The sequence below is a fragment of the Coffea eugenioides genome, chromosome 2 (genome assembly GCF_003713205.1).
Source record: "Coffea eugenioides isolate CCC68of chromosome 2, Ceug_1.0, whole genome shotgun sequence".
In the NCBI taxonomy this organism is placed as follows: domain Eukaryota; kingdom Viridiplantae; phylum Streptophyta; class Magnoliopsida; order Gentianales; family Rubiaceae; genus Coffea; species Coffea eugenioides.
In genome coordinates, this window is record NC_040036.1 from 13,775,730 (window position 1) to 13,831,975 (window position 56,246).

At 36.5% G+C, this 56,246-nt stretch overlaps 4 protein-coding genes across 4 annotated transcripts; 3 read left to right on the forward strand and 1 right to left on the reverse strand.

The window, feature by feature from the left end:
• Positions 1 to 1,462: 1,462 nt before the first annotated feature.
• On the reverse strand, positions 1,463 to 1,999 carry LOC113756965 (homeobox-leucine zipper protein ATHB-52-like). The gene has a single exon (XM_027300400.1). It carries the CDS (start codon positions 1,997 to 1,999, stop codon positions 1,463 to 1,465), a length of 537 nt encoding a protein of 178 aa, XP_027156201.1.
• An 11,448-nt stretch (positions 2,000 to 13,447) lies between these two features.
• LOC113756977 (NAC domain-containing protein 1-like) lies at positions 13,448 to 18,882 on the forward strand. Its single transcript, XM_027300410.1, has 4 exons — positions 13,448 to 13,610; positions 13,740 to 14,023; positions 14,831 to 14,872; positions 18,799 to 18,882. Exons 1-4 carry the CDS (start codon positions 13,448 to 13,450, stop codon positions 18,880 to 18,882), a joined length of 573 nt encoding a protein of 190 aa, XP_027156211.1.
• Positions 18,883 to 18,928: 46 nt separating this feature from the next.
• On the forward strand, positions 18,929 to 28,792 carry LOC113761366 (guanylate-binding protein 3). Its single transcript, XM_027304324.1, has 14 exons — positions 18,929 to 19,314; positions 20,904 to 21,065; positions 21,203 to 21,268; positions 21,477 to 21,620; positions 21,769 to 21,882; positions 22,182 to 22,283; positions 22,385 to 22,570; positions 24,524 to 24,613; positions 24,679 to 24,813; positions 26,074 to 26,196; positions 26,373 to 26,458; positions 26,536 to 27,148; positions 27,267 to 27,344; positions 27,435 to 28,792. Exons 1-14 carry the CDS (start codon positions 19,036 to 19,038, stop codon positions 28,476 to 28,478), a joined length of 3,222 nt encoding a protein of 1,073 aa, XP_027160125.1. The 5' UTR covers positions 18,929 to 19,035; the 3' UTR covers positions 28,479 to 28,792.
• Positions 28,793 to 39,522: 10,730 nt separating this feature from the next.
• Positions 39,523 to 40,013, forward strand: LOC113763973 (calcium-binding protein PBP1-like). The gene has a single exon (XM_027307979.1). The coding sequence runs from the start codon at positions 39,561 to 39,563 to the stop codon at positions 39,903 to 39,905; it is 345 nt and encodes a 114-aa protein (XP_027163780.1). The 5' UTR covers positions 39,523 to 39,560; the 3' UTR covers positions 39,906 to 40,013.
• The last annotated feature ends 16,233 nt before the right edge of the window (positions 40,014 to 56,246 follow it).

A 56,246-nucleotide genomic window follows, 5' to 3' on the forward strand; every position in this document is an offset into this window, starting at 1 on the left:
GATTAGGTAGAGACTTTTCAGGCCCATTTACAAGTTAGAACAACAAGCCACGTAAAACAACGCTTTAAAAGCCAGACGGGCTTTGACCATCCACCTTTGTATTTTTTTCGGTGGGGTATTGGAAGTATAGACAAACCACAAACTTTGTCAACTCTTTTGCATTATAGCAATGCGATTTCTGAATGGGGTTTTGCAAAAGTTACGCTCTATTGTCCTCATTAGGCTTGAGCATGGCTGAAGAAAATACTCCGAACGAGTTTTAATTAGCTTATTGTGAAAAGGGTGAAGCAGATTTTTTTTTTTTTTCATTTTAGTTGCTGCTCACATCTGAAGATACCGAGCCATTAACACTAACTCTAAAATGCTAATCTTGTAGGCCATTTTCCTTTTAAGTTTATGTTCTCGATATTTAGGCTAAGACATTGCTAACCCCTTGAATCCTGGACAAATTTTGTTGCTTGTCCAACCCTCTTGATCTTTGTCCCAAAACGTTCTTACATCAGGTTTAACAATTAACAATTCAATCATTAATCTTATTAGCAAGACTGTGTTAAAAAGATTGGTTGGAGTTAATCAACTCAATATGGAATGGAAGTAGTATTTTGGGCTGTACGGAATGGTCGGAAGCTGAATTTGGTGTCCGAGTACTTAGTCTAACATCCGATCTCTCCTCAACCAGGCCCAGGGTGGTCATTGGCTCTTTGTCGGGAAAACTATCAGCAGATTCCTTAGCGTCCAGTACCGGAATCTAAGGCTAATTGGGCTTCAGCAACCTCTTCTCTTTTTTCTTTTTTTTTTTTGTTTTAAATACAAATTTGAAGACAACGAATAAGATTTGTTGTAAAAGAAAAGAAAAGAAAATAGAAGGACAGTAAGATTGCAGCAAAGTTAATTCAGCTCAAAAACTCATCTTTCCTTCGTAGGTGTCTCAATTCTGATTTAGAAATTACTTTTGATCTCACCAAGTCTCATATTGTTTGATTGAACTTTAGTAGGTAACAACTAGATTTAGCAAAAGAAGAACGAGTTTATGGGTCCAAAATCTCAAAGCGCAGGTTGTGATTCATATGAATAAAGACCTGACATCTCAACACTGCGTTGCAAAATGCCATTGTTCATGCGACTAATATCTAGCTTTCCACCAAAATCTCTTTTTAAAGTGAATGCAAGGTGCAATTTTGTGCGAAGAGAGACCGGGAACCAACTTTCACAAGCATATATATATTCACACGATTTTCCAAACAAATTGAAGGCAACCCCAACTAAAGAAATATTAACAGAGAGAGTTGAGTTGAGTGGAGTGGTAAGATAGGAGAGACTGTCAACAGGTGGTCTTGAACCCCAAGATCTCCCACTTATCTCAAAAAAAAAAAAAAATCCAACTAAAGAAATTGATTATCTAAAGCCTCTCAAATTTTGAGAGACTCAAAGCTAAACCTACTAGGTAGTTCACAATCAAGGTTCAAGAAATAGATGAACGGAAAAATTCTTGATCATTTGTGTTCCCAAACTGACCTTCACCGCCAATTAAACAAGCAAAGAAGTCCTTGTCCAAGTGATTCCTGGAACCATGAACCAAACTCGAGCTTCCAACTTCATCACAACTGCTAGAGATCTGGGAGGAAAGAGAAGAATAAGGTGTATTGTTCACCGATAACAGCATTTCTTGAGCCTTATGCAACTCCTGCTTAAGCCTCCCAACTTCACTTTGAAGCCTCTCATTATCTGCTAACAGATTTTCCAATCTTAGCTGCAAAGCCTTGTGATCAACCTCAAGGTTTTCATTCTTCCACCGGGCACGCTTGTTTTGGTACCAAATTGCAACCTTGCGAGGTGGTAGACCCAGCTGGTGGGCTAGTTGGGACCTGCGATCTGGATCCAGTTTGTTATTGAAATTAAAGCTTTTTTCTAGGAGACTAACCTGATCTTGAGTCAGCCTTTTCTTCTGAAATTTGAGTTCGTTTTTTCGAACGCTTGACTGAATGTGGTGGTAATCCATTGCAGTTCTTGCCAAGAGAAACGTTCAAAAATGGCAAATAACTCTGACCATTGTATGTGAAAGGCCAATAAATTGGAGATCAAGATGTTAAGTTGGGCAGCACATCGTAATCATGCATGCATTTGGCTGGTCATCACGTGGGCTGTGTCCTACTACTAATTGAAAGTCTAGTCCTACTATTTAGGATTAGACTTCAGTAATTGGTGAACTTGTTTTTCCAAACCAAGAAAAGGGAAAAAAAAGAAGAAGATAAATGCATGTTCAAGAAAGCTATATTGGAGAAATAAAACAACACGTAAAAGCACCATGATTTGGTGTTGCGTGTGGTAATATTTCAAAGGCCAACGTAAGAATTGAAAGCGTATTGATCTGTTGATCTCCGTACTAGAAAAAAAAAATCAAAATATCAGTTATAAAAAAAAATCAACACATCAGTTGCAAAATTGTCGATGCATGTCTTGTCTGTATCTGTAATTTGTCAATGGATATGGTGGGGGAAACGCCAAGTCAATGCTTAACAAAGCATACAGCTCATGATTTGAACAATTCTATTTTGGTTCGCTTTCCAACATTTGTGACCACTCTCTCTCTCTCTCTCTAAGTTATAGAGTCTTCTCCTTCTTTTTTTTAAGATAAATTGACTTCGAGTGAAACTGGCTATAGCTGGATGCACTTCGACTGAGGAGAGCCGCCTCAATTGTGAAACATAATAGTTCAAAGTTGATTTTTTGAGGGGTTTCAGAATTGCATATCGGTTTCATGATGAACTTGAATAAGCTTTTAATAATAGTTAAGCTAAATTAGTTCAAATTCAAGGTTGACAAGTTTAAGAATACACTGAAACTTGACTTTAGATTTTTTTTTTTTTTTTTTGACTTAGATTATTAACAAACAAAATTTGAACAACCTTTTAGTTGATAAGCTCGAGTCAAATGTTGAGCAACACGATTCATATTTAAACCCTCTTCAATTCATCAGTTTTCATCTGTGAATTCATTATTCATGTACGTAGAGGATAAATAGAACTCAAGGGTTGAGCTCATGACGTTTTTAACCGGGATATATGACCCTTTTTATTAATCTAAACTCGTCATCTTTCTTTTATTTTTGGTAGATACCATCCAGCAAAACTTTGATTATACTGCCCTGCCCTTGAAAACTGACATTTCTTGTGATCAAACGCAAAATAAAACGCACAAATTACTGTCAAATAGAAGAGAGATCTCCAGAAAGATATTTTGTTGTTGTATATATAGGAACACAAACTACCACGGATACACTCTATAAACAATACAACTTGCAGAGACTTATTAATCCATCAGGCATGAACCAATTAAGTTACACTACTACATTTCTTTTCCTTTTCTTTTGGGTTACGCCAGAGGGTGCCTTATTTGATAAGATCAAGCTCTATCTGGTAAAGAATCAATGCAAGAAAAGCAAGACAATAGAATAAAATTAATGTCTATTTTCATCAATTATTTTGATTTTCTGTCCACCAGAAATGATCTCTATCTGCTGGCTCAATTATTTGCAAGATCATGCTATATTACATATTCCCCTTAAATTCGATCGCCATCTTTAATTTTCGTAACCTATTCCAACAATAATGACATCGTAACAACTGAAAACGTATTATATCAAATATTTCATCGAACAATTCGGTTAAATAATTCACAAATGATCGCTTAGTAACATTTAGGCACACTGAACCTGTATCAAAATCTCCGCCGCCCAAGTGTGTACTACTTGACTGAAATCACTCTATTCTCATCATTCACCGCTAAAAGAGAAACTTGTTGTTAGGACAGGATACATTTTCCCCACCTGCCATGTCTTTATTGCACATATAGGATGTAGCTTTCAGGCATCAGTACTTGTGGGGTTCAAATTGGCGGTTCATGAAACGCGACGTTAGGGCACGGTTCTAAGATTGTAATGCTTTGAATGTTGGAATAAGTAGTAATACTTCCTTGTTAGCTTTTTGTGGAAAGTGCATGAACTTCAAAATGTGGACATATTCATTTTCTTGACCTAACATCTTCGTCATGGACGTTACAAGGATCCCAAAGCTAGTAGATTAGATTCCAATAGTCCAGTTAATTATGTATCTACAGGACATAGCTGGAACTAAAAAGTATTGTTTTCCTTTTTTTTTTTTTGGTATTACATCGTTTAGAATAATTTATTTTTCCCATTACAGTTATGGAGTTTAAAATTCAAGAGTATAAGATGATTTACTTGAGATCTTGCAACAACTCTGGTAAAATTTTTATCCCGTGTGTGAATCAGTAGAATCTTTGAAATCACGGTAGAATTCTGATTCGGCTTCCTCGAAATTAAAGGGGATAGAGTTAAGTTGATTTCTAGCTTCTAGACGAGCGAACGATACTCTATATTTCTTAGTGGAATTTTGATCAAATTGAGGAGACACTTTTACTAAAGATCTGGTGCAGTTGAAAACTAGGGTCGAACAAAATCTACAAACTATATATTTATGAAGACTCATGTTCAACTTATTTGGGGTTTAGCATGCTGCAGTTAGCTGTTTTCCCATGCTTCTCCGTGCAAAGGGTTTCTAAGTTTTCTGATCGACTTATGTACTACAACTATAAGTGTCAAATAAATCCATTTAATTAAATTTACCCATACTCGTTCATGAATAGTTGGGTATGGATATTTTAAATTTTTACATATAGGTATAAATGAGTTATCCAATAATATCCATTTAATAAATGGGTGTAATTGGATAACCCACCAAACTCAATTAACCCAATTATTCTCTTTATAAAAAGGACTATAGTCATTTTGTCATGATGTCCTACTTAATTTTTTTTCTAAGATTCTTCATTTTGTCATGATATTAACTACTTTTATTATTATTATTATTATTATTATTATTATTTGTTAGTTTTATCTTATCATTTTATTTTCTCGTAGTTTGTTAACTTGTTCATTTTTCAGTATTACCAATTTATGACAAGCTTTATCCTCTTTTCCTACCTTTCTAATATGAAATTTTAAATTTATGCAAAAAAAAAATGCTAAGGGTTAAAAGTTTTTGGATTAAATTTTTATGTTAACTTTCATATTATTTAGTCCAAATTTTTATATTCTTATTGTTCAATTATTAAATTGTATGCAATTTTGTGACATAGCATACAAATGGGAAAAGATGGTAGTTAGACTTATTGGGCATTATAAGTAAATATTTAAAATTAATGATGAGTGCAAATTGCAAAGGGTGGCATAAATTGATAATTTAGTTTACAAAATGAATTTAGATGAGTTTGTAAAAAGTTAGAATAAATGGGTTGTAAATGGGTAATTGGGTTACCCAACTCATTTTTTGACTTACTCATTTATACCCATCTTTTTAAATGAATATAAATGGGTTGACTCATTTATTCCCATTACCCATTTTAATCCGTCCAAACCTGTCCAAGTCACCTATTTTGACACATCTAAGTATCTAACTACAGTTTAATCTGAAGTTAATTTATAAATACATAATATGACAATTGTTTACGATAAATAGACAGACACACACAAGTGGGTTTATTTAAGCACTATTCTCGACAATAGCATGGTATGGTTGTCTTGATGATTATCATTATCATTTTGTCGAATACATGTAAAAGCTCCATAGGAGAGTATTGAAAGGGCAATTTTAATGACAATAGTATCATGCAGTGGTGAAGTCAGGACCCATTACAGAGAGTACAATGAGAAAATGCTTTTTTTTTTCTTTTTTTTTTTTCTGACGGAGTGGGTGTCCGGGTCAAGTCCTTAAAGGCGGCCCGACTAATCCCACTTCGGCCCGGCCCAGCGCCCCAACCAGACCTAGCACGTTAGATGCACGGAGAATCTGATGTTGCTGCGGAACCCCGGGACACGAGGACCCGAGGAAGAGGCGCCAACCACCAGCCCATTCACGTGGGGGCGAGAAAATGCTTTTTAGTAAAGTAAAAATTTATTGTGAATATGAGTTATAGTATATATTGCCTTAGGCTTTAATTATTGTGATGACCACATTGTTTAAGTTAAAAAAGGTCGAATCTTTTTTTATTCTTTAAGGAGTGACATAGATGTTTGATAAAAAAAAAATAGATCCAATGTTTTTGCAAAAAATTATTTGTTATAAACTTCGGTTTTTAGGAAGAAGACAATTCTATGTAATTTAACAAGGAAATGCAGACAAAGAATGAACTTTTAAAATATTAAAGGAATGCAATGTAGTAAGGGAAAGAAATTCGACTGTTGTGGTGGTGCCTCAGTACAACTTATATATAATCAGCAGCACCTTCAGTTTGATGTAAGGAAAACTTTTTGCGACAAGTGAATAAATGCTTTATGTAAGTGATTACTAAGATGCTTTACCGAGCAAAATATTAATGAAGAATAAGTTTAATTTAAAAATAAAAAATTTGCCTTTAGTTTTTGAATTTTGTTCCAACAATGTTTCTCATCTTTAAAAATGAAAAAAGTTGCCTTTAATTAGGAATAAAAGTTTTTTTTAGAGCAATTTTTACAAGAGCTATTAATCGAACTGGGCAGCTCTCCAGTCAAGTCTTAAGGGCTCGACTAGGCTCGTTTTTCTTAATAAATAAGTCGAGTTTGAGTGCTATATGTACTCATTTTTGAATCGAACGACTCACCAACTACTCGACAGGTTCAAAATATAAGGGTCATTTCATTGCATGTCTAATAATTATACCCTAAGTTTCAATTTTCAAACGAGGATTCCTGTTGTTGCTGCTCTAATTTTTCTCTCCTCTTCCCTTTTCCACAACCCGCAGCCGCACTTTCCTACACACCAAATCACCAATCCATCCACCACCTCACCACCATTACTCGAGCTCGTTAAGCTCGGCTCGATTTTCAAACTCGAGTTCAAACTTGAATTCAAGTTTCACTAGTCGATCTCGAATGACTTTTGAAACTCGAACTACTAATCGAGCGAGTTCGAACTAGCTTGATAAATGTTTGAGTCGAGTTCAATTATCAAGTGCTTGAACTTGATTCGACTCGATTAATAACACTAGTTTTTACCATGAGTTTATACTTTCTCTTAGTGAAAGGGAAACAGATTTTGTTGCACATGACAGGTGTCGAGCATGTGCAATAATAATAATAAAAACCTAAATACCATTAAAAGCAGTCAATAATTAATCCTAGGTACTGGAGCAGGGACTCTAGGTGTGCAATGGGTTACTTGATTCACCCTGTTTTCGAAGAGTTTGCTTAATCCGATATACCAGAATTAATTAGTTGACAAAATTTACTAAATAGTAGACAGTGGCAAGTAGGGTCGTCTCCTCAGGGACTGGGGATATTTGTCTCTTTGAGATTCCAATTGGTAAAGGGGGATTTTATCGGACTAAAACTAAAAATAATTAAGCAATTCACTAAAAATAAATAATTAACTAGCACGAATATAAACAGTAATTAAATCAAGAATAGATAAATTCTAACCAAGGATACAACTACTCAGACACAGTCCACTTACCCGATCATTGATGCAAGGGAAGTTTACTTAATTTATTAATAGGCTAGTTATAGTCGCCGACGAACTCTAACAACCAATGTTTCCTTAATTTATTGATAACCAAGGTACGACCATTGATTATCCCTAATCAGAAAATACTCCTAGGTACGACCGTAGGAATTAATTTCCCAATTGCATTAAGATCTAGAAAAACCTAGCCCCAATCAATAACACGCTACGAGGGTTATTTAAATTAGATTGCACATTCTCCTAGTGTGTAAACACGCCAGTTGCCACTAATATTAATCAATCAAACAATTACGGATTTAATTGACTAATTTGGCAGGAGATTAATAAGTCACATTGAACATCGGGCCCTTAACATCCAATTAACAAAATAATCCCATGGAAATTCAAATAGGCAACGTGCAAATATTAACAAATTAAGAAACGCGTGAAAACTAATTAGATCTCACAGATATTTAGGACTGCGCCGTCGAGTTGATCCTTGACTAGATGAAGGGCTTAGCCACGTCACATAATTAAATCTCCACGCAAATTAATTGATTGCAAAGGCATCAAGTTTTTCACTAAGAAACGAGAAATAAAAGATGTTTTTCCCGTTGGAAAATATTATCGAACAGTAGGCGTGCGCCTAACAAGAAAAGAAAGAAAACTAAAACTATCCTAAAAACTATCCTCTGTGCGATTGTCACTTAAAAGCCAAAAATGACTAATGCCCTTTAGTGGCCCCCCGCAATTAAGAAAGGAGTGTACATAAAGTGAAGTTCTCTTCGGTCCTTTCTTTAGTTTCCTCTTGATAGGCAAAGACGTCAATACTCCTAATCCGCAAAAAGGAAGTGCAATCCAGTTCCAGTACCACGTGGGCCAGGTTCGTGGATTATTTGAAGTCTCTCGCGCTTGGAGTCTTTTCCTCAAGATGGTTTCCTTTTTTTAGCACTTTTCAGGTCTACTTTCTGTAAATGGGTCCAAATACCAAATATAAGTATATGTTAACAATTAAACAATATTTGGCAAAAATAATGAGAGAAATTAACAATAAAATTACTAACAATTAATACCCTATTAGTACAGCAAATCGCTTTTTTCGGTTCTCTCTCCACTTTTCTACCCTGAAGAACAAAGGAGTTGATTCAGAGTATCTTTTCCCAGATCAAATGCTGGAATTTCATTAGCCTGCCTTCGTAGCCACCAAAGCTAAGGAAATTAACTCTGGCAATAAGCTATCTGAAATTTAACCAATCAGTTTATGGATCAATGTTTGTTTCGACAGTTACAAAAGCATTCAAGGTTTCTTTTTCTGTTTAGATAGTACTTTAAGAACATGCTGAAATGGATATTGCTATATCAATTTTGTTTCAATTTGTCCGAACAGACTCAAAAAGTTCCGTAACCATTGGTTAATTATCCCATTAAACCCTTAATCTTTTCAAAGGGGTATAAGATTAACTTTAAGCCTATTGATTGAATCCTCTATAATTTAGTGTTGAGTCAATTAAATCCTTTCAATGGTCTTAAAATTTGAACAATAATTAGAAAATCGACCCACAATAAATAACGAATGGATTTACCTCATAAACTTTTTAATTAAGGTACAACAACAGTATATGGATTAAAAAAGCTTCCTTTATCACTAAAGTAAGTAAATAACAATTTTAAATTGTAATCAGAGAAAGACAAGTTGAATCAAATATTTGCAAAGACAGGTTTTGCTACCCCAAATCAATCACCAACAGGCTAATAAATTTACAATAAAAAAAACTTAGAAAGTGCCGTCTTGATTATTTAAAGAGGATTTAAATGTGGTATGATATCTATCTTCTATGATCTTTTAGCTCAGATGAAAAAGTTAAAAATACTTATATGGCTGTTAATAAATTTATAGAGCATAATGGGTTCCAAAACTAAGAATTGGCTAGACCTCACTGATTTGTCCTCACAAAGTTTGACAATTACATTGCACATGTTGATAATTTGAGAGCTTTCATAGCAATTTACCAAAATCCTTATACATGTAATTTAACAGGTCAAAACAGACTTAATGTCATTATCTTGCAGATCTGCCTGGAAATTTACTCAGGGCAGATAACATATGATAATATATAAATATATATATATATATATACATATATGTCTGTCATTGTACGGGTACTCTCTCTCTCTCTCAAAACTTCTCTGTATTGTTCCAATTTTATCGGATGTCCCAGAAGGAACATGTCTTCCTCCAAAACATGATTATAATAATAATATGACACTTAGATTATTAATGGGTTGCAATGTAGGGTTAGAATTACTCATGCATGTTTTTGTCAAGCCCTATTATTCACCCCACTCAAGGGAAATTTTTTCTTTAAAAAAAATTAAAGTTCTGTTTCGAATCGAGATATTCACCAGCTGTCTCTCGTTTCCATTCTTGGAAACAACTAAGAAGTTTCTTTCTCTGTTGCCTGAATGGTGGAATTTATGTAGTGTTTGTTCAAGTCGCCCTGTTGAAGCCGCAAGCAAAATATTTTGGAAGCAAGAGTAACGTTAACAATATGAAGCCATAGAGATTAAATTTGTACTTGAACTCTGGAGAAAATTTGTCAAGAGATTCGAGACATAGGTATTTTACTCGGAAATTTACATAGTTAGTTGGGTAGCCACGAATGGAAAAACTGGTACTATAGATTCTATGTATAGACGTTAAATTGATTCATTCTAGAATGGTATACTGATTTAGTCTATGTTTACGGTAATTGAAATTAATCATATCATTTTCGTTTCCAAATTTTACGTTTTCTGGCCATTTTCTTCAACTATAACTTTGTGCCCTTTTTGGTTAATACTTTATTATACTTGGCGGTCCAAATAGTGTTACTGTTGTTTGATTATTTCCCATTGAAAAACTCAAAATTTTAATTCACCGGAAAGATTTTGATAAAGAAGGCAACAACTAAAATTAACAATATCAAGGTAATTTTGATCTAGTGGTTAAAGTTAAAATCTTAGAATTTAGAGTTTTTGGGTTTTAATTTCTCTTTCATTCCCGCTTCTCAAGTTCCATCACTCCCACGCTAAAAAAATATTTTAAAAGTATATATTAAACAAAGAAAATTAGCATTGGTTTCTTAACAAATCTTTAGTCAACTAGAAGAATTCCTGATGAGATATGGATCAGATTAAATATAGACTTTTGTCCTTTTTCCCTTTATTAATCTGTTGACCTCAAAGGTGACAAGAGGACCCTAAAGAACTCCATTTTCTTCTCCAAGACCATCTTCTTTCTCTGGTAATACAAATTTTTATGGACAAATACACGTCTCCCTAACACATGGGTAGAACCATTAGCTTAGGTAAGCAACATGATTAAGTTCCTAATTGCTGATCAAGGACAGTTGATTGTATAAATGGATGGTGGAGACATGAACTTTTTTTCAATCATATTTGAAACGAGTTTCAAAGATGAAAGCGTATGGTAGATAAATCTACCATTCGAAAAAGTTATCATCCAATATGGCTAAATCCTGATTAAATATTGTTATGGATTTATTATTATTATTATCATCATCATCATCATCATCCAATAGGATCACGGTTCATTTTCTGTGCGTGTTATTTTTCTTTTCTTCTTTTTGGTAGAGTTACACGTACTTTTTTGCATCTTTCCCACACCATTTTCACATATGTCTAGTGTATTTTGTGCTTCATTGGAATTTTTTTTATTTTTTAAAAAAGGGTCAAGGTTGAGAGATCAAAGCTGCCTAGTGTCACCTCAGCTAACTAAAAAGCATTGGACCAGAAGATGGGCATTTATTGAGAACACAAGAAATTGCTAAACTACATAGGCTAAGTGGTCATAGTACCTATCATGTATTGGAATGGCAAGTTTTCTTACTAAGTTTCACGAGCAAAAATGTAGGTGCCCAGCTTTGCAGGTGTGACTAAAGAAATGGAATGACGTGCGTGTGTTTGTGTTCATGAGAGAGAGACAGAGACTCAGAAAATCAGTTCGTGTTCTTTTCTATTTTGCTACCATCCTAGTTTTCCCCATACGTATATGAATTATTGTAGCATGCAGGCGGACGATGAGTTAACAAGACAAATACATACATTTGCATCAGTCAGACAACACAAACACAAAACTCCTCGACTTATCAAAATTGGATCCAGCCTACACCAGTTACAATTTCTATAGCAATTTTTTTTTATTCTTCTATTTTTTTTTTAGTTTTTCTTAAATAGTTGAAGGAAATTAATTATAGGTTTCAAGAATGGGCCCTTTTTAAGGTCATTTGTTTTCATGCTTTTCTCTCCTTGTTGTCTAATATGTTTTTGTCCTCTCCTTCCCCCCACAAAAAAAAAAAATCTGATTCTTTACCATATTAGCACCCAAAAAGCATTCCATATAAGAAGCTAGCTATGGCCTCTGCCCTCCTACCTTTTTTTTTAATTCCCTTGCAAAACATGTTTAGAATTTCTACGGCCACATCCTTGCTTCAATAAGAGTGAAGAAGTCTGCCAAGTTTACCAACTTTTATCAAAAGTGCAAGGTCATAAGGAGTTTTGACAGTAAAACAATGGAGGAAGACTTCAGAAGTCATCGAAGAAATTTCGAACCAAAATCATTATGCGCATATGATAATCTGCTGACACCGATTGGCACGAGGAATTATTCGGCAGATTTCTTGAATATAATTGCTCAAAAATCAAAATCAAATCTTTTTAGATAACGCAACTGGGAATCTAGCTATTGTCTTTTTCTTGCATACGATTGTAAAGGAAACTTTGATGCAGCTAGATTATGCATCTGAATATTCCCGTCTCAAATAATAAATGGCAATCTTATCCTGTTAAATACATTACTATGGTACTAGACATGAGATGATTAAATGTTTTATTTATGGATTGCTGTGTCCTAGAAAAAACAAATGTCCCTGGATAGAAATTGACCTAATGAAATTGTAATGCAACCATGCACTATATGTCATGGTCAACGTCATCAACTCTGATCATTAGTCAATTGTTTCTAGCTAGAAGTTATTACTCTTTTTTTTTTTTGTACCGAGAACAATCTAATTTCATCGAGTTTGTTTGAGATTATACGCATGCATTTATTCTCGTTTATTTGTTGCATGAGTTAATTATGCTCAAGCTGAGTTTCAAATGAACCACTAGTTATGGGATTAGTAGTCAGGGAGTTGAACTCCTGCCTGATAGATTTTGATAGATCAGGATTTAAATCCTGACCAGCAAGTTTAGGGTAGGAAGGAAACAGAGGAGTAGGAGGAGGTAAAAAAATTTGAGTTTCAAACGGTCAATATTGAGATATATATTTTGTTCACCTTGAATCTTAGCACCTAAGGAGTATTAAGGACTACAAGAGCTCTAAAAGGTCGAGAAAACATGATGTCTTAAGTGAAATCCTAATCACATGCGTGTGCTAATGAAACTGAATTCTTTAGGATGAAACGCAATGGATCAAGAGCTTAAACCGGAATAGCAATATCTTAACAGTCAATCAGTTGCCCTAAAAAAAGTTGATAAATCAAAAGAAAAGAGGGTTTTTACATTTTGCCCGAATTGATTCTCAGCATTTTTATGTTTCTCCACCCTTTTTTTGGCTTTAACAGTGGAGAATGTTCTATGTTAAACGAAAGCAACTTGATGTCAAAAGGCTAAGAAACTTCCTACGTAACTAATTGCCTGTTTTGGGGTGAACTTCCAATTTGATGAAAGCAACAGGTATACCAAGCAAGAAAGCGTGCTTAATCTGTCAAGAGCGAATACAGCCAACAATTAAATGACGACCATTACAACAGGATAATTGGTGATCTCGCCAGGATACGATTTTACGATTTCACACTATAGATTTCACCCTCTCTATATATATATATTCTCTTCCATCCTATGTGGAATGAGGTTCATCGCACTATCTTCCTGATCAATCTCATATATCAATGGAAGGCATCAACGTTCTCCCGCCAGGTTTCAGATTTCACCCCACTGATGAGGAGCTCATCAATTATTACCTCAAGATCAAAGTCTCTTCTGCCACAAATCCCTTAGTTTCCATCATAGCTGAAATTGATCTTTACAAGTTCAATCCTTGGGACCTTCCCGGTACTTCCTGAATCCTAACCTTCCATTTCTTTGTATTCCTAAATTCATATCTGCTTAAGAGTTGGTAAAAGATCATTATCATGTCATGCATGGCTTATTGATACCATACACTATTTCTTTGAAACGCAGACAAAGCCTTGTTTGGTGAAAGTGAATGGTTTTTCTTCAGCCCCCGAGATAGGAAATACCCCAACGGGGCTCGTCCGAATCGAACAGCTGCATCCGGCTACTGGAAAGCCACAGGAACTGATAAACCTATCCTTTCTTATGCGTCACAGTGCATTGGGGTGAAGAAAGCTCTGGTATTCTACAAAGGTCGTGCTCCAAATGGCACGAAGACTAACTGGATGATGCATGAATATAGGCTTCTCAATGATAGCCATCATTCTTTAGTGCAGAAAGGATCAATGAGAGTAAGTTCATTGGATTACTACTCCTATCTCCTCGTGGATTTTCTGAGAAATAAAAAACGAATACAAATCGTGATTTGTAGAAGTTTGAACTGGAAAATGAAAAAAGCACCGTAAGGTATTAGACATTTGTGAAATGGAGTCAAGTAATCATCCCGTGGAAAGAAAACAACTCGGACAAGTTCAGCATTCTTCTACACATAATTAGATCATTTGGTTGATTAATCATTCAAAGGTTTGAAAGTGAATATGGACCTGACAGACAGCTGTTTCAAAACACTGACTCTTTGTCTAGTTTGGTTAACTCTTTAGGAATGCACGAAGTAATGATAATTATTAGATTCACCAAAATCCAAAGCAATGTCTTTCCTCGCGTTTCTCTCCTCAACTTCTGCCTACTAGTATTAGAGCACCTGCGTCACATGTGGGAGGTATTGTGGTTTGTGATGCATAATCAAACAACATTTTTATTTAGATCGATTAGAAAATGTTTTAACTATTTTAATTACTTTATGTTCTATAATCTAGCCTCAAAACCTAAAACAAAATTAAACTATTTAGAATATTTTACTTCTCCTTTAATAATGAATATATACTTGGATAGTAATATACTAGTATAGATTAAGTCCAGTAAAGTCAAGAAGGAGAATGGAACGCCTGATTCCCACCGATAGGTGGAAAAAGTCTGATGATTGGCATCATGGTAACAAAAGATTTGGTCTGATAATTTTTGTCAGGTGATTTACCTGCAAGAGTTATCAGTTTTTGAGATTCATGTTTGACGTTCATATTACCTTTTGATTGATGCAGCTGGATGACTGGGTAGTATGCCGTGTTCGGCAGAAGAGCAATAATAGCATTGAGCCAAGGGAAGGAAACGCCAAAAGCAGGTCCAAGCGGACATTCCCTTGTGGCTTCGACGCCTATGGAGAAGGAGAAATCGCTCAGAATATCAGCTATTTTGGAAATAACCATTGGCATCCACAACAAAACTCTGATAGACTAATTCCATATGGGCATCTTGATATTCAAGGAGGAACTTCATCGGATCAATCGAGCTCCCAAGAAAATTTCGAACCATCCCAAGTTAATATTAACATGAACCATTCAATGAAAGATGCATTAGAAAGCATCAAAAGAGTGCTCTCTCTCGGGAATTTAGATGAACAGGGATCAAAACTGCCAAATAAGCGATTACGTTCTTCTTTAACTCCATCATCAACTTATTTGGAAAACTCAGGCATATTTGTGATTCCTAATAATCCATAGCCCAGATTTCGCTGCCAAATCCTATGTCATTTTCGGAGATCCAGATTTGTTAATGTACATTTCATTCTTGAATAGTGCTACAAATCCGCAAAAGGGTTGTTTTCAACATCCATGAGCGCATGGCTGGATCCTGCTTTCCACCATAGCCCATCTAGTACTTTTTGGGCAGGTGACAGGTGGATATATATATATATATATATATATGTCATCATTGATTTTCTTTTTTTTTTTTTACTTTTTTCTTTATATTGAAAAAACGAATCTCTTGTTGTCCCGAGCAATGGCTGGGTCGATCAAGAGTGGTATGCACATACATGTATATGCATGTCTTGTATATAAATGGTATATGATGATATATGTATTTCTTCATAAACAGAATTTCAGAAATCCAAAAATCAATATTATGATTAATCAATGATTATCCATCTTGTCTGCTCTGATGAAGAGGTCATGTTTTACTTGTTCTGGGTTGAGAACATGTCAAATGTAGATCTGAAAATTTGCTTGGCAGATATATTAATTACTATTAAGATGAGCAAGTTATATACGTGTTAACAAAAGCAAATCAGATGATGCCTAATATTTGTCTTCTTCAAAATATGACATGAATTATGGGATCACAATTATCAATTATTGTGAAAGTTAGCTTAAATTAATCGGTCTTTCAGTGTATGAGACATCAAAATATTTAGTTCTTGAATCCAAATTAAAGCAACAGCTCGTCCAAAACTGTTTAACATGACCTATTTGTTCTATTCTTTGGTTCCAGGAAATTATCAAAGTTTGCAGCCGAGCTGTTCCTTCTGTTGATGACACTTTGCAGACGCTGTCACATGTTAAGTGTATGATTTATGCTATATTTGGAAACTTTGATTCTTGTTTGTCACTTTATTGATAACTTCTCCTAAACAATGTGAATCCCATTTAAAATTTTCGAGTTTCAACTTCCTTTTCGACAGTACTTCTCCCCAATTGGATGAAAAACTTGACGCTTTTGGTTACAGGTAGTCTCAAGAATCACTAGCGAAATATAGCCGCCTTCCCACAATGCAGGCAATTTTGTTATCAACTGCTGCTTGGAACTTATATCCTTGCGTGAAACCATAAAGATTATGTAACTTGCTCCTGCAGTGAATTTATACCGCCCTGGCAAGGTAAAAACAAAAGCTACTGCTGTTACTACCATAATCATTTCACTTTCCCCGCGAAAATAAAAGAGATATACATATGGTTTTGTATTGAAACAAGTCAAGAACTCTGAAGAAGTTTACAAACCAAGCATCCTGCACTATTTCACTTGAATTTCTTTTGGATTTTAGACAGACTAGCCCAAGAGAAAACAGGGAAACGGAAAAAAGAAATGACAGATACTTTCATTTATTTTTTTTCCTTATAAAGTCAAAGAGAGGATGGTGATCACAGATAGATCAATATAAAAAGGTGATTGTTTCTTTCTTTAATTTATTTTATTTTGGTGAAAAGAAGGGCTTGACGCCATCACATACTAATTGAACAATGATGGGAGGCACCTATCTAATCTGTAATCAAAACAGATCAAACTAGACCAAGTGTATATCTCTAAGTAACTTAATTACATAAAACTTGAAACAAATTCAACCCTTGCTCTCTAATTAATTGTTTAGCAGTGGCGTTTCAGAAAATGGATCAAGATATCTTGCGCAAAATGCCTGAACGAGACACCTAACTAGACAACAAGTTTTTGGTCTACTTTTAATTTTGGGCCGGGATCACTTGTACCAACAATTTCAAAATAGATATATATGTATTGCGTGTACTACTATACCTTCACATTCTAGGCCCAAAACTAGTACTACCGGCTTTGTTTGGATCTCCTGTTTTTGGAGTGTTTTTCAAAAATTAGTTTTTCAAATACAATAAAAGTTACAACGAAGTACTCTAAAAGATAATCTAAAAATTAGTTTAAATTTTTTTAAAATTTTACCAAATATCTCATAATAAAGTGCCAATAAAAAATATTTCAAAATATACTCTAAAAACTCTGCTACAGCAAAGTTTTTCAAAAACACCCCCAAAAACAGCTAATCCAAACGGAGTTAGCTCCGAATGAGTCGGCTTCTCTAGCCTCTAGTGTATAGTGAGTAAATGGATGCGTTTGGATTAGTTGTTTTTTGAATGTTTTTGAAATATTTTATTATGATAATATAGGTGAAAAATTTTTACTATACATGCTTTTAATTGTAGTGTTTTTGAAAATATATTTTCGAATATTTTTAATGAAATATTTTTAAATTTTTATAAAATCTTACAACCACCCACCACTATCCTACCCCTCCTCTGGTCAGGGGTCACAATCAGAAAATGGTCACCACCCGCGACCAGAGAAGGGAAGGGAAATTGCGACCACAGAGGGGGAGGGAGGCAGCGGGAGAGACGTGGGGAGAAAGGAGGAGGGGAGAGGAGGAAGAAAAAGAGAAGAAAAGGGAGAGGTAGAGAGAGGAGGAGAAAGAAGAAGGGGGAGGAGAAAGGGGGAAGGGCGGGGGAGTGGTGGTGGTGTATTTTTTTTTTTGTATATTTGGAATTGATTATGAAATATTGTATGGAGAAAGAGGGAAGGGGCGGGAGGAGGGGTGATGGTGGTGTTTTGGAGTTGTTTTTGTTTGTATATTACTGTATTATTACACATGAAAAACTTGTTTTTCAAAAATTAAGGAATTCAAACGGATCATATCTGTGGCTTTTTTCGAGAAAGGTTTTGAAATATGTTATGGACACATCTTTTAATCATCTTTTTGTCATATCTAGTACATCATTGTATATATATATATATGTCCTCAAAAATTATAGTCCAAATATATAAAAGTTGAGAATTACAACTCAACAATGCTACAAATAAACTTGTAAATAGTGAGAGAACAAATTTATATATAATAAAACTTGAATACAAAACTTCTAAATCTTGATACTCCAGCCCTAACAAATAAATTAATGTCTCGTCACTGTAGGAAGTGACAATCTTGCAAATTTAACTTGCTTCACACAATTTTGAATTCATTTTCAATTGTCTAGCATAAAAACCTCAGGGATAAGTGCAAATTTTGGTTGATCCCAATTGATAATTTCCATAGTAGAAAGAAAAGGATGAGAAATTTGAAGTAAAAATCACAACTGAATTCAAGAAAATTAGAATCATTAGCCTTTGATATTCGTTTGGTTAGTAGATTATTAGCAAAAAATTATTAATAAGTATCATCAATATAATAGTGTCTAAATCATCTTTTTATCTTTCGGATATCACATAAAAAAGATAAAAAGTTACAATATTTTTTTCAAAAAATTATTTCGTTTAATCTAGTGTACAAATACACTCTTTCACCATGACTTCCAGGTCTGGCAGTCTCTGGCTTCCAATTTTCATGCGGCCAAAAATGTCTTCAAGTTGCTTCCTATCTAAGCTAGTCACAGGCTCATACTTTGACGGCTCATACTTTGACATTGATACCGTGCCTATGTAATATAACATGCTTTAATTCCCAAAAAGCCCTTTCAACGACCCCAATCGAAATCATTTCCACCTGTACGAAATGGTAACTTCATATCAAACATCTTTATGAGCCTTCTGTGAGACCCCAAATCTTCCCAGTCATCATAAGCTTCCGTCCATTTTCCCTCCGCTCTTTTAAAACTCTCTGCCTTTCCATAAGCATCTCCTTCCTCAAACTTTACTCTCTCTCTCTACAAAAAAGTTCCCAAAAGGGTGAACGCAAATGAGGAAATTTTTCAGTCGGGGTTCGAGCGGCGATTCGCCGCAGCAGCAAGCGTCTCCGTCTCCGTCTCCGGAGCCGTCTCCTTCTTTTCGCTTACCCGTGACTTCCAATATGACAGTAGGACCTGCTAGGCCGATCCGCTTCATATACTATGACGAAAAAGGCAAGTTCCAAATGGATCCAGAGGCTGTCGCCGTGCTTCAGCTCGTCAAAGAGCCCGTCGGCGTTGTCTCCGTCTGTGGTCGTGCCCGTCAAGGCAAGAGTTTCATACTAAATCAGGTAAATTTTGAATTTCCAGCATAGGGTTTTGTGACTTACTTGAATTTCTTCGTTAATGGTAAACCTAGGTTTAGATTTGACTGTTTTTTCCAGTAATTGGGTAATGGACTTGCGAATTAATTGCGGTTAATTTGTTGTTAGTTGTACGGAACGTTGATATTGGGCACAATGTAAGGGAATGGTAGACCGTTCAAGGTTTAAAGACGAAAGAGACTAATTAACTCTGCTCAAACAATCTCAGTGGGTACAGATATAAGTGACAACGGTCGCTTAAATAGTTTTAAACGCTTTTATTTTATTGAATTTGGTGTAATTCAGTTAGGTATCTGGGATGACTGAACGTTACTGCATTTCACTTCAGATGGTACTGTGGAAAAGAAAGTTGGCAACTTGGTGTTTTATCTTCTTCTGCCTATCTGTTAATTCCAAGACACAGTTGTCCTCATTGGCTTGTGCTATTATATTATTTGTTGTTGAGCTAAAAATATAGGCTTAGGATTACACAAGACACGGTTTTAATGATTCAGCCTGAAAGTGAGGTATGTGAAACACTAATTTGTCAATTACTGGATTTGATTTCTTTGGTGGTTGGCAAAAGGAATACATTATTTGCTTTGCCTCTTTTAAAAGGATAAGTAATTTTGAATTACATTTTATGTAACGGGTGGATATGGAATTATGGGAGGTTTTGGGCCATAGGTACAGCAATTGACTCAAACACCGAGATGGTGAAAGTGGCCTGCTGATGGTTGTCTTTTTTGGGAGAAGACGGTGAAGATCTCATACCAATGAGGAACCTTTTTTAAGTAAAGGAATCACACTTTGTTGGCACCAGTATATCCTTTGACCTAAGTCAAAACTATAAAGAGTCCAGGGTACCAGAAAATAGGTAAAATAGAGATGAGTGGACGCTCTTCAATTTAGTGTTGGTTTTTGGTTAAAAGACGAAGTCCCAGTTGCTGCTTTATTTGGCAATAAGTTGGTTTGATTTTTGCCAGACAAGTAAACCTTTAGATGGTGGCTTCATATCTCTGAGTTTCCTTTCCCACTCAAATTAGTTGTACCCCAGAAAGTTTATAGTCTACTGTTAGGACAAAACCATGTTTCTTGTAGATGGTCTCTGCGTTGGTACTTGGTATTAGAAAAGACATCATATGTGATATCATTTTACCAAGTCCTTTACTACTTTTTGAGCAAGAAGTGGTTTTCATATTCTGATTCGTCACATAGATTGGAAATATTTCTGGTGAAATTGGGTCTCATCTCCATTCTTCACTCTATGTCAAATTTTATATAATTTTCTCGAAAAAGTGAAACTGTTCTTGATAGTGTTCAACAGACTGAAAAGTGCTCTATACTGGTGCTTCAAATTATTTATATCCAAGATTTCTAGGAAAGCCTTTTACTGGTGCTGCTATAGCGTCCTAGTTCATTCTAAATGATTCGATAAGAGTAACACTTCATCTATCTGTTTGAGTTTTTTGGCTGTCTGATGTAACGTTATCGATAATCTATATTTTGTTTTGTCTGCCACATAATTGCCTACTTTTTTATTTTCTGAGAAGCTGTTTGGTGTTAATGTGCTATAGCTTCTTGGGAGGAGTAGTGGGTTTCAAGTTGCAGCAACTCATCGGCCATGTACCAAAGGCATTTGGCTGTGGAGCGCACCTTTGAAGAGAACTGCTCTTGATGGAACAGAGTACAATCTTTTACTCTTGGACACTGAAGGAATTGATGCCTATGATCAAACTGTTAGTTCTGTTCTATTATGTCATACCCCTTCTAAATGTTATGCAATTCAGCCAGTATTTTTACATTATCTGTTTCAAATTCAGGATTAAACTATTTTAAACTTGACCTTTTTTTTCTCTCTTTCCATCATTGTCAGGGAACATATAGTACACAAATATTCTCCTTGGCTGTCCTCCTATCAAGCTTGTTCATATACAACCAGGTTTCTGGAATTATTTTCCCTGGAACTGTCGATTCTTTGAGATGCGTAGTTGTTTATCTAGTTTAAGTAGTTTGTTTTGATATTTTAGGTAGTATGTTTGCAATTTTCTTGTGTTATATATATATATATAAATATAAAAATATATATATGCTAAAGGTTTTCTAGCTCAAAAGTTTTCCTGTTTTGGAATATCACTGTGTTGGTTCAGATGGGTGGCATTGATGAAGCTGCACTAGATCGCCTCTCTCTTGTTACTGAAATGACTAAGCATATTCGTGTCAGAGCCAGTGGAACAGGGAGTACAGCTTCCGAGCTTGGGCAGTTTTCTCCAATTTTTATGTGGCTTCTCAGGGTAATTTAGAATTGAGATTCCATGTTATTATTTGATGAATAGGCTTTATAGTGCACGATTAATTTTCTCTCGTGAGTCTTGTTACCAGTAGCTTGCCTATTGGGGCCTAGGCATACAAGGATGTGCTTATTTCAGTTTATTACTGCAGGATTTTTATTTGGACTTGGTGGAGGATAATAGGAAAATAACACCTCGTGACTACTTAGAGCTTGCTCTCAGACCAGTCCAAGGCGGCGCTAGAGATATAACTGCCAAAAATGAGGTTGTACATCTGCTTCAACATTCTTATAATACACAGCATCGTACCCACAGATGTCCATTTTGCTTCAGTAGTTGTAACTGGTTTCTTGGGCTGAATTTTGTCACAGCCTGAGCTTGAGTATTAGGATTATATGTTAAATATTGTGGATTCTTATTACAATGCTATTACCATCATCAAGTACTTTTATGCAGACTGCCACTCATTGTATGAATCTTAGTTCTTTTATGGTAGTTCTACTATTTTAACATTTGCCAATTTTATCTAGTTAATTCTGCTGATGAGTTAGACTATATTTCCAGATTCGCGAGTCCATTCGAGCTCTTTTTCCAGACAGAGAATGCTTTACTCTTGTTAGGCCTTTGAGCAACGAAAATGATCTCCAACGACTAGACCAAATTGCTGTCAGTATCACTCTGTTTTGTGAATACTATAGGACTATCATTAGGATATGTAAATGCTACAAATGTGCAAACGATTTAGTATTTCCTCTTTGATTTTGCAGCTGGACAAATTACGACCAGAATTTAGAACTGGTCTTGATGCTTTGACTAGATTTGTGTTTGAGAGGACAAGGCCTAAGCAAGTAGGAGCGACGGTAATGACAGGGCCCATTCTTGCTCGCATCACTCAGTCCTTCCTAGATGCTCTTAATAAAGGAGCAGTGCCAACAATAACATCCTCATGGCAGGTTAGTGGTGGATTATGCGGTTTTATACTCGTCTGGTAAATTCAAACCTCCAACTCTGTTGAATCTTTAACTCAAAAGGTATAAATACGACCCATAAGGACTTGAATATTTGTCCATAGATATCATTTGAAGATACTTATGCCCAAGTAAGATATTGACCTGAGAAGTTTCCTATTTGTGGTAGTTAGGAGTAGAAAGTTGTCATGATGTTCTTTTTCTCAGCCTGTGTGTATAGCAGGGTTGCATATTTCTTGTACCAAGAATTTGTTTCAGTTCAATAAGTAACCACTTATTCCCTTGAATTGAAATCTCACTACAACTCTTTTTTTTTCCTTGGAGGATTGATAGTTAAATTTTGAGTTCTTACTTTAAGGAAGCTGTCATAGAAGGGGCTAAAATTTGTTCATTCTCTGATAGTACTAAGGGATATATTTGTTCTCTGATAATATTAAGGGATGTATATGTTCATTCTCTGAAGTTTGATAGCACTAAGGGGCAAGTTTATGTTCTTGACCAAAATATTTAAAATAGTAGCTTAAGCTTTTAGGAAGACTAAATTTATTAGCATTTCATTCTGAAAAGTTTGCCAGTGTGTGACTGCATCAAGCTTTAGCTGCAAGTGAAGTTGCCAAAAGAGAGCTCTTTTATGAGAGTTATACCAAGTATTGTGGTAATTGTCAGTGAACATTAAAATGATAAAAGTAAGGGGCCTTTTGGTTGCAAAGTTGTTTATTATTCAGAAAAATGATTTCTGTGTTTAGTCTTGATAACATTACAAAGATAAATACATTTGATAGTTTTTATCTTTTGAAGAACATAAATAAGAATAACATGGTCGAAACCAAATAATCTTGCTATTGTTTCAGTTACCTTTTTATCAATTTTACATTTGTAATCTATCCTGTTCCTCCTGCCCACCCAAACCATAATAATGCACAAGGCCACAACCCTGTGGACATCCCGGTGAAGACCACTTTTCCACCTCAAACATGAAATGTTTCTTCCTTGTGCTAATCTGTAATGTAATTAAATGTTGAAGGAAAAGATATAACAGCTTTCGTTATGCCTTCCATTTTTGGTTTCATGTGCATAATAGAAGTACTTCAGAACATAGGGATTTAGATATCTTTGTTTGTCTGTTTATTTTGACTATTAGAGTTTGTTGGATTCGGTAATTGCATTGAGGCAATTAAGGTATTTGCAACTGAATATGAATTAAAAAAAGGTGAGTGGTTCCTTGGAAGTATAGGGTTGTTGGTGATATAAAGGAGTGGAGTCAAAGCAAAGAAGGCTTTCGGAGATGGTGTTGGAGGATAAGAGTGGTGGGAGAAAAATTAGGCTGATGGTTTGTGTGTTCGCTTGCTTTAGAGGATAAAAGCTAGGGAATGACCTCCAGAGGCGTGGGTGCAAGATTGTTAGGTAGTACTCACAGATATATCGAATGGAGTTGCAGTAGGCACTTGGGGTGTGTGTTTCTCTAGGCAGAGACTATTGGTCTTTTCTTCTAAAGGTTTTGCTGGTTATGTGATTTGAGTGCTTGAGGCTTTGAGTGTGTTCATATGTGAAAAACGAGTCCTCAAAACAAGTAAAATCACATTCTTTCTGCTTTTGAAGAGACACATCCATTTCAAAGATGTGTTTGAGAAATAACAAATACAAAGGGATGTCAAATGGAAATATCTGTTTTTGTTTGTGAAAGTAGGAAGGGAAAAAGTAATTCAATTGAAAAGATATATTAGAAAGTTTACAAGTTTTACTGAAGTGAACTAACATACTTTCTTAATCTCTTCCTTACTGTTGCTGTTGTTAAAACAACATTTTCATGATTGATGTTATTTTTGAAAGTTGCAACTGAGCGTGCTCATCGATCATATTCATAGCTTTAAATCTTGTTGTACTTTACCTATTTGTGTTTCCCATTACTGATTTGCTTTTTTGATTTCATTTGGGCAGAGCGTTGAAGAAACTGAGTGTCAAAGAGCATTTGATGTGGCTACTGAAGTTTATATGTCTTCATTTGACCGTTCGAAGCCTCCTGAGGAAGTAAGTTTTGCTTCTAAACTCCTTGGATTGGCTGTTGGTAGGTTCTTATTGCAGTGTGGTTGTAGGCTGCGCTTAGAGAAGCACATGAAGATGCTGTTCAAAAAGCTGTGGCTGCGTTTAATGCTACTGCTGTAGGGGGTGGTTCGACTAGGCAGAAGTATGAGAAGCGTTTTCAGACCTTCATTAAAAAAGCATTTGAGGTAATTTTAACCATGTTCATATACAGCTGGATTTGCGTAATACTTTTTCCAAACATAAGAGGAATGGAAACAAGGAGTTGCCTTTCCTTCTTTAGTCTGGTTTGCTTGTATGATTTGAGATTTAAAAGTGACATGTTAATAGAATAGAGTTTTATAAGTGGCATGTCAAGTTAATAGAATATTGCTATGGGCAGGTTGAGGCATAGGAGGAGCTCAGCCTGAGATGAGGATAGATAGCAAATGTTACACTTAACAAAATATTGTCCGTGCATTGTTTTTGCCCTTTTTTTATTGTGATTCCGTAACATCTTTCTTTTAGTCCGTGCATTGTTTTTACCGTTTATTCATAATGATTCCCTAACATCTTTGTTTTTAGCTTCAGGTTAATTTCAATAGTCCCTTGATATACAATTGAATCAATGTGTTTTGCTATATCTTTTTTTCCCAGTTTAGTATAACATGCCAGCAAATCCTTTGAAAGTATTATGTTACCTTGACTAGGACTTTAGTGAACACTCTAACCTAAAACACCTTGTATCACTGTCAAGTCGTCTCTTCTCTCCCTCCCAATTCCTGAACCTGCTTATTAAATCCTCTATCAATAGCACTTTCCTTTACCTTCATTTTTTTTCTGGGCCAGAGCTTCTTAAAGTTGTTGCATGTTTACACTTGAATAATTGTGTGCTTTTTGCATAAATTCATCTTGTCTGCAGTGTAAGCTATGAGCTGATTCGTCTGTAAGATGATGTATTTGTCTACAACCATATTTTTGTGACTGCATGAGTTTGTTCATCTCTCTTCTGCTTGAGACTTTGTTGCAGAGTCTCTCTGTTGTTTGTTATGTGTAATGTATGTTAGAGAATGGGAAGGGCAGGGTTTCATCCCTCGATTGCACCAAAAGGGGAGGGGAAAGAGCAGAGAGAGGGAAGGTCGGAGATGATGATACATATTTATGGCATATACCTATAGAGCTTTATAGCATGCATTTTGCGGAAATTGCTTTCTATCAAGTGCAAGAATGTCTTGAAAATTGGGGATTTGCCAGAATACTGTCTGGGAAATTTAGAACGTTGATGGAGTAGATTGATCTGACTAAAAGAATGGGGAGGCAAAATGTAGGTTAAGTAAAGTTGGACAGGGCTTTTGGATTTAATCTGATATTATTCCCCCTTTTCACCTTTGCCACTCGATGAATTAATTCTTTACATTTTCTACTGCTGTCACCCTATGGTGGTTAACTTGGATATGGTGTTAATGCAGGATATTAAGAAGGATGCTTTCAGGGAAGCTTATCTGCAGTGTTCAAATGCCATACAGAATATGGATAGGGAACTTAGAAGTGCTTGCCATGCTGCAGATGCAAAAGTAGATAATGTCCTTAAGGTTAGGGTTTGAGTCTTAAACTTATCTTGCTCTGCGGAAAATCCATCTTGACTTGACTCTTTCAAGTTCCATGGCCTGTTACTCGTGGACATTAGTAATCTGAATATATCAGGGTGAAGAATGACTAACAATGCTCCATAGTATTGTGGTGGACTTATTTTTTTGTTGTTTTGCAGGTTCTTGATGGCCTTCTATCCAAATATGAATCCAGTTGTCATGGTCCAGAAAAATGGAAAAAGCTGACTATTTTCTTGCAACAGAGGTTTGTATTGACTTTCTGTAAGATGATGAGAAGGTTTTTTATCTGATCTTACATGTGACTGAATTGATTTTCCCCAGTTTGGAGGGTCCAATTAATGACCTCATTAAGAAACAAATAGATCGAATTGGATCAGAGAAGAGTTCTCTTTCATTGAAGTGCCGTTCAATTGAAGATAGGATGAATTTGCTGAACAAACAATTTGAAACTGCTGAGCAGCAAAAGTCTGAATATTTGAAGCGTTATGAAGATGCCATCAACGACAAGAAGAAGCTTGCTGATGATTACATGAATCGCATAACCAATTTGCAGGGCAAATGCAGTTCTTTGGAAGAGAGATGTTCCAGCATATCAAGAACATTGGAGTCAGTGAAGCAGGAGTCAACAGAATGGAAGAGGAAGTATGAGCAGCTCTTGTATAAGCAAAAGGCTGAAGAAGACCAAGTAAATTCTGAAATTCAAATTCTTAAATCCAAAAGTCATGCTGCTGAAGCTAGGCTGGCTGCTGCTCATGAACAAGCTCAGTCTGCCCGAGAAGAGGCAGAGGAGTGGAAGCGGAAATATGACATTGCTGTGAAAGAAACTAAAAATGCCCTTGAGAAGGCTGCCACTGTGCAAGAACGGACCAATAAGCAAACCCAACATAGAGAAGATGCTCTTAGGGCTGAATTTGCCAGTACCTTGGCTGAGAAGGTGCAGATCTCCGGTTTCCATATGTGCTTGCACGTGCATGTGTAGATGTCTTGTGGTGCTTTTGCACTGTCCATTGATAGTAGTTGTGCTTGATTTTTGTTTGCTATTGTCACTGCAGGAAGAGGAAGTAAAGGAAAAGGCATCTAGACTTGAGCATGCTGATCAGCGTTTGGCTACTATCAATGTAGACCTAAAGGTGAGTCAACCACCATACATGCTTTGTGCTTGCAGTAAAGTGAGTATGTCTATGCTTGGGTATGCTGAATGTGCTCTTTGCTTTTGGCAGGCTGCTGAATCAAAGATGAAGAACTATGAACTTGAAATATCGGGCTTGAAACGAGAACTGAAGGAGTTAAATGAAAGGCTAGAAAATTCCAATGCTACTGCACAGTCATTTGAAAGAGAAGCAAGGCTTCTGGAGCAGCAAAAAGTTCATTTGGAGCAGAAGTACCGATCTGAATTCAGCAGATTTGAGGAGGTCCAGGAAAGATGTAAATCTGCTGAAAGAGAGGCTAAAAGAGCAACAGAGTTGGCTGACCAGGCTAGAGCTGAAGCAGTTGCTGCTCAAAAAGAGAAGAGTGAGATCCAAAGAACTGCAATGGAGAGATTGGCTCAGATAGAGAGAGCAGAGAGGCACCTGGAAAGCTTAGAAAGGCAGAAACTGGATCTCACCAATGAAGTGGAGAAATATCGTGCTTCAGGGATGGATGCACTGGCCAAAGTTGAAATGCTGGAGGCGCGAGTGGGAGAAAGGGAGAAAGAAATAGAGTCACTGTTGGAATCGAATAATGAAGAGAGGACTAGCACAGTTCAAGTACTGGAGAAGTTGTTGGATACCGAACGTGCGGCACGTGCGGAAGCAAACAATAGGGCTCAGGCGCTCTCTGTTCAGCTGCAAGCCACACAAGGGAAGCTTGACATGCTTCAGCAACAGTTGACTGCAATGCGACTAAATGAAACAGCATGGGATGGTAAGTTGAAGACTGCATCACATGGAAAACGAGTGAGAGTGGAAGACTATGAACTAGGGGTTGAGTCCATTCACGATGTGGGCGCTAATGATAAAGCAAGTAGAGGAAACAAGAGGTCTAAGAGTACTAGTAGCCCTCTGAAATTCAGCACTCCCGAAGATGGTGGTTCAGTATATAGGGGTGATGAAGATACCCATAGCCAGCAGACTAACACTGAAGACTATACCAAGTTTACTATACAAAGACTGAAACAGGAGTTGACTAAACATAATTTTGGAGACGAGCTGCTACAGTTGAAGAATCCAAACAAAAAAGACATCTTAGCTCTGTATGAGAAGTGTGTTCTTCAAAAATCATAGATTTGGAGGCTAGCTTAGTACAGGTAGAGAAATTATTAGGAGGTGCTTTCAGACCAGGATTTGTTGGTCTCTTTGGATGTGGCAGTAGATGCTTCTTCGTATTGAATTCTGTTAATTTGCGTTCTTGCTTGACAGTCACTGTCTTTAGCTCAGTGTGTAATTATGTGCTCGGAAAATAGTTTTTGGCTTGTTACTGTGAACTGTAACCTGTGTAACCATATCAAATTGACTTCAAACAGACAAAAGTAGGTGCCATTAGATGTAGGTCGTTCTTTGTTGATATTACATGAAATTGTTTCCCCGTTTAACTTAAATTTGTTTGGGTCGAGCTCCCTTTCTTTCTTAATTATCTGCCTCCCATGCGGACAAAAAGAGTAACCTTCATTGTTATTTGTTACTGAGCTTAAGCAATTGTGCATGCCAGAATCTTTATGTCACTTGGGTAAACACCTTTTGGATGAAATAAAGCACTGAAAGGTCACGGCATCATTTGATTTCAACTCTTCAATAACAAACAATCTAAAGTATTCAAGGTCAAGACGATGATCAGTTTGCTTATGCCACAGAAAATCATTCTTGGACCTTTTGAATATTCTGAAACACACCTTATTGTTATTAATAGTTTATCACATAAGTGTATATTATAAACAAACAAACTTCATTTTATTTTAAAAGGCATTGCTCACAAGAGTATACAAATATGACTTAAAAGAAAGTTAATAATACAATTCGCGATTTGAAGAAGAGGGACTTGGCCTCAGACAGAGATTTTGTCAAGAATATGGGTGGCCATCAACTCCTCCGGCAGGCGTTTGAAGGGATTTTCTTGATTATCTTCCGGAATTTGTGCTGCTACTGTCTGATTAAGTATGGACTCCATTTTTCTTGACAGAACCTGAATCTCGAGGCCCAGAGAATTTTGGTATTTGTTAAAGCTACTTGCCTACTAGCTACTATGATATTGCATTATGAACTTTGTTTTAACCCATTTTGAGCGAGGGATGGGGGCAGGGGGATAAGTATAACAGTGTCATATATTTGTTAAAGAAATTATTTGTGCTTTCTTGTTGCTTGAGCATATGTACAGTACGAGACGTAGGAAAACAGCTATTGCTGGGACGAAGCAAATTTTACTTGCGGCTAGAAAATATCGACCTATTCTCATAGGGGGAAATTTTTTTTTTTTTTTACCACTTTGATTTAGAGTGTTGCACGACCTTCTTTATTTCTCTAAATGGTACTTTATTTTATCTTGAACAAAAAATATTTATAGTATGAATATGAAAATTTATACTCCCACAATTACCAGACTAGTACAGTCTACAATCATTTTTTGGCTAAACATGGGTTTTTTTTTGTGTGAAGAGGAGGCGGGCGCGGTCGGTTATAGACCACCACCTTCTTTTTCCTTTTCTATTTCCCATATAAAACATGGATTCCCCCAAAAGAAAAAAAAATCCTTCTTTGACAAACAAAGCAAAAATCTATTGTTACAAATTTTGGTAGTAGCGTTATATACATCAAAAAGCACCTTGTCCCTCCAAATCTTTCTACCATTAAGTGGATCATAGGACCATGCTAGAGGGAATATCAGTAAAAAAATTTTACTTTTTGTACAAACATGCAACAAGTTGGATTGCTGCAATTGAGCCAGCTACCCCGTGGCTTGCTGGATGAATCAAGTGGGCTTTACTTGAAATATCATCAATCTTTAAGTAGAGATTTTTCTCATTGATAGTCCAGACCAGTGTTTTTAACTGGCTGTGGGCATGTCCACACTCCACTGGGGTTTCCACTAAAATATTTCGTTTGGACCATATTTATTTGACTCATTAACGGTAAATTTATAATGACAACTCTGTTAAACTTTCAGGGGGAAAATTAGGGGAAAAAATGAAAAAGAAAAACAAAGAAAGTGAGGGATATAAATGGAATATTGTTCCTCCTGCCTCAAAGATCATATACTCATGCTACTACTTTCCCATGAGACCAAAGAAATGGTCAATTTATTAGTCAGAGAGAAACTAACGTCAACCAATCATCATGATCTAATTAATACGCCAATGATATATGATGGATTATAGATGATGAGTCTGAAATCAGACAGAGAACCATACGATAAAGGGATTAACAACTAAAAGACTGATTAGTCATTATATCATGCAAGTTGCAATATATTCGTCTAAACAGGCTGGTTTCTTGAGCATTTCGGTGGCAGCTTCACCAAAAACTTCCTCTTCCCCTTCAAAAGCATTTTTTGCTATCGATTCAACGTCTTCATCATCATTCAATGCACCCCATGTTATCGCAAAAATGGAGACCCCCTTCATCACACACCCTGTTAATGGAAGCCTGACCACTTTCGCATGCCACAACTTTAGTTTCGGATCACTTTTATTGCCAGCCATATTTGTTCCACTCCTCAACTCAGCAAGCTTTGCCTTCCCCAAAACAGCCTTCCCTTGTTTCATTGGATCTGTAATTACGATGCTTTGAATCCGAGCAGGTAAGACAGGAGCAAATGTTCCGAACATTGTCAACATCGACCGAGCATCTTCTGAGACCTCCTCCAAAATGCACATCTCTTTCTCCATTTCTCGCCGGGCCAACACTACTACTTTTTGATCATTTTCCTCCTCTTCATTATGACAGACAGCAGGGCCTAAAGAGGCAGCGCTCCTTGCATGAAACAATATGAAGCCTCCAGAATTCTGAGGCTTGCTTTCCGCTTTCCACTTGAATATGGGCCCGGTTGGAAATTTGGGACTGTCTAGACCACCTTCAGTTATTAAGCTTGAAGGAGTTTTCAACATCTTATGCGACCCCGAGAATTCAACTTCCACATAGAGAAATTCGAGGGACCTGAATTTCATTATGAACCTGACCAATTGCAGAAGCAAGGTTATGCTTTTATCAGAAGAAGAGGAGGAGGGACGAGACTTTTGGGAGAGCCGACTTAGGAAACGAAAGGGATTTACTCTCTTGAGGGAATGGAGGAGTTTCCTGGGCATGGATAGAGACTGAAATGTGGCGGTGGAAGTGGGTGCATGAGAAGGAACCCCGCCAGGGATGACAAAAATAGTGCAAGAAATGGTCTGGGATTGAAGAACCAGGCAGGCAAAGCGTTTTGAGAGCAAATAGCAGCTGAAGAGGGTTTTGGCTTCTGGGATCTTGCCAAGTATATGGGATACTATCAGTTCATCTGGTAACCGATTGAAGTGATTTTGTTCTTCTTCTCCTTGAGGAATTTCTTTTGTAATCACAACGATTTCATTTTCATAAGTCGCCATTTCCTGTAACTCTCTCAATTTTCTGAATAGGGAACTGAATTCTGAATTTTCTTGAGGTGGGATGAGGGTAAAAAAATCTCTTTATATAGGACCACTTCTCCTTGCGACCCAAGAATAAGGCATTTACCCCTTGGAAGATGCAATTTACAGGTGTCAGTACCAGCTACAAGGGAACCATGCAATTAGGTGTGATGCAAATAGGATAAGTGGCATATTCTGATTGTGCAACTAGCAAAGGATGCAAAGGTAGTCGCTGTGATTTGTCTATTGGCATCATCATGAGAACGAAATTTGTATTTCTCGGCAAGAAAAGAATTTCCAGGCACGTGTTCTAAATTGACAGAAATACTACCAAAATATTTACCTATTAGAGACATACAATACAATTTATTTGGGCAAGTTTTTCCATTTTTTTTAATCCTTTTTGGTTTGAAATTAGTTGAGTAGTTGTAGGACCTAATGCAGAGTCTTGATTCCAATTCATCTCCATGCAGACTCTTTGAAATTTGTATACCACATGAAATAGAAACTAAATGGCAAATTCTGACTTTCTGTCACACATTTTCTGAGTGCAGTGTAATTATGCATCTTATAGAATATGGGAACGATAAGTTCATTATTAACCATGTTTATACGTTCGTATACAGTATGTATACTTGGCTATTAAATTTGTTAACCAATTGATAAATGCTCAGTTGTTTGGAGTCCAATTCCTGTATTTATCATTACCATTTTTGAACTCCACTTCCACTGATGCAGGGGGAGCAAGAGTATGATGATGTTTGACTTGTAGCTTAGTTTTGTAAAAGATCTGCTTTTTTTCTGAAAATATAGAGGAGCAAGGAGCACAAGTTTTTCTCATTGGAAACAGCAACATGGCCATCTTAATTTAGAGAAAATTGACAAAGTTTACATGCCATGCCATGAAGGTAGATGAAAGAAAAACAGAAATCAAGCAAATGTAGGCAGCTGATAGGCTGTATATGAACAATTCCAGATCAGTCTCAGAATCTAACAACTAGTATCAACTTCAGATTAATCCAATCATTATCAAATCGGTAGTCTGGCAGGTTTCTTCAGCATATCAGAAACAGCTTCACCAAAAATCTCATCCCCTTCAAAAGCATCTTTTGCGACAGATTCAAAATCTTCATCATTATCAGTAGCTCCAGCTTTCAGTGCTAAAACAGTCACCCCCTTCATCGCATAGCCTGAAAAAGGCAGCCTAAGTAACCACAGCGGCACTCCACACCTTGAGCTTCCCATCATTTCGGGTCATAACCGTACTTCTACTCCGCAACTCAGCAAGCCTTTCCGCCCCCAAAACAACCTTCCCTTGTTTCCTTGAATCAGTAACTACAATGCTTTGAAGCTGATCCGCCAGAAAAGGAGCGGCTTCTGTAAACGGAGTCAACCTGAGAAGAGCGTCTTGTACAGCATCCTTGAAGATGCACAGGTGTTCGTATGCGCCTCGTCCGGCCGTCAGTTCTTCTCCATGATTATGATCATCATGCTCACCATCACCATCAGCCACAGGAGCAAGACTCTTTGCAAGAAACATTATAAAGCTTTCTGAGCTTTGACTCTTGAACTCTGCCTTCCACTTGTGTATGGTTCCTGTGGGAAAATTTCCATCAATCAAGCTTGAACGAGCCTTCATGTTACCGGAGAAAGAAACTTCCACATAGAGACGTTTAAGGGATTTGAATGCCCTGATAAATCTCAAGAGTGGAATAGCGGAGGTTTTATCATACAAGGAGGGAGGGGAGTTGGGGAACAGCCCACGGAGAAATTGGAATGGTTTCTTGAGTGCAGAAAGGAGTTTTTGGGGCATCGACATGAAGTGAACTGGGCTGTGGAAGAAATGACAGTCTCCTGATCATGAGAAGGAAACCAGCCAAGGATGGTGCAAGAAATGGTCTTGGATTGCAAAACCAGGAAACCCAAGCGCTTGGAGAGCAAAAAGCAACTGAAAAGGCATTTGGCATCTAAGATCTTGCCAAATATATGGCATATTATCAGGTCATCTGGCAACCTATTGAAGTAGCCTTCTTCTTCTGAAATTTCTGGTGCAATTTCGTCTTCAGGAGTCTCCATTTCGTGCAACTCTCTCAATCCTCACGGGCAACTGCTTTCTGATTTTCTTTGCCATGGGCAGGAAGTGGAAGAGACTAGCTGAGACAATCTTTGTTTTCAGATTATGGAGTATAGCGGGGCTAATCGTGATTTGGTACCCAAGAACATGGTACAACCCCCGCTAGGATCATGGAGTGGAGAGGTTAGAGCTAGTGCTACAGCGCTGCTCTGTCATGTTTTGAGGACGTTGTTGGTTTTTGTCTCTTCTCAGGTGTCAGTTAGTCCCCGAGCTACAAATTTGGATAATTCAGAAATGATGAGGTGGGAAAGCTAACATGCTATTTTATCAAGTTACACTATCATAACCGCTCGGTACTTTCACAAAAAGACTCGAAATAAGTGACAATCATTTGATTGTGCTTTGCAGCTAAATGCCCATGCAAAACAACCCGAAAAGAAAGTTGACTTGTTTTCTCCTCTCTTCGTTAAAGTCCACGTCTAAATCATAGGTGACAAATCTACAAACTTGGGGAGAAGAAAGATTACGAAGAAGCAAAACTTGGATGATCCGAATACAGTAGTGTGGTGAGCTAGCAATTGTAAAATCTGTTTCATCTACTTGAATGGGTTCAGAATACTCCTCGTGTGTTTTGCTACAAATTAAAAGAGGAAAAACAAGATGAACTCTTAATACTCGTAATGAGATGGAATCAAAATTCATCTGCTCGAAACATTTCCTCAGAACTCCTTGTTGAGCATTTCCGTTGCAGCTTCACTGTATAGCTAGCTTCTCTTATCAAGGACATACAGTTTTAGAAAAGGCGAGCATGTTTATTTCAATCTCATCTATCATGACTATGGATCGGAATTTTTTTTAGAAATATATTTGCAACATTTTGTATGTACGTTCTAATTCACTCTTGTAACTCACGAAATGTCACGTCTCAAAAAGTACTTGGAAAATGCAATTGAATGAACAGTCTTTTTTGATGTTTTATGTTGGCAAGGATTAGCAAAAGTTCATGGGGTTTTAAAAAGCGATAAGGAAAAAAGAGGGTGATTAGGAATGACAACAAGACAACATGGAGCGGAGGACCCTTTCCCTCCCCACCCCCCAAGCCCTCCGCCCCAATTGCCCAAACATCTCCTCTCCCTAATCTCCCGTCATCCGCTCCCCTCGCCCTGTCTGACTTCACCCGCGGATGCTAGGGAAAAATGCTTATAATTAATAAAAATGTCGTTAGTAATTTAGTATAAATGTATTAACATGACTAATAATATTAAATATGTTATGTATATAATTATAATTTATATATTATTAGGCGGGTCACAGGGTAAGGATGGGGGTTGTATATTCCCCAGCACCGTTTTTTAGCAAAGGAAAAAGTTACTCCAGTTTTGCTCCACCCGCCCCTCCCCTACCCTATCCACTCTCGTGGGTATCAGCCCCAATTGTCATCCCTACGAGTGATTCAATATTTCTTCTTACCGTCTGAAACTTTAAATACTTTAATTATACCATAAAGAGAAAACTTTAAAAAAATTATTACATTTATACAATGCTTATCAATTATCATGAGATGAAATTGGAGTTTATATAGACGTCATTTGTTGATAGACTTGAATCAATGGTCTATTGATTTCTGTTATTAAAATCTCAAAACAGCATAAAAGCTAATTTCTTTTTGTACCCTACCCTGTTAATAAAACTTTTTCAACTTTTTGATTAAGCATATAGCACCTACTAGGTCAAGAAGACGAAAAATGTAGAAAAATATATCGTAACAATTTAATATATATAAAACAAAAGAGTGATTGAAAAATTTGTTAACAGAAAAATGTAAAAATTTCTACAAAAAGTTGCAATTCAAACAAGGCCTTATTTTCTGCTCCACTAAGTTCACCACATATATTTGCTGCACAAAATGACTAAACAGTCCACGAAATAGAAGCTCCAAAAAAGTTCGAGACTCCCCTCTCAGTGCAAGCTGAGACGAAATGAAAAGTCCTGTGCCGGCAAAACTTCATGTGAAATCAAATCCCTCTTCATCATTTCCACTGCAGCTTCCACATAAACTTGGTGATCATCTTCCCCATCAAAAGCTTCTTTGGCAATCAAAAGATCATCATAATCGCTCCTCTCGTTGCCTTTGCTAATAAAAAGAGTTACAATCTTCATCACACCGCCCGACGATGGAAGCTTCAGAAATGGTGCGTGCCACACTCTGATGCTTGTCTCTCCATCCCCAAAATTACTATTTCCATTCCTCATCCGAATAATATCCCTTCGTGCAAAACGAACCTTTCCTTCCCTCTTTGAATCAGCGACCACAACTTTTTGAAGGGATTCTGGCAGCAAACGAACCAGCATTTTCACGAAGTTGAAGCGCCAACAGGCCATGTTCATACAACAATTAAAAAACCGCCTAAGCAAACTTATTAGATCAGGATTAACCGCATTGCCCCGATCATTATCGTCATCAGTAGTAGTTAATCGAAGGCTTCTAGCTGTAAGGACGATGAAGCTAGCAGATTCGGAGTCAATCTTCCACTTAACTACTGGTGGGTCCACGTCGACGGTGAGATTCCGAGAATAGTCCAGTTCGACATAGAGGGATTTTATGGAGCTGAATTTAGCCAAAAATTTGGCAGAGGTTTCGAAATCGAGGACTTGCCCGGGGGCCCTGGCCCAATAAAGAGCAACTCTGAGGGAAATAACCTGGGTTTGGTAAACTAGAGAATAAAAACGCCTGGAAACTAATGAAATCAAGCAGAGGGACTTGGCCTCAGAGATTTTGTCCAGAATGTGGGAAACTATCAAGTCGTCTGGCAAGAGTTTGAAGGGATTCTTTGACGATTCTTCTCGTTTCAGAATCGACTGTGCCGGTTCTTCAGCTGCTAGCACAGTCTGGTGGAGTGAATCCTCCATTTCTCACAGAAATTTGAGTCTGAACTCTCAGATTGCTGAAGCAGAGAACTGATCTTGCAGCATTTAACTACACTGATGATTTTTGGATTTTTTTTTTTTTTGGGGCATTAATATTGGTTGGTTCTCGTGCCCAAGGTGTATCGTGTAGTATAAGCCACGGACTGACCGTCACGCAGAAGAGAAGAAGGGAAGAGGAATTAGTCAGTCCGGGAAAACTAGTTCGTTTTCAAATAATGTATTTACGTCCACAATCCACATTGAAATGAATGGCGGGAAAAACGAATTCTACTATCTGAAACAAGCTTTGCTTTGGGCTCTATGAGGACTGGGCTCCCAGCTAAAGCCTATTGAGGAATTTCTACTTTGAGCACCAATTGTAAGATTCGAAAGGGCAAATGTACTGCAATTTTCTTAGTGTAACTAAAAATTTAATTAAATTTTCCTTATTATTGCGCATTTTGCGTACCACAAGCGATCCCATTGCAACCCCCCCCCCCCCCCCCCCAAAAAAAATCCACAAAGTCAAGCCAATTTAAATTAGGGCAAATAACATTTTAGCTCCTGTTGATTAGGGTTTTTTTCCACCTAACCAAATAAGCAGCCAATGCAAAATCTTGCGCCTTTGGTTAGGATGAACGGATTAGAGCCCAATATCATGCGTGGAAGCAAGCTTAATTTTTTTTTCTTCAGCATTTCCATGACGGCTTCCGCATAAACTTGCTGGTGAGCTTCCCCATCAAAAGTTCCTTGCGCTATCAAGTGATCGTCATAATCAATCTTGGTGTCTTTGCTAATAAAAATGGTAACATTCTTCATCGCACCCCCCGAGATCGGCAGCTTCAGAAAGGGTACATACCAGACTCTGATGTTTGCCTTTCCATCCCCAAAGTTTGTACCACTACCTTTGATTCCACTCCTAATCCTCACAAGATCAATCGTTCGTCCCTTCCTTCTTTGTATCAGCTCCTACTGTTTGGTTGAGCGAGTCCTCCATTCTTCACAGAAACCAATGAGAGATGAGTTAGTCCAAAAAGCGGAATGAAGACTAATTTCTATTTTCTAATGATAATTTGAGGGCCTAATATTTGTGAATTTTTGCTTGTTGCCCAAGTATTGTTGTTTTGTGTCAAGAGAGGGAGGATTGGTATTTTACTTGGGTGTAGTTGCTTTTACCCTAGTCTATCGGTACCTTTTTTTAATTTACATCAACTGTAAAACATGTATCCGGTAGATTTATTTGCAATTAATTGAAGGAAAGTGTTAAAATAGACGCACAAATTGGTACTAGTACCAATTATTAGCAAAGAATGTTGGGCAACGGTTCGTCTGTTGGAGAAAATCTTTGAGATTTAAAAGTAACAATGATTTAGCTTTGAAAAATGCTCGTGGAAGCCCGTTTGAACTGCTATTTTTAAGAATTTTTGTAATAAAATATATTGTAAAGATTGATATATATATATATATATATAAGGTATAAAAGTGATTAGGAAATGCATTTACAAAAAATATAGAAATTTTTCTGCGTAAAAAAGATGACTAATTCTTTTCTCTCCCACATAATTTCTCCGGAAACATGAAATCTTCTTTTCTATTTTATTTTGGCGAAATTTTCTCATCTTTTTTACACTCAAATCGAAATGTTCTCTTCTTTTGTTCTCTTTTCTATGCACAAGTATACCCCTAAGTTATAGACAATTAACATATCCGGCCAGATCAGATAAAGTGAAGAAAATCACGAAGAAGCGTATTAGAATATTTCAACATGCATGGTTGAGCTAATAATTTTAAACTCACTCAGGTGCTTAGAAAATTTCGGTGGAGTGGATGTAAAATTTAATTTGTTAATGTATTCAAAATTGGTATTTTCAAAGAAAATATGAGACACAACTAAAGCTTCATTGTTTACACTTGACATTTGAGAATACAGCTGTTACATGTTTTGAGCATCTGGTGAAAGTCATACTTCTGTTATTCAAAAGTTGTGTGCAAGAGAAGTTGATAGTTGCATCTTTTGCTTAGCATAGTTGTATTATCTATTATGTCCTTAATTATACTTTGTCGGAAGAATGGATTATAGACCATCAGCCTCAATTAAAAAAAAAAAAAGGGTTGATGTTCAAGGGTTTGACCAGCCCCGAATGTTTTATCCCATGCCATCAACACCGCGAAAACAGGTTAAATTAATTCTAAGCCCAAGTCATCGTATTACTCGGACGTGATTATGATTTACTGCAAAAATTCGCAAACAGTCTTGTAAATGTGGAAGAATGACTTGCACTTTATTCAACCTAATTTAAACTGCTCATCAAGATTCAGTTTTAGATGATGAATTGGTCAGTAATTTGCTTCTACAAGAAATTTCTGTTAAATAGAATTATGTCTTTGGAAACTGCCACCAAATTATATGTTTCTGCCCCAAAAGGAAATTGCTTGCCGTGACTGCTGACCAGCTCGAGCCCAAGCCAACGTAATTTAGAAAGAGTTTTCGGGCAGCTTCCCATGCAACTTCGAGGAAGGCCTACCACCTGACGCCGCCATGTAACGGCCAAGAAATTTAACTGCAAAAGCGCCCCGAATCCAACGTAAGACACCCTCATCTGTACGTACATTAGTTGGCATCTCCTTCGCCCCTACCACTCCTTCCACCAAGAAATTTCGCTCTTTTATCGATCTTCTGCCCATCTCTTGTTATTTAAAGCCCTCTATCACCATCCTTTCCTTCACATCAACTTCTTGTCTTAGGCTCTTAGCCTCTCCTTCGTGCATCAATATTTGGTACCGAAAATAATGGCATTAAAAGGGTACCTTGTCGAGTTTGAAGATTTCTTCCCTACAATGGTGGAGAAACTTGGCGCAGAAGGATTCTTGGATGAGCTAGGCAATGGGTTTAGGTTGCTGATGGATGAAGAAAAAGGGCTGATCACATTGGAGAGCTTGAAGAAAAATTCAGCCTTGTTAGGCTTGCAAGACATGAAGGATGACGAATTGCTATCTATGTTAGAAGAAGGGGATTTGGATGGCGACGGGAAGCTGAATGAAATGGAGTTTTGTGTTCTTATGTTTAGATTGAGTCCTGAACTCATGAAGACTTCAAGAATGTTTGTTGAAGAAGCTATATTAAATGAGTTATAGGCTCTAATTTAGCAAGTAATGGTACTGTAGATTAGTAGATAAAACAAGGGCCTCCATCCTATTGCTTGTATTTACTAGTACGTACTTCTCGAATTAATTTTGTTTACAATAGGACTAATCACTTTCTGTAAATTTTGTCTCATGAATTTTGGCTCATCGGCAGGTACATGAAAGCCTTGATCAAATTGCAGTAACGGCGTGACTTCGGAGTATATATTCTATAGTAACGTGCACCTCGGAAGCCTGATTAAGTTTAATTAATGTTTATCCACCGACAAAGTTCGGAGTAGCATCTTCCCAAAGAAAGCGCAGCCGAAAAAAAGAGAAAGATCGTCCAAGCATATTATGCGTTGTCATTTGAAGGCAGTCCTATCAGGCGCACCAAAATAATGAGCCATTTCTAAGCTACAAACACATACATGTGAAAGTTGAAACCATTTTCTTCATTCAAAAAGGAAAACGAAGACTTGTGAAAGGGGAATACGGAGATTAAAATTGACCATTAAGATATGTACATAATGTTGCATGACGTATAAACGAGTACTACTGTAACAAGGAAGCTTGACTTTGATTTTTGACTTCACTATCCATTAGTTTACAGTTAAGTAGTTTTCTCGAGTTTTTGTAAGAAGGAAATTATTCGAGCAGCCATTAAACTTTTCAAATAGTCGAGTTTTGTCTGTTCAATTATTAACAATATATTTGTACCTGCTAAATTATCAAAAGTATAAATTTTGGGTCATTCAATCTATTTTGTTGTTACATCTGCTATACCTAACTATTAATAGTACGTCTCATGAATCGTGCAAATCCTTGAATCTAGTAGAGTTAACGGTGAAATCAAATAAAATTGCCCAAATTTATACTTTTAAATTTTAATAGTTTAATGGATAAAAATATACTATTAATAATTAAATGGCTAAATCTTGACTATTCAAAAAGTTCAATGATTATCCGAATAATTTGCTCTTAGTTTTCTCGTACGGAGTTTTCACTTTTTTTTTAGGTTGTTGTTATCCCATTAACATATGGTTACTTGTGTCAATGTAACTGATCATCTTCTTAGCTGTCTGACTTTAGAGGTTGTACTTGTTTGGTATAGTGTGCAAATGAAATGTGTAAAACTCAAAATGCATAAAAAAAAAAAGATTCAAAATGTATAAGTGAATCTTAAGAGATGCACAAATAAGATTTAAATTGTACAAGCGAGACTTGAAAATAACTGTCAAAATGGACTAAGGGTCCGTTTGATTCAATGTAAAATATTTTCAACGGAAAATGTCTTCCATGAAAAATTTTATCAAGGAAAATAATATCCTTCTCTATGTTTTTTCCTGTGTTTGGGAGGAGATGAAGACTACAAATCTTTAGTGGACTATTGTACAAGTGGTGGGTTTTGTTCTGAAACTTAAGGCTGGTGGGAGAGTTTGAATGGATAGTCTCACGACTAATGATGCGGACATGGAAAATAACTTCAATTCATTTATATGGGAAGTCATTTTACACCATCTAATGTAAAATATTTTTGGCAGGAAAAATTTTTCCCAAAACAATAACCCAACCAAACAATAGAAAATCAGGAAAACATTTTCTGGAAAATATTTTCCTTCCAAACAAACAGACGCTAAGGGTTTACTGATTGCTGTGCAATCGCAACCCCGTCTCTAGAATTCAGAGTTTTTCAAACCACCAAAGATGTGCGAGCAAATTGAAAATTATCTTTTTGTTTTCTTCTCCCAAGTTACAGAAAATTATCGATCTATTCACTTAAGGGAAGTTCTGAGACACGAGAGAGTAGTTTATGATCCAATTTCTTCTTCTTCTTCTGTCATTTTGTTTTTTTCATTTTATTTGATTTAGGGTCCAATTTTTTCTTTCAAAGCTGTCTAAGCTCGCAATCCATTCTAGAAATCATCACGATCATCATCATAGCTAGCACTCTTATGGCCATTTCACATAAACAGAGTAAACCATCTTCGTAACTGAGCCAGTTGATGGCAGTTTTTTAAGTACACCAGCATGCCTTAGTCTGATCCTCCTCAATCCATTCTAGAAAACTTTACCTCCAATTCGATTCCTCGTCTCATCAATTTCAGTTCCATCGATAACAAGCCTACCATGCTGCTCTGAATCAGTGACAACTACATCTTGAAGGGATTTTGGGAAGCAAAGAACCTCCACTTGGACGAACGAGAACCAGAATGCAGCCATCTTCAAATGACAGCTGAAGCAAGTCCAAAGCCAGTCAATTTGGTCATCGTCAACATGACCATCATCCTCTTGTTCAGTGGTTAAATCATGAATCTAACTAATGTCACCAATGGTTAGTAAAGTAAAGCAGTTGGATTTAGAGTTATAATTCCACCTTGCTGGTGGGCACTCGTTCATCAAAACTGAGATCGTCATGATCGAATTCCACAACAAGGGATCTTAAGGACTTGAATTTCCTCTACTGCACGAGTGAGCTGAAGCACTCAAGTATGAATTTCAGGGGAGCTGAAAGGGGTTGAAGGAGTTTCACTTTTCTGGGGAAAGAAGGAAGACAGAGATGGAGAAAAAGGGTACTCATCTGTTCTAGTTCTTTGCGGGAACAGAATCCGACGAGGGATGGAGAAGAAAAATGTTCGGAGACCAACAAACATCTGTACAGGGACTTGGCCTCCCCGATTTTGTTAAAAATTCATCTGGTAATCTTTCGAAGGGATCTTTTTCTTTTTTCTTTTTCTTGTCCTGCTTCTATTATACAAAATGGAGATTTTTGTTCTTCTACTGGCAATATTTCATCAGCCAGAGCTTCCATTCTGTTTCACAAGTCCGGAGGAGTACTTTGCAAATATCTGTTTGCTTTGTGTTTTTTGGTCTAGCTTAGTGTCAACACTGTCAAGTCTAACTTTGCTTGAAAATTTGGTATGCTCTAATGTTTCGTCTTTCTGGGTAGCCAACTTGATATGGGCTCTGCCTAGTGTTTGTTTTTCACTGGAAAAGGAAAAAAAAATAATCTTTTTCACAAGGCCTAAGCAATATTATAGCAAACAAAAATGGAACATGTTCAAAAACAACACAAAAATTATTTCATGAAATAACTCGATGGATGATATTGAGAGTGACAGGCTTCAAGAAATCCCCCATTATAAAGTGTATGGCTAACTCCACCATTTTGGGGGGCGGAAAATGCAAGCGGGATTTTACAGGGTTTAGATTTTGTCACTCTTAATAATGTGTTTCAAGATTGAGACGGGCTCGCGTGTATTTCGACACGATTATTGTTGTATGATCCAAACTGAAGAAATTTATAAACTAACGAGAAAACGTGGCGAAATCACAGCCATCAAATCCCTTGAACGGGGTTGCCTTGGCATAATTATTTTACTCTTTTGTGGGTAGAGGAAGAGAACCTTTTGGAGTTCTGATAAGAGTTTAAACTATAAAGTGGAGAAGAAATAGGCCGTGGGCTCAACATCTTCCCCCCCCCCCCTCTCTCCAAATGCCCAAGGCTTCCACACGTCTCAGAAATGTGAAGGACACTACATAATAGATTGAATGCTTCATCTTGGAGAAAATGAACCATCACTGCATATAAATAATAGACTCTAGAGTAGTGGTACTACTTTGGATTGTGATTTTTTGGCAGAAATTTTTTTTATGCTTTTCAGAAATGCATTTTTCAGTCACATTTTTATTTTACATACATTATATTGCTATAATATATTTTTCCATGATAACCCCTAAAAATAGCAATTCAAACAGGAAGGAAGATGATACCCTATGCTAATTCAGACTGAACGCCTTTGCATGGATTAAATTAAGGAATTACAAAGTTTGAACAAAAGGGGACATATTGTAAAACAAGTAAACAACCGCAATGTTTCACACTTGATTTTCATTCTTGTCTGTCCTTCCATAAAAATACAAGCATAACTAATGACTAAACCTGAGCCAGAGCAAATATGCTTACATGGTTAGATACTGACCACTAGCTCTAGAAGATGGAATCTGATGCTTATTCAAACGATCAACTGAGTTGCAACCTTTCTGCTCATGTCACTCAGTCCAAGTTGAGATAAAATGAAAAGTCCCGTGCCGGCAATACATCTTGTGAAATCAAATCCCTCTTCATCGTTTCCTCTATAGCTTCCACATAAACTTGGTGATCATCTTCCCCATCAAAGGCTTCTTTGGCAATCAAAAGATCGTCACTATCGCTCCTATCGGTGCCTTTGATAATAAAAAGAGTAACAGTCTTCATCACATAGCCTGACAATGGAAGGATCAGGAATGGTGCGTGCCAGGCTTTGACGTTTGTCTCTCCAACCCCAAAATTACTATTTCCATTCCTCATTCGAATAATATCCCTTCGTGCAAAATGAACCTTTCCTTCCCTCTTTGAATCAGCGACCACAACTTTTTGAAGGGATTCTGGCAGCAAATGAACCAGCTTTTCCACGAACTTGAACCACCAACAGGCCATGATCATACAACAATTAAAAAACCGTCTAAGTAACCTAAAATGATCAGGATTAAAAGCATTGCCCTGATCATTATCGTCATCAGTAGTACCCAATTGAAGGCTTCTAGCTGTAAGGATCATGAAGCTAGCAGATTCGGTGTCAATCTTCCACTTAACAACTGGTGGGTCCACGTCACCGGTGAGATTCCGAGAATAGTCCAGTTCAACATAGAGGGATTTTATGGAGCTGAACTTAGCCAAAAATTTGGCACAGGTTTCGAAATCGAGGACTTGCCCAGGGGCCCTGCCCCAATAAAGAGCAATTCTGAGGGAAAGAACGTGGGTTTGGTAAACTAGAGAAGAAAAACGCCTGGAAACTAATGAAATCAAGCAGAGGGACTTGGCCTCATAGATTTTGTCCAGAATGTGGGAAACTATCAAGTCGTCTGGCAAGCGTTTGAAGGGATTTTTTGACGATTCCTCTTCTTTCAGAATCGAATGTACCGGTGCTTCAGGTAGGAGTATAGTCTGGTGGAGTGAATCCTCCATTTCTCACAGAAGTTGAGTCTCAACGCTCAGATTACTGAAGCAGAGAACTGTTCTAGCAGTATTTAACAACTGATTTTTGGAATGGGGGAGAGAAGCTAAATGATGACAGTGGCCAGAAGCCAAATGAAGTTCGCCTTCTCTGTTTCTTGTGGGTCCTCGTGCCGGAGGTGTATCGTGTAGTGGAAACGGGGCAGGAGCGGTCTGTTAACGGCCATGATTTGACCTTAATAAATTGTGCGATCCAAATCACAAGTTATATATCGATTTTATATTGTGTGTGAGACTTACAAAATTTTGTACTTAAAATTATACGTTGTGTAAAAAAAAATTACGTCATGTGCAATTAAAATACGCGGTGTTAAAAATGACCAAAATCGTTGGAATTAGTGTAGTATTAAGCCACACACCAATCCCGGTCACGCCCACAGAAGAGAAGAAGGGAAGAGGTATTTGTCAAATCCGGGAAAATTAGATCGTTCTCAAATATATTTATTTAAAAAGCTCTGAGATTTACTGCCGTTAAATACTAGGATCATGGTGGGATCAGCGATGACCGTTTACATACATCCTAATCCTAATCCTAATCCTAATAGTATAAAAGAGGGAATGGTCCTAGGAACAGTGATTTTGGCCCCTCATTGGCACCTTACATGTGTGGGTAGTTTTGTAATTTTGGAACATGGGTGGCGTGGTTATTGCGTGCTGCTTTGAGGAATTTATAGCTGGCATTTGTTGTTGGGTTGGCTTTTGACGGTGGTGCCCTTATATGCCGATCCTGCCCTTGGTTCGCCTATTTGAGAATAGTGAATTTGGTCCCCTATTGGCACCTTCCGTGTGTGGCCAATTGTGGAATTGCACAGAAACATTTGGTCATCATCCTAAGCCGGTGCTGGACAATTGCATGGCTGTGAATGATCATTGTATCTAGACAATTGGCACCTTCCGTGTGTGGCCATCTGTGGAATTGCACATAAACATTTGGTCATCCTAGGCTGGTGCTGGACAGGATAATTCAAAAATATGCATATATTAATCATGCAGTGCGATGTTGCTCTATTGTTAGACCGGTTCTGCCTTTCCTGATGTTAATACAACTTTTGTCAGTGCAGTATCTTTTGCAGTGTAAATACACTTTAATCATGAGTTCCAGCAAAACTAACAAACTAACCGCGTTGCAGAAATAAAATATGTCTGGCGGCGCACATCAACTAGCATCTTAAAGGGTATGAATATTCACCTAATCTATCTATCGTGTATATATATATATACATATATATATATATTAATAATTATTTTTTTTATTTAATGTTACCCGTCTTTTTTTGTATTTATTTTTTTAATTAATCTTATATTTTTAAAAATATAATACTTAAAATATATCTTAACGAGTGTCTTATGGTTAGAGCACCCATTACACAAACCATATATTAAAACTGCCTGCATGTATCGTTTGAGAATTTAAATAGTGGAGACACTGACTAAAACTCAGGTATAAGGAAATAAGATAATAATATATTTGAAAAAAAATTAGTGGTTAAGGGTGATTTGTAACTTTTAAAATTATCACGATATAGCCTTGGAAAAATTAATGACTAAGAGTGATTTGTTAAATCCAATTTTAGAATGTATGTAACATTTTTATTAAGTTTCGATTTTCAAAAGTGTAGAACCAAAAAAATTCATCAAAAATATGTAGGAGATATATTTCATAAAATCAATTTATATGGGGAGGCAATTCATACACATAAGAATATGTGTGAGACAAGAGGAATAATACCAACAATAATCTATTAATCACATCATAAGAACAAGACTCTTAATCCTTCACTCTTCTCAATTAAATACAATAATATGACTCACTCTTCTCAATTAAACACAATAATATGACTCCCTATTTATAGATTAGATGACTTGATAATTAAGTCTTACGACCATAAGAAATTTCCTAATAAGATACTAATTCCTAAACAATAAAACTACATAACTTAACTCCAATAGAATTACTAAAATTCTAATTTGACTAAAACACTACTACTAAATAATAAGATGAAACTTTCTAATTGTGAGCCTTGATTGAATATGCCAACAAAAAGAATATGAAATAAAAAAAAATGTGGTTAGTTTACTAAGTTTAGTTTGTATTGAATTTTTAAGTGGGGTAACATAGAAAAGTGTACATTCCCGGTAGAAAAGTGAGCAGCCGGGGAAGTACGTACTCCATTGTTTCATATGGAGTAAATGGGTGAGAAATCATTTTTCCTCATTTTCAAATTTCACCCATGAAATGGTACATATTTTTTAAAGAAAATATTTTATTGAATAATATTCAAATGAATATATGACCACGGGAACATTAAGTCCTACCTCCTTCATTTAAGAAAATATAAGCATGAAATAAATTTAAGGAACAAAAAGGTTCAAATAAAGGCTTTCCGTATAGTATGGTCCAGATTGATTATATTGTGAAGGTACATGAATTGTGGAGACTTGCTCTTTTCTGCCATGAAATAAACTATTGACATTTAAGTATAATTGATTTAAATACTGAGTTGGTCCGGTGATTAGAGGAGAACTCTTAGGTTCTTTTTTACCATCAAGTTCAAAATTCGAATTTTATACTTGCTAATTAAGAGTGTAAAAGGTGTGTGGAAGGATGGGAAGGTAAAAAAAAAATGATTGTCTTTGTTCATTTAATTTAAAGTACATGGAATTGCAAATCAAATTAGTTACGATATTGATGTGGCCGGTTGTTTCAATAAATTAATAATGTTTCTTAGTCTTTAAGTATTAGTCATTTCTTATTTGTTTATTTGTCATTTAGTAGTATTAGTCGGTTGTTGATGCTCAGTTGGATCGATTGGTTACGCTACGCCTCTCTATTTCTCTCTCTCTATATATATATATATAGAGAGAGAGAGAGAGAGGGTGACAATAAAGGATCAAAATGATCCATTTTAGTGGCACACATACCATACATATGATCAATTTTGTTATGATTTTCAAATTTTCATTAAAGGTTTAATGTACATAAAGAATTAAATTAATTATAATATAAAAATCGAGGGTCCAAAATGACCGTTTATTCTTTGACATTGACTAAGCCAGCGTTTTCCACGGTTTTGACTATATGGTAATTGATCCGTTGTTCATTAATCCCTTGACAACGGATCAATCAGCCTCATGTTTGCGTGTCCTACAACACAGTGTGTTATCTTCAAAAGCTCGAAGATAAAGTATTAATCCTTTCATACTCTTTCGTCTTGTTGCAGACATATGTGCCATCTGCCAGTCAAAATTTTGGACTCAGAAGATGGAGTTGGAGTATTTAATGAACTGTACCATAGATATGCAAATTCTTAAAGAAGTGAAATATCGAACAACCACAAAAAATTTGACGCGAAGAGAGTAGTTTATATGGGGCCAATTGCTTCACTTTGGAAGCTTTTGCTCGATCTGCATCATGCAGGCATCCGTCATATGATATTTGTTTCAATTTGAAGCTTTGGATGAAGCTACGTGGCTAATTTTTTCTGGGGATCGATCGACATTACCAGGCAGGCAACTCTATCCAAGTTTTATCTTATTTTCTTATATCCAAGGGCAAATCCAAGTAACGCAGACAGGAGTAGCGCAACAAGTAGCAAGAATCAGATTATAAAAAATTAGTTCATTACTGCAAAAAGAAGCTGATTTAAAGGCCATCCCTTACACTTCGTGCACTTGATCATCTGAAGTTTCAGCCTTTCTGGAAAACTGTTGGGCTTATGATATTTAATTAGCTTTCGATTTTGTAACGTATCTTTTGAAAGAAGACCACCTTCATGTGGTGGAGACTAGATGTGATATCCCGCATCGGTGGAATAGAGTGAAAATGATATGTACAAGTTACTTGGTCTAATCCATACACAGGTGTACTTTAGATTTCGAGGACGCAAAGTAGAAGTGATTGCGATATCACACATTCATGAGATGGAGTATTGAATGCAAGTAGTTCCATAACTAGAAGTAGGTGTGTGAATCGAAATTAATAATTTGAAATTTTGAAATCGAAATTTTAGTATCAGAATTTTTGAAGCTGATACGAATCCACCACGAAAGTATGAACTCGTATCCCACCAAACTCTGGACCAAGATGAAGAAATCAAGTTGGGGTGCGGAATAACACTTGACCCGTCTAAACCTTAAGATTATGAATCTTGAATTAAATCTCAACCCATAATCAAATAATTTAGTGAACCAATGTTATTAGTAGAAGAACGCCGCAACTAAGGTGTGTACTTGATTGATAAATTCAAATTTAATAATTTAATAAAACTCTCAAGTATTCAAGAAAAGTTCTCTTGGAGCAAGAGAAAAGTGATAACTCACATATTTCTGAAAAATTCTCAATAATAATAAACCTTGGAAAGACTAGGCTATTTTTAGCCTTACAATGAATCAAACCCTGATGTGATTTGGATTAAAAATCCAACTAAGATTCGGTATCTTTGAAAACTAATCTGGCCGAATATTAACTTTATAATTAAACCACTAAAATAGCAATTAAATTGACAATTAAACCCTTCATTTGACACTACCACTAAACAACATTATTTACTAAAACAACTAACTAAACTAACTTGCTTCTACTCTTTATGAATGATAACAAGTTGTAGTAAAGTAACACCACCAATTCAGTTTTGAATAATCTTTATAAATTTGGAAGGGAGCAGGTTCTTCATGTTTGCATCATTCCTCTCCTCTTAAAAGCAATTTATCCACAAATCGATAGTGCGCTTAGAGGACAGTAACGTTGGGAATAGATGAAGGATCATGAGCCAAGCCATATGTCGTTTGGTCAGCCTCAGGTTGCTTTCGATCAAAGATATTCGCCAAGATAGGAACCAACTTGTATATAACTTGTGAAAATTCTAGGTTGCACTCCAAAACTCTCTTGTCGACCTTTGGTCATGGATTTGCACATTGGGACTTTGATTGTGCAAAGGTGTAAAATCCATCACTAGTTGACATTGATTTGGATCATCTCGCATGGACAAAACGGGAGCAACTTGTTGTATGGATGAAGTACTAAACAACTCGTGGAGGACAACATTGGAATCTTGCGTGACACACAAATTCTCATTTTTCAACATATGAGACAGCGAACAATTGAATTCCACTTCATGAGGGTTATTCGAACTAGCACAAATTGAAGTTGACAAATTGAGCGCTTGGCCACCAACTTTTGAACGTGTGAATAAGCATGAAAGATCACCACTTTTAGTTGGAATAAGCACGGAATTTTGGTATATATAAACAACATTTATATAAATAATATATATATGTAATATAATTTTTATATTATAATAATAATTTTTATATTCTTGAATTTGGTAATTCGGAATTCTTATTTCGATTTCAATTTCGAATTGTGAATTCGAAATCGGAATTTTCGATTTGAAAAATTCCATTACCAAATTCGACCCGATTTCGTCTAATTCGAAATTGGATATTTCGATTTCCATTTGCGAATTACCGAATTCAAAATTCCGAATTCGATGGATAAATCAAAATTTTTCGATTTTACACACTTCTAAGTAGAAGTGAAGGTCCTTTAGAGTTCAAAAACACAAAGTAGAAGTGATGGTGATATTCGAAAAGTAGAAGTGATGGTGACATCTCACATCGGTGTGATGCAGTAGAAATTGGACCTACGTCGAATGAGATAACATCCCCAATTATGTTTGGACCTATATGTTATCAAGTAATTTGAATTAACCATTTTGAACTTATAGTTTCATTCATAAGTAACTTGGGTCAACCCCTAAATAGTAATATAAAACCCAAGTCCCTTAAGTTGGGGTTCTAAGGAAAATAGAGAAACTCTGAGATTGAAAGTTAAAAGCCAAGAAAATAAGAGACTTAATATACAAATAGGAAAACTTTATATATGTGTGTGTGTGTGAAAGAGAGAGAGGTTAGTGGCATTTTCTTATTCTTATTAGTAAATGAAAGTCTTACAATTTAGGTAACTCAAATTATATTTAAAAAAATAATTAAAAAAAATTGAAAACCGAGCAATTGAGCCAAATCAATAGTTTAATTGATTTTTTCCGGTTTTGATTGGTTTTTTACAAAAGCAATTTCGTATTGCTAACCAATTCGAGAAGAAAGTTGGTTCCACTAGTCCGATTCGAGTCTAACAATACTGTATTGCATCTCTGACACTTTTTTTTTTTTTTTACCTCAACTTCAAAATGTGACCAGATTGGCCATATTCTATCTAAATACTAGAAAGAGTTGTAGTAAGATGGTGGACGCTGTGGGATTAAATCTCATAGATGTCTTCCCAGCCGGCTAATGCTAAAAATTTGGTGGTTAAATATTCTTTTTCTTAATGTAATATATGCAAAAGAAAAAAAAAACCACCAACCATTCCATGCATCAACACCGGCTCACTGCAACAATAATTCCATTGTATCCTAGTTGGCGGCCACGCCCAACAACAACACCCTCGAAACATCCAACAACCACCAATATAATCCCAAATCAAGTAATTTTCCTGATTCTCAACCCCTCGCAAACTACAGATCCCAAATTTCAACCCAAATTAATAAATTCTCTAGCCATCAAACTATAATAAATTGGCATCCAACAAATTTCATGCCAATCATTTCACTTTAGCAGCGAGTCTTAAATTAAATAATGGGCTTACGAGTGTGTCTCGAAAACGGATCACAAATAGGAACGAAGCCAAACTTCTATGAATAGTTTTGCTTTCTTTTGCTCCTTGAATTATACAAGTTGTTTTCTTTATTTGTTTATTTATTTATGTATCAATTTTTTAAGGGGGGTAAATAAATTATAGAAGTTCTGAAAAAGAACATTAATGGGAAAAAGAAATATTTAGCAGATGAAGTGGAATATATAGCAGACATGAATAATGTGGTTGTCCTCGGAGAGATTAGTCTTGGTGGTCACAGAATTCTGGTGGAGAACCGTACAAAGGTGTTGATTCAAAAATAGAGAAGGGCAAATTAGATATCCATCCAGGAGATAGTTGCCAGCTTCCCAGTTAGAAATTAGTGGTGCTGATTTGTCCATCACCATCTTATTTTCTCTCGAGGTTATTAACAGCAGGCGGCTGTCTCACCAAGTTTTTTTTTTTTATAGGCTTAAGCAAATAGAGGAAGAAAGTAATTACTAATAGTTACAGTGTTTCATTGTATCTCGGATGGACCATTCCCGGGACCATGAAAACTCTAATTTCCATATTTTCCTTGCTTGCAATGAAACGCATGCGAAGAAGATGGCAAAAGAGGCAGCAAAAAAACGGTAATTGGTGAACTTCGTTAAATGGACGATGAAGCACGAATTTGCAGAAGAAAACAACGCTAAATGGCCTGGAAACTCGTGGTTCCAATATCTATTGGGCAAAATGCTTTTGGTTTCAACAAAATCAGTGACAGCCCATGGAAATTGAAACTCAAAACTGTTAGTAGATAGAATTTGTACCCAATCCTCGCTGAGACGAAACGAAGAGTCTTGTGCCTTCATCATAGTTTCCTGGAAAACTTGCTGGTGAGGTTCCCCATCAAAAATTTCTTGGCATCAGTCGGTCTAGAAAGGAGCTAAACCACCACCCATTAACCATCCTCAGAGGAGTGGTAATAAAACGGAGGACTTGCCCGGGCGAAGAAAGAGCAGGGTGGTTTTGGGTTGTCTTCCGATCACGGGGGATTCGGAAAGAAACTGTGTAGGCTTTGAAAACAAGGGAAGAGAAATGCTAGGAGACCAATGAACATCTGAAGATTGATACTCGGCCTCACAGATTCTGTCAAAATTTTGGGAAACTATCAACTCGTTCGGTAATCGCTTGAAGGGATCTTCAGTTGAAGCGGGTTTTTCTTGTTCTTCAGCTCCTACTGTTTGATTGAGCGAGTCCCTCCATTCTTTCACAGAAACTGATGTGCCGCACTAGGAACATGCATTTCATTAGTAGTTAAAGAATGGAGCTCACATGAAAAAATAGGCCCCAAATGGCAGATTGTTACTTGCATTCTCCCACATGAAAACAAAATGTCGAACAAGAAGTCTTCTTTGTTTGTTCAATCAAATTTTGCCAAATTAATTTATGGTCTCATATTATCCGTAGAATCTGGCACGGACCATTCCCCATAACAAGCAGTCATTTTAAGAGGATGGCTAAACAGAAAGCATAGATGATCATAAAGTGAAGCAAACATTCTTAGATTAATAGATTGACATAAATATGTTAGCCAGCCATTCAGCAGCCAAAAAAGTCTCAAAATCAAAGCTACAATAGCAACTACAATAAATGATAAATTTAAGGGACTAATCCTCCAACTTGTAGCAGCTTCGGTATAAATTCCCCTACTAAAGCATCCGGTAGATTCACTTGGGCATAAGTTGATCATCATGATCATTATCCACCCCTAATTTCATTCTGGAAACCATAACGATTAACACCAAACACATGCTATTGACATCAATTTCCTCCAGACCGCTTAATCCAGGACTCCAACAAGCATTCCTTCTCTTCTCCAAAAACAACCTTCCCTTGATTGGCCAAAAGACAGAAGGACTATCAAAAAAGCCAGAAAACTACTAGTAAGAACTTTTCACTACCAAGTCAACATCCTACTACTCCTAGCATAAATATGTTTCCTCAAAAGGTTCCTCTGATCTCCTTCAGCATCTCCATAACAGCATTGAGACAGGCAGCCTGTGGACCTTTAAAAGCTTTCTTAACCTCCAGATAATCATCATCACAATCGCCTTCCTTGTGGACTTCACCTTTTCCCTTGCCTTTGGCTTTGGCCTTGCGCAAGAAAAAAGTAGTCACCTTCATATCAGGAGATGGTAATAGTGCCATAGCATCGCACATTGCTCCGTTCATCTGAAGTTCCTCAAGGGTAGATTCCTCCCATATTTTCACCAAAAACTTGCTTTCTTCCTCTGGTGTCATAAATGGCCTTACTTGACTAGCAATCTCCACAAGATCCGCTTGTCCAAAACCAATCCCGTTTGGATTGTTATTTTTTTGAAATTTTTATAGAAAAAAGTATTATACTGATTTGATGTACATGTGAAATTTAAAAAAAATATATTAGAAAATATGTTCACCGAAAATGTAAGAATTTTTCATTGAAAATTTGCAAGCCAAAGACCTTTGATTCCACCAAGTTTATGGAAGAGCCTGATGTTCATGTGCGAACAAAAATAGAGCCATGTTGGTCTCAAGTTTAAATTTAACTAATTTGTGCGTCTGTGTTAGTTGACTTCATCTATTTTGTTGCTTTTTCAGTAGAGAGAAGGTAACTCACCTAAATTTATGTTGAAACCTGTATAAAAGGCGTGCTATTTTCACATTTATGTCAACCAAAATATATAGTGGCAATGTGACAACAACAAACATTTTTTGTGGTAGAAAATAAATTATTACAAACAAGTAAATCTGTGGAAGAGGTGATTCTCTGACGCTAACAACGAAATATTTTTTCATCCACATGTTGGTGTATTTACATAACTTGTATGCTACGTCAATCCTGGATTCTTTTTTTTTTTTTTTAAATCAAATGGCAACAGTTAGTCTAACTTAATCCTACTTCTACTCCATTCTAGCCTACACTAGGAGGGGGAGGAGAGCCCCATTGGGACCTAGAGAGATCAATGAGGATTAAACCACTATTGGACTAGATGAATGTACCACACACATGTATAAATTTAGAAAAAATCGCATATAATGACACGTTAATGGGATGTAAGGTTTAAATCCTGATCTCCTATCCCACTAAGATTTAAAGTCGTTGGTGGTGACTAACAGCCCAAAAGCTGTTGATTACTCCTAGATTCTTTCGATAAGCACGATTGAGCTACAACCTACATGTCATAACCAAAATTAGACTACCCTTTCCATTTATTGCGAGATATATTATCTCGTTTGGATTGTTATTTATTGCATGCTTGGTTTAGAAGTATTTGATTAAAGAACATTGAAGATGAATAACAACTTTTTATTTAAATTGTGTTGAAGATTTCACTAGTCTTGGATGCTTTCATATTTAATTTTCATACTTGGTGGGCATCGACCTCATAAGTTGTACCCACCCACCCCTAATTCAAAAGTGGCATTTTCCTTACCATTGATTAAACCATTTTCCAACTTTTAATTAATTTGGTGAAATTCTATTGAATTGATTTCAATTATTATATCATGAATAATACTTAAAGGTGTAAAGGACTAAATCCACTTAGAGGGTCAAAAGCGTTGAGATTGAAAATATGAGGGACTAAATTAGTTTGTGCAGAAATTTAGAAGGACTAAATTGGGCAATACCCAATAATAGAGGACTTTCAATAATACATACTACGTAACTATTTCATGTTAAACACATGGAAGAGCATAACGTTCTTTTTATAAAAAAAAAAATCTAAAACTTTTATTTCTAGTAGAGGAGAGGTAAGATTTAACTTTTAAAGAGCAGGAAGTAGGTAATGAAATTAGAATTCTGAATATCTAAGGTTGTGTTTGGATTGCATTTTTCGTCATTTTTCATGGAAAAATTACTGTAGCGATTTGATATATGTGAGGGAAAAAGGTGATAGGGAAATGTGATCACGGAAAACGACAATATTTTCCGACGGAAACAAGCAATCCAAGCATGGCCTAATTTTTTGAATTTCAATAATATTAACCACTAGACTAACGCCCTTCGAAATTTCAACATTAGCCAGCCACTGGACTAATACCTCCTTGACCAATGTGCAATATAACTAGAGCCAAGTTGGTCTCATGTTCGTGCTAGTCAACTTCGTGTATTGTCTAGTTGCCCTTTCAATGAGGTAAGGTAACTAATTAAGTTTAAGGTAACTAATCACCGGTGGAGCTTCATACCCAAAAAATAAAATAAAATAAAAAAATACCGCAATACTAATTAATTCTCTTCAGTAGAATAGAAACTCCCCTTCCCATTTCATTCCGGAAATTACAGTACTGTTTAACACCACATCAGTATCTTTCAGATCCCTTAGATTAAGTGCTACTACGACTACAAATCTCAAGAACCATACCTTCTTTTCTCCCAAAACTACCTTCCCTTGATTAGACAAAAGACTAATAACAATTTAACAACCCCAGATTTGATCAATAAAAAGAACAGAAAATACAAAGAGAGAGGGAAGGAGAGAGTAGCAACAACTAAAAACCCCAGAACAAAAAAAGGCCCGAAATCAAAATAACTGCTACTAATTAACAACTTTTCACTTCACAGCTCACAACATCCAACATCCTACTGCTGCTATTTTTTTTGCTCAAAAACTTCCTCTAATCTCCTTCAGTATCT

Bases quoted from the DNA above. Each gene is read 5' to 3' on its own strand.
- LOC113756965 (XM_027300400.1), bottom strand. From the start codon at position 1,999: ATGGATTACCACCACATTCAGTCAAGCGTTCGAAAAAACGAACTCAAA.
- LOC113756977 (XM_027300410.1), top strand. From the start codon at position 13,448: ATGGAAGGCATCAACGTTCTCCCGCCAGGTTTCAGATTTCACCCCACT. The intron at 13,611-13,739 runs GTACTTCCTGAA...TTTGAAACGCAG, and splicing joins CAATCCTTGGGACCTTCCCG to ACAAAGCCTTGTTTGGTGAA. The intron at 14,873-18,798 runs AATAGCATTGAG...AACATGCTTTAA, and splicing joins GTGTTCGGCAGAAGAGCAAT to TTCCCAAAAAGCCCTTTCAA.
- LOC113761366 (XM_027304324.1), top strand. From the start codon at position 19,036: ATGAGGAAATTTTTCAGTCGGGGTTCGAGCGGCGATTCGCCGCAGCAG. The intron at 21,066-21,202 runs GTTAGTTCTGTT...CATCATTGTCAG, and splicing joins TTGATGCCTATGATCAAACT to GGAACATATAGTACACAAAT. The intron at 26,197-26,372 runs GTTAGGGTTTGA...GTTGTTTTGCAG, and splicing joins AAGTAGATAATGTCCTTAAG to GTTCTTGATGGCCTTCTATC.
- LOC113763973 (XM_027307979.1), top strand. From the start codon at position 39,561: ATGGCATTAAAAGGGTACCTTGTCGAGTTTGAAGATTTCTTCCCTACA.